This window comes from Astatotilapia calliptera, chromosome 4, assembly GCF_900246225.1.
Source record: "Astatotilapia calliptera chromosome 4, fAstCal1.2, whole genome shotgun sequence".
In the NCBI taxonomy this organism is placed as follows: Eukaryota; Metazoa; Chordata; class Actinopteri; order Cichliformes; family Cichlidae; genus Astatotilapia; species Astatotilapia calliptera.
In genome coordinates this window covers 1,687,491-1,756,835 of record NC_039305.1, presented here as the reverse complement: position 1 = coordinate 1,756,835, position 69,345 = coordinate 1,687,491, and the positions used below count along the sequence as shown (strand labels likewise).

The following is a 69,345-nucleotide window of genomic DNA, read 5'->3' as shown; positions in this document are numbered from 1 at the left end:
CTGCCACATAGCACCGCTTTGTGCTGGATGTGGCTCGTCGGCCTTTAATGAACTGAACGAGGAAACGGGCCAGTGTTGGCCAGTGCTTCACTTTTATTTAGAGTAATTGATCGCCAACAGGATAAAGATGGCCCCGCCCCTCCCCGTGCATGGCTCTGTTGGAGGTTTCTTCCTGTTAAAACAGAGTTTTTCTGTCCTACTGTCGCCCGTTCTTGCTAACAGGGGGATTTGGCACTATAAAATAAAACTGAACTGAATCAAATTGAGAATATGATGAGGTTAAATTCGTGCAGAGTCAGTCTTCAGCCCTCTGTGGTGAAACGCTGACTGATGCAGATCATTGGATGAAGCTGGCCTTTCGAGACATTTTTAGAATATGTTTTTGAAGTTATGAAGAAGAAGGACCGACACTGTCCAACGTCACTGTTCAAAGCTCTACGAGACACAGACACCCACTGGACACCTTGCTAGAATCCGACCTCCTGCTGAAAACATTTCCTCAGAGATTTTGGTCCATGGTGACATCATCACACAGCTGCTGCAGATGTGTCGTCTGCATCCACGATGAGACTCTCCCGTTCCATCTTAAAGGTGCTCTGTTAGACTGAGATCTGAGTACTGTGAACTCATCGTCATGTTTCAGAAACCAGTTTGAGATGATGACAAAGACCCTGCCCGTCACTGTGACTTGATTAACAGCCTAAATTGATCTGAGGTCAGAAAAAGTTATGCTGACCTCACAGTTGGGAAGCAAAAACATCCAGTTTTCCTTTAACTTAGCTGTGGACTTTTTCTTCCTCCTTTCCCGGATCTTCCCAAAATTAAGCCACAAGCGACATTTAGTTCCAGGTTTGGTTTAATATGTGATCTAATAACGTCTGCGGTCCTGGAATGATTGACTCGAGGAAAGCTAAACTGACAGTTCAGCTCCTATACAGTTTCACTGCAGGCCTCCGCCAGCCTGCAGCCAATCAGGAGGGAGTTACGGCCTCCCCTTCAAATCTGTTCAGCATGTATCTGCACGTCCGCTGCCGCCTGCCCGTTATCGTGATGTTAAAGTCGCCTTTACAGCTGGGTGAGCTGAGGAGGGGGGCGGGCTGCTGTGTTTGTGTGGGGTGATCTTTACACCCCCCGCCGGGGATCAGACAAACACTTATTAACTGAGAGGAATGCAAACAGACGCAGGACAGCAGCACGGAGGGCCGGGGGGAGTAAAAGGGGAAAGGGAGAGTGAAGACTCCTCCTCCTCCTCCCACATTTACTCCTTGTAAACCACCTGCTGATCAGGAGAAGCCTCCAGAGTTTTCCAGAGGAATGCAGTTTCAGTGAAAGACGAGACAAACAAGTATTCAGGCCTTTAAAAAGTCTGAATATTCAAACTGATGCTGTTCCAACATTAAATACCCCTAAAATCTTACTCCAGGCATCCGTCGGTCTAAAAACAAGACCAAGTAATCTGTTAGTGAATGAATTTACCTGAAAACAGCTGCAGAAATATAGAACAGTATATTCTTACACCTGCATAAAAGTGTGATGGTGTGTTTATTTCACACAAATCCTGAATTAAGAAACTGATCTGGAACTCCAAATGAACAATCTGAAAAGAAAAGATCTGAAAACACTGAAATAATTTAAATAACTTGTGATTTCAGTTTGATGCAAACTTCTAAATATAATAAGAAGAAAATCTGATTATTACAGACAAAGCAAATAAAGTAATTTAAAGAAGGAACATAAAATTCCTGCCTACTTCCTCCTTTGAAGCTTTGAATCTACATATTTGCTGACACCAGGTTGGATTTTTGGATCCAGAAATGACCAAAAATCCTTGAACTTCACTCACAAACCTGGAGCTCAGCTTTGTTTGTCTGTTGCTACAGTAACCTCACATAGTATTGGTCACATGATGCCATTGTGGCTCCAACAGCACAAACACGGTCCAGAGGTCCAGTTCAGGTGAAGCTAGCAGCTACAGCCACCTGTCAGTCACAGAGGCCACGCCCCTGATGATGCAAACAGTTTGTGTATCAGGCTGTAAACATGTTTAGTTCTGCTGTAAAGTTTTAACATGGGAGTCTATGGGGACTGACTCACTGCTGCCTCTGCTGGACATCAGAGGAACTGCAGGCTCATTGTTAAGCCTCTGAGGTTGCTGCCTCTGATCGTCCCGTAATAATAATCATAATATTACAGTTTAAAGCACCGAAGCAACCGGTTGAAGCACAGTGAGACTCAGAGATCATTGAAAGCAGCGCTGAATCGTCCGCAAACACACGTTGAGGGTTGTTGGGAAAAGTTAGAATCCATTAGCAAACAAAGATACGACACCTGACGTCCCGAGCGCCTCTCGCGCAGTCAGATCCTCCGGCACTGACCTGCTAAAGCTGTGGTCATTAGTTCTCCTTCAGCAGCCACCCTGACCCACGACGTCCAGATGTTTACGAAGCTCTGGACCAGCCGGTCAGGATTTCACATTTTCTGATGGACAAAGTTCAATGATGTGAAGATGAGTTTTTATCAGCCTCGCTCAGTTTTTCACCCACAGATTAATAAACACGTTGGAGTATGTTAGTCTTGATTTTTCACACAGAACAGATTCAACAGATTCCTCATTAAATATCAGAATCAGAATACTTTATTGATCCCTGGGGGAAATTATTTTTTGTTACAGTGCTCCATTATAAACCAACATTAAGACAAGACAGACAATACACTAACTAAGAATAGTACAATATATACATATATATACATACATACATACATAAGTCACTCATAAATAAATAGCTGGAAAAGAAACATGTGTAGTTGTAGCAGCAAACAGTGTGTTAAGTGGATGCGTTGTACAGGGAGATGGCCACAGGCAGGAATGATTTCCTGTGTCGTTCAGTGGTGCATCATGGGTAATCTCAGGGTGCTTTTCGGTAATCTCAGTCTCTCACTGAACGAGCTCCTGTGACTGACCAACATGTCATGGAGTGGGTGGGAGGTGTTATCCAACATTGTCTTTATCTTGGACAGCATCCGCCTCTCCGACACCACCTTGAGGGAGTCCAGCTCCATCCCCACAACATTGCTGGCCTTACGGATCAGTTTATTAAGTCTGTTGGCATCTGCGACCCTCAGCCTGCTCCCCCAGCATGCAACAGCATAGAGGATCGCACTGGCCACCACAGACTCATAGAAAATCCTCAGCATTTTCTGGCAGATGCTGAAGGACCTCAGTCGCCTCAAAAAATAGAGACGACTCTGGCCCTTCCTGTAAAGTGCTGTGGTGTTTTTAGCCCAGTCCAGTTTATTGTCAATGTGTACTCCAAGGTATTTATAGTCCTCCACAATGTCAACACTGACCCCCTGGATTGAAACAGGGGTCAAGTGTTTCCTGGTCTTCCTGAAGTCCACGATCAATATGACAGAAATATGACAGATGTTCAACGTCCTCTCAGACTTTTGGACCTTTAGTGTGTTTTTATTGTGTTACTGTGAATCACATCAGAGGAGGACGGCGCAAAGAAACGTCACAGAGACGTTTTACTGCTTACGAATAATCTCACGTTCATCTTTGTGTACTTTTAGTCATAATTGAATCAACTGTGTTTTCCCCACGTTATTCTAAACTTCTCTGTGGATATAAAAGAAATATGAGGAGAAGAAGAAAGTATGAAGTTATTTAAAACTGTGTTTGGAAACTTTCACAGTAATTTGTGTTGTAGCCTGAGCTGTGTTTGCACTCGGACTAAACGTTGGTTCCTCATCTTTTAGTTCCCATCTTCTGCTGCGCCGTCCTTTGTTCTGCTCCTTTGCTCCACGTGAGCAGCACCGCTGACCTTTCGCCGTGACCTTGCTTGGCACTCTTTCCGCCCCTCTGTGTTTTAGTCACTCGGCGTCCTCGGGGCGTGTTTTGCAAGTCAACAATTCACATAAAGCAGGACACAAATGGCCGATTTTCTTCAGTTCCTTAAAAACCAGAGGATTAAGGAATCAGGGATGCTGAAAGGCCGCCACACAGCCCTCGGACTCGGGAGTTAAGCGGCTGTGAATGAGATGTGGCGACTCCAAAACAAAAGCTACTGTGTCACTCAGACGGGAACGCTGACGTCACGGCTCACAAAAGACGGAGGCTGTAAAACACCACCTCCGAGGGCTTCTTCTGGGCTTTTTTTTCTCTGTTTGAGCCAATCAAATATCCACGAGCGCTGCTGCCAAGTCCTCTCTCCAAGCAAACAGAGCCGAGAGCACGGCTACATTTTGATCCATATTGGTGGTAAAATATAGGCTCTCTGTCTCCTCGTGGGTGGCCCGGTTTGGCCAGAGGACACAGGCCTGCAGATTCTCGTAGTGGTCTCCATGGGGATGAGCAGGACGTGGGGAGGTATCTGGCTTACTGGAAACGTGGTTTATTGTTGACTTTCAGGAATGAGGAGGGGGCCGCTGCTCTGACGGCGGGGGTGGCACATCCCGGTGGAGTGAACGCTCACACAGTCAGGCCTCACTTAGACTCTGGACGGGTTTCTGTGGACAGATGTGGCCCAAACACCAGCACACACCAAACATCTGCAAAGTGGATGTGACGCTGAGCCACATGCAGACTGTATATAAAAGATGGATGCAGGTTTTTAGTGAGTCTCATTCTGCTCTCAGGTGTTTGCTTTGTCAGCCGCTCGCTGTCATGTTTGTATTTTCAGTGTCACACTGAGCTCATCCGTCAGTCCTGTTTCTTCTGTGCTGCTGAATTAATTTTAACTCAGAGCATTGTTGCAAAATCGTCCCTCTCGTTTCAGTCCATGAATGAAACGAAGGATCGCGCTAACATGTTAAAACCTGCAGAATTTCACAGCTTTTGAGTAAAAAGCAGAAAAAGGATCCTGAGAAAGCAGATGAGTCAAATCTGTCATTTTTCACCCTTCAACACCAACCGTCATCCGTCCACTTCCTGACTGAGCAGGTTTTCCATGTATGGATTCTTCTTTTCCTCCACGATGCTGTGGGAATATCCCAGTATGACACCGCTGGGATTCATTGAGCTCGGATTGCAAAGGAGTGGGTCAGAGAGCGTGGATCGGTCACGACATAGTTCAGCCTTTCACCTTGTGAGAACCTCTGGGATGACATGATGTCATGGTTAACGTGTTTGGAGTGTGTATGAGTGGGTGTGAAAGGTTTCACAGTGTGAGTGTGTTGAGGTGTGGGTTTGTAGGGTGTGTATGTATATGTGGTAGACATGTGTTCATGCAGCTTTTATAAACAAACACACAAACATCCTGACAGTCCTTCTGAGTTAAAGGCAATAAAAATGTACAACATAAGAGACGCTTTTAAATATTTTACTTTTGGTTGTGACACAGTGACGTCAGAGGAAGAGCAGCTCACAGAGCCGACGCCGAGGAGCTACACGCTGTGTCCCAGCGCCCTCTGCTGGGCATGTCAGGAAGTGACGTAAAGCTATTTCTTTTGTAACCTGCAGTCAGCGGGTGTTGTGTTGGGCTTGTATTCAAATAAAGACACGATCTTTATAACTCAGTGCTCTCAGTATAATCGATCCACTGCTTAAAGAGATGTGACAGTTCTGTAAAAATACATTTCTGCTGCCCTCTTTGGCCACATCTGTGCTGGAAAACTGATTTTTAACGTCACTGAATTATTTTCTCAATAAATTAAATTTTATTCGATTTTTAATTTATTTTGTATTTTTATTTTATGAAGAAGCCACGTTGCAAACACTGCGTACGGAATCCAGCCCGAAAGTTGTTCCTGCATCAAAATGACGTGAATTCATTTACAGCGGACAAAACTCTTTACGACACTTAAACCGAGCCAGCCTCTGGATGTGTACCTAATAAAGTGTCGGAAGACTGTGAGCAGTAAATATTTTGCAGCCGTTTTTTCCTGCAGTCATTAAAGGAAACATGGCTCCACTGTTCCTGTTAAACGTCTGAGAATAAACGCGCTTTGTCACCTCCAACATTTACAGATATTTTAAACGAACTGAAGCTTTTCGTGACGTGAAACTTGTTTTTCTGTGCTGATCGTGGAAAACTTTGGCATGTGTCAGCAAACCGCAGCTGCTCTCGTCCTGTTTTGATCAGCTGACCTGCCTCGGTCACATGACTCGGTCCTCTTCCTCTGCTCGGCTCCTCTGAGCACCAGCGCGATCACACACCTTAAAGCGCCGCTGGATCACAGCTGCAGGGCAGGTGGAGGCACCGCGGGTGGAGGCGCCGCAGAACTCCGTGTGAAAAACGCAGTTTTAGGTTTCGGCTCTGTGGCGGCTGGAAGAGATCAGCCTGTGTTCAAACAAGAGTCCCACTGAGGGTTTGACGGAGGCCGAGACGGAGGCGTGTTTCTGGGGTTTCACCACTTTGTGTGTCACGGTAGGTAAAGAGGAGAAAAGTGAGGACGAGTTAAATTTTAAATACATTTAAAAGCAGAGTCGGGGTAGAGTCATGGAGCTGACTACAGACAGGCAGATAAGAATAGTTTGGCTTATCTCAGGATGTTTCACAGAGACCATAAACAAGATCAGAGGTCAAAGTCAGCGGCTGCACCCACAGCAATAAGATCAGACCCTCATTACACCCTGCAGCTGCGCCTCACCTCACCTGCATGTTACAAACTTCTGCTTCTGCTTTGGTTTTCCATCGCAAGCTTGAAGCACGTCCTGCTCCTAATTCCTGTCATGCTGGACTCAACTAGGGCAGCTTTGCATGATTCACAGTTCATAATAATCCTCCTTTAGCTGGTTACTTTTTGTGAACTGTAAAGTTTGCTTCTCCACCTGAGATGCCTGTGTCAGGGGAAAACTGATAAACCGGAATAAGTGTGCTCGCACTGTAAGAAGCTGTGGTCGTGTTTAACATGAACATCGAAAGATTTGTGACAGAAAACGGTTTGATTTGTTCCGCTGTGTTTCCCAGTCGTCTGTGGCTGAGCGGGCGGTGTTTGCGGTGTCCGCCTCACCTGCTGAGAGGACACAACAACCAAAAGCATGCCGTCCAACAAATCGGTGTCAGACGCTCCCATCACTCAGTTCATCAACTGCAGGATCCTGAGGGACAACGAGCTGCAGAGGTACGACACACAAAACAACACTGCAAAGAGAGCCGGTCTGAGCCAGGAAACCCAGCTTCAACTATTCTGCTGAGACGAGCGCTCAGAGCTCCTGACAGCAGTATACTCAGAGCGCCGGGTCGCAGCTCGTGGGAGTGTTTGGGGTTTTGAGCCTTTGCAGCTCAGATAAATTCAAACTTGTGCGTCCAGTTTTGATTTGATGAAGTCATTAATGATGTATGCTGTACCATGGACCAGGATGTCGTGACTGTGGTGTGTGTGTGTGTGTGTGTGTGTGTGTGTGTGTGTGTGTGTGTGTGTGTGTGTGTGTGTGTGCGCGCGCGCGCAGAGAGGACCTGTGGGTGCGTGAGGGGAGGATTTTAGACCCAGAGAAGCTGTTCTTCGATGAGCAGGGATACGCTGACAAACGTGTGGACTGTGGGGGCAGCATCATCGCGCCAGGCTTTATAGACGTCCAGATCAACGGTACACACACACCCACAGACACACACCTTTGCATGTGTTTCAGAAGCTGCGCTGCTGCAGTAACTTTGATACCTGGTCAGACGGCGTGCTGGAACAAAGATGACAGAACTGCACAGCTTCAAACTCTTCTTAATGTTCAGTCTCTGGAGTTGAAGGTGGTGTCAGTGGCATCTGAGCTGACGCTGCAGTTTTTCAGAGTCATAGAGAGCATTGTTGCTGCTGAGGGGGCGGGGCTAGTTTACCCCGAGGGGAGTAACGGCTCGTCTTCCTGCTGCAGGAGGTTACGGCATCGACTTCTCGCAGGCGTCTGAGGACGTCAGCGATGGAGTTTCGTTTGTGGCCAAAAAGATCCTCGAGCACGGCGTGACGTCCTTCTGCCCGACTCTGGTCACCTCCCCTCCCGAAGTTTACCACAAGGTCACTGCTTCATTTTTATCAGTTCAAGTTTAGACGCGCTCGCGTGTTCAGGGGTTCCTAGTCTCTCCTTCAAAGTCATCTTCTGGAGCATCTCTGGACAGCTTCTTCCAGGCCAGCTTCTGCTTTCAGTTCCTTCACTGGAAGGTTCTGCTGCACCGCCTCCACCCGCCATCTAAAACCAAACCTGGAAACAACCAGGACGGAGCAGGGAGAGCACTGAGAGTTAAACTAAAACTGGAGATCAGGGTTGGAGGCAGCAGCACTGGAAGGTTCAGAGGTGCATCTGAAGCTGATGAAGTGAAGGCAGGTGTGAGTCGTGCATCTCCCTGAACACGCTGAGCATTTACACGTCGGGGCGCTAACGATCGGTGACGTGAAGCTTCTACGTGTAAAATCACAGCATCATCAAAATGTGTGTTCCAGGTTCTGCCTCAGGTCAAAGTTCATGATGGAGGACCACATGGAGCTGGAGTTCTCGGTGAGGTTTTACAGATGCTGTTGGTGAATGTTTGTTGTGTTCTTTGTTTATCCTCATTGATCAGAAGCTGCAGACGTGTTTGCGTAAACGATCACGCTGCAGCGGTACACGAGCGCCGACCGCGGCCGAAAATGGTGTCTGTTTCACTTCCTGTAAACTTCCGTGTGCAGGTTTTCACCTGGAGGGTCCGTTCATCAGCGCCGAGAAGAAAGGAGCCCACCCGGAGAAATACCTCCGCACCTTCAAGTCCGGAGGCCTCGAGCACCTGATGGAGGTCTACGGCAGCCTGGACGACGTTGCCATAGTGACGCTTGCTCCTGAGCTGCCCGGCAGCCAATCGGTGGTGAGGGAGCTGAGCCAGAGGGGCATCACTGTGTCTTTGGGTGAGCATCGTGTAGTCACGGCAACGATTATACAGCAAAGTGATGATGATGTAAATAATAAAACACGAAAGTTTCATTTTCAGTTTTATTTACATCATTTTTTCTGTTTCTGTAATATTTGACATTTTATTTCTTAATTTGTCTTTTTTGCATCCTTGTATTTTTTAAAATATGATTTTATTTATTTTAGATTATTTTTATTTTCTTTAAACATTTATTATTTTTGAGGTTTTTTTTAAATTAAAAAAATCACATTTTTAATTTATTATTTTATTTATTTTCATTTTTAGGTGTTTTTTATTGTTTGCATTATTTATTTTAAGTGTGCTTTTATTTTGTAGATTCTTTTTAAAGATAACTTTCTAAAATGTTATTATCCTTTTTTCATTTCCATATTATTATTCAATCCTTGTTTACTTATACACTTTTCTCGTGTGCTTGTATTTTTTATTTTAATGATTGATTTCATTTTTATTTCCTGTTTCTGTTGAAATCGTGTTCCGGTTCGGTGCTGTGCGCGGTGTTAGCGTGGGCCTGTCAGTCCTCTGTAGAGCACCTGGAGCTGCTGTAATCGTCTGAGAGCGCTGATGTGAACAAAGTTTGCTCGACTGGTTCTTGCAGGTCACTCGGCGGCCGACCTGTCGCAGGCCGAGGAGGCGGTGCAGCAGGGCGCGTCCTTCATCACTCACCTGTTCAACGCCATGCTGCCTGTGAGTCCCAGCTGCTGCTCGTCTCTGAGTCAGTTTCTGTTCAGCCCGGTCGGTTTCACGCTCTCAGTAATCCTTCTGTGTCTGCTGTGGTCCAGTTCCACCATCGTGACCCGGGCATAGTGGGTCTGCTGACCAGCGACAGGATCCCTGCAGGCAGGGTGGTTTATTACGGCATGATCGCTGATGGCATCCACACCAACCCTGCAGCCCTGCGCATCGCTCACAGAGCTCACCCGTCAGGTCTGCCCGAGGTTTCTATTTCAGATCAGCAGCCAAAAGCACGAAAATCTCCCCAAATCTATTCCTAAATGTATCAGAATTTTCTTATTTTGGTTCCAGAGGTTGGTAAAAGTCTGCAAACGTGTTTAAACGTGTGGCATCACCTGGGAGTAGATGGATTTTGGACTTTCCCGTGTCTTGTGTGCTTCATACTTTCAGGTCTGGTGCTGGTGACGGACGCCATCACCGCGATGGGTCTTCCTCCCGGCCGTCACACTCTTGGCCAGCAGGTCATCGAGATCCAGGGTCTCCACGCCTACGTGGCAGGTCTGATGCTCTTCAGACGTTATTAGCTAACAGGCCCGTGGTTTCCTGAGCGATGCTGCAGAAAGGAGCAAACGCATAACTAGAACCAGAGATCGGAGAAGTCAAATAAATCGTTCTCGCGACGGTTTCATGTGTAAAACTCTGTAACGTCACTCTTTATGTGTTCAGGCACCAAGACTTTGAGTGGCAGCATCGCCACGATGGACATGTGTGTGCGCCACTTCAAGCAGGTCTCAGGTCAGTTTGTGTTACTTTAATGACTAAAACCAGGAAGTAGAATCATAATGAGCAGTGGCGCGCTGCCTCATGTAAACTCCAGCAGGTGAGACCCGGTTGCTGTGGCGATGCAGGTCAGATCATCATTGCTCTCCACTTCCTGTTCTGTCCTCCAGGCTGCAGTGTCCAGGAGGCTCTGGAAGCTGCCTCCCTGCATCCGGCTCAGCTTCTGGGAATCAGCCCCAAAAAGGGAAAGCTGGACTACGGCTCCGACGCAGGTCAGAGCCGACTGCATCTTTATTTCTGCCTCCCTGCTGTTAGAGCTGCTGTAGTTCCTCCTTTGTGTCCTCAGCGTTTTCTTGGGTGTTAATTTGGACTTTTTTCATGGTTGGGGGGGGGGGCTGTATAACAGTTGACCAAAGCCTGCAGTTCCTCTAGTGTCCAGCAGAGGCTCCAGCCAGTCTCCATAGACTCCCATGTTAAGCTTTACAGCTGAAATAAACACGTTTACAGCCAAACTGCTTCGAGAACTTCGAACTCGCTCTGTTTCAGATTTACAATAAAAGTTTTAATAAGAGTAAATAAAAAAACCATATGAATGTTGGGTGAATGTTTAGCCTCCATCTTGCACATTGTCAGTTGTGCAGCGCTTCAAAGGTCAACGGCGTTGGATTAAAGTTTAACGGCTGTAGCCGTGAGGTTCTCTGGGATCGCGCCGCCGCGCTCTGACCTTTCCTGGAGTTCATGTGCTTTCCTTTAAGTGAGGCCAGCGGCTCGATTCAGGCTGAATTTGTGAGACTTACAGTTTAACTGATCCTTCAAAGCGTCGATGTTCGTCCAGATGTTCAGGAGGAAACCGTCTGCGACTGACAGAACTCCAACTTTCCACCGTCTTCTGATTCTTTTCTCTCAGCAGCGCTGCCTCCTGTCTTTCTTACACTCTGCACTATTTTGTTTTATAGACCTCGTTCTGCTCGATGAGGGCCTCAACGTCAAAGCCACTTATATTTCTGGAGAGGAGGTTTGGAGAAAAGGACAGTAGGAGATGAAGAAGGAAACTGGACCGCCTGTGCCTTTGTACATGATCGACATGTCGGGGTTTTAATGGACTGCCTGAGTGCACCAGGCACTGCCGGAAAACTGGACCAGAGTGAAATATTTCTGCATTATTAGTTTATTAAATGTCAGATGATGTGGAAAATGTTTTCCTGCTTTTCAAACTACCAAAGATTTCTGTTTATTACCCTGAAAGTCAGCGTGCTCATTGATCGTGTGTTGCTGAAAGTCTGTTGTGTTAAAGCAGCTGTATGACCTCTGCAGGGTCAGGGGTCACAGTGGATGTCACTGCACACCCTCAGTTTCTGTAAGCGTCTCTTTTTCTTTGTTGCAAATTTTACTGACACCATCAACAGAGTGTGGACAGACTACTGCTGGTGTGGCAGCAGATTGTCTCATCGTGAGAGGGTCTGGTGGTCTCTGGTTTGAACGTTTTCAGCCTTTAAAAGAAGAAATAGTCACATCGTGGACTCATAACTGTCCGCGTGAGACCGACCTGGTGACAGGCTGTTCAGGAACTCAAAAGTAAGGGTGGGAAACTCCTGCTCAGGAAACTTTGTCATGAATCGCTCTCACGGGTGAAATGCTGCCCCCTGGCGGTGAAAGATATAGTTAAAGGATAGTGAGAACCTCTTTACCCCTCAGGTGTCCACGAGGGTAACCCTCGTTTCTCTTTCCTGATCTGAACAGAAAGAGAAAAACCTGGAAATGAATCTGATGGTCGTCAAATCTGAGACAGATCGACAGACGCTGGCAGAGTTCAGGCTGTGCTCGCTTTAACCTTTGTGACACCAGACAGATCTGAGAGTACAAAAACTGTAACAAGCTGAGTGTTTACAGCAGGGTGAGCCTGAGCTCACTCAGATTATTCGTACACACTCAGAGCTCACAATTAGAAACACCGGACATGTTTAATCTGAAAATCCAGCACAGGAACAGGAGGGACGGTGGAAAGGACAGTCCAGTTTAATAATGACACAGTATGTAGGCTCAAACAGACACGATGTCCTTTGCAGTAACAGTGTGTGTGTGTGTGTGTGTGTGTGTGTGTGTGTGTGTGCGCGCGCGCACTCTCAGACACTCTTTATAAAGTAAAAGTCCTGCTTTCATTCAGTGAAAGTAAAAAAATTGTAAAAATACCGAGAGACACTAAGCAGCACAGATAAATACAAACTGATGACAGACTAATCTTCCATCTTGTAGTTTTTTTAAATTCTAATATTGGTGAAAATTTTCAGGGGAAAGGTTTAAAGCAAAGTCTCAATAAACGTAATTTTTCCTTTGATTCCAGTTTTATTTTTATTTAAATGTTTTTTTTAGTTTGGATGATCACAGTGTGACGTGATTTACCTGAAGCACCAATGATCGAGCAGGATCAGGTGATCAGGGACAGAAACATAACTCACATTTTACTGATTTTGCGCATGAGTGGTAAAACTTCTCAGCGCGTGTAAAAACCTCTGTGTCCTGAAGTTACGTTTCCACGCTATGATTCAAATTTAGCGCCGAGTTACACAGGAAGCATCAGTGATTCATAAAAACTAAACTTTGATTGTCAGTGTTTCCGTGCCGGTGGGAGCTGACGAGGCTGATCACATTTCAGCGAGATTTACGGCGGAGGCTGGTGCGCGAGAGCTGGACCGGTTCATCCTCCAGGACAGCACTGCGGGAGGAGACGGTCATCTTCCCGGAGAAGAGGCGCCATGCCCCGGCTGGCTGGCTCGGTCGGTGTCCTGTCCTGAAAACGTCCCCGCAGAATACAACCGTCCACGAGCCAGAGCGAAATAAAGAGGAAGTCACTTTCAAAATAAAAGCTCAGACACATTTTTTTTTAACAACAAATATACATAGTAATGTAGTTATAGAAGGGTATGAAAAATTTCACAACTTGCAGTATCTTTTACAAGTCATGCATACAAATACAAGTACGTAAACAAAAAAGTATACTTTAAGAGAAAACAAACAAAATAAGCGATTAAAAAAGAAAGAGGTGCTCAAGGTATAAACAAACAACATATAAATGAAGTGAAACTGAACAGTCGACACAGCTCTTGTGTTTTACATGCTTTGGAGTCAGTGCTGTCCTTTAGATTCTCTAGATAATTGGAAAGCAGGGCTTTAAAAACAAATATGTTTGGACGCTGTTGAGAAAATTTTGTGCAATGTTTGTGAAGTTCAGCAAAAATAATCAGAAGACTGATAATATATTTTTTTCCTGGATTTATTTTATCGGTATGTGAGAGGCCAAATAGAATATGTTGAAACTTCAGTTTCAATTTTGGTGTTTATAAAATTATTTAGATCAATACAAAACATACGTGTATACGTGCATTCCCAAAGTACATGACATATTGTTTCCTCTGCACTGCTGCAAAAAGTACAAAGAGTATCAATATTTTTCTTAAATTTAACCAGATATGTCTTTACCGGATAACATCTATGGATCAACTTAAGAGTAACTTCTCTGACCTTATTAGTGATAATAAATTTCCTTGACAGAATCCAAGTGTTTTTCCAGTTTATATCATTGTAAATATCCAATAGAATAAAGCTGCAGGTTTGGAAACAATATCCCTTTGAATAATTTGTCTAATACATTGATTTGTGGCTTTATCACTCAATAAAGGACAGATGTTACCGATGTATATGTTAGTGGGATTTAGTTCTGGAATAACACAATTTCTACCTTTAGGAGCAGACACCAGTAACCTTCTCACCCCATCTGGAATTGCATCAAAAACTACAGCGTATTCTTTTGGAGTGACAGCAAAATCATAAACAGACAAAAATTCCTTATAAGAAAATAATTGACCATTATCATTCAGTAACTGACTCACAAGTAAATTTTTTCTATCAACCCATTTAAAGCTCAGACAGATCACAGACGCTTAAAGCGTGCAGTGACGTCACTTTTGCTTATTAGAAAGAGTTTGAAGGGAGACGGTCCACTAAAGCACTGCAAGTAAAATCTGTCTTTCCAAGTAATGATCATTTACATATTGTTTTTACTTTATAGGACACAAATGTAATATTCCACTGAACGAAAAAGAGTTGTAACAGGGGCAAAAATAATAATATTAACACGCTGTACCTCAGAAAAAAGAAAATATTCATTCATCCCATTATTTTTTAACAGCATGTTTTTCTTGTAAATATACAAAACATATAAATTCCTGATTACTGAGAGTTATAACCAAGCAGTAACGTGAAGCACCAAACCTGCAGTTTCTCTGACGTCCACTAGAGGCTCCAGCAATGAGTCAGTCCCCATAGACTCCAGTGTTAAAACTTTACAGCAGAACTACGTTTACAGTCTGATATACAAGCTGATTGCATTGTTAGGGGCGTGGCCGCTGCGACTGACAGGTGGATGGTGACACAGGCACTGAAATGTTCTGGGCGGTCCCGGAAACCAGGATGAATCTTTCTTGTCATTGCACTGAGGTACAGTTCATTTCTGTTCAGTGATAAATCAGATGACATGTAGAATGAGGCCTTAACGTGGCTTCCTTCGCAGATTCCTACGCAAACGTTCAGCCTCCTCTCGGGGTTTAGTAATCTTCTTCTTGCTTTATTGGGATTTTATTTTGAAGGTGCGGAGAGGAAGTGGTTCTTCCTCCCCGCAGCTTGACGGTGGGGACCGCGAGGAGCTCGATGGTGACTGTGCACATCGCTGTGTGAATGACAGAGGATGCATGGAGGTCTCCGGCAGCTGGCAGCCACAGATCCGTGTCCTCCTAGGTGCAGCAGCGGCGGCAGCGGGCATCCTCTCCGCGGTGAGTCTGCAGCTCTCCTCCGGGCTGCTCTTTGTTTTCATGCCTGCAGTCTCTCAGCCAGCCACCAGCTGTACTGCAGGTACACCAGGTTACCTAAAGTCTGCATGTGAACTTCAGGTATCAGCAGGGAAGCCTCTGCAGTGAGGGACAGAGGGAGGCACAGCAAACTGTCTCTGATCACTTCATTTAACAGCAGACATCTGCGGCTTTAACGCTCGGAGCGTATCTTTATCATTTAGTCATAAACACCAAGGAGGAGAGAGACAGTTTGAGAGCAAAGCTTTCTCTTCTGGGAATAAAATCGGAGGATTTTGGTAGAAGAGCGTGCAGCAGACTCTCAGTCAGCGTTCCGATCAGGAGCATCTGGATCTGGAGCTCCTGATCGTATCTGAAGTCCTTGTTCAAGGACACAACTGTGGAGCGAGCAGGAGCAGCTGGAGCCAGAGACACACTGATGAGTCTGATGAAGATGAAGCTGCTGATTAACATTTCATATAATCCTCCTCTGGTTTAAAACTGAAGTATGAGGATAAAAGTGATTTAGTTTAAAAATCTGTTAATAGTTAATAATAATCATAACATCACCCATTATTTAATTTTTCATGTATTACACATTTATCTTATCATAAATATCATACGTGGATATATAAGATCAGTGTACGTAACGTAGTCTTCAGACGGCTCCAAACAACCAGTTTCACAGAGTTTTTTGAACTTTTGGATCTGCATGATGTCAGAGAGCAGACAAAAGCTCCACCCACCACCTGTTTAAATGTTGCAGTTGCCCTAAAAGGGGTGGGGCTAAATCTTGTTTCAAACAGAAGAACTGTGAATCATGCAAAGGTACTTAAACTTTCCAGCACAAACTCAGCCTGACGTGCTTACTGAGGTCATAAATCAACAACTTTATTCAAACTCATCGTTACAACAAGAGGAGCTGCCACCTGCTGGCCGTTACAAATAATGCACGATTAGAAAGCTTCAGCACTTTTTCCATCTTTTATTTTCAGCGCGACCAAAACCTCACAGTAAAACAAAGAAACGGTAATTACTTCATCCCTCCTTTACATGCTCAGCCGGCGTCTGTCCACTTATGCTCAGTAAGTAAGGGAGGGAGGCTAATGACTCGTTGCTATTTGTGAATGAAGCTAAATGTGATTTTCTCTCTGGGATAATCTTTCTCTTAATGGTGGAAGTGGTGAATGATTAGGTTTATAAGGATGGATCTGCATCAATCAAACGTGGCTTTTAAGTCTGCTGCAGAGTCATTCAGACTTTGCAAATATAATTTCTTTCTGAAGTCACTCAGAAAAGAGTTTAGAACCAAAATGTATGCACAGGAACTCCAGCCTGCTCTGAACGCTCAGTTTATCGCAGCTTTCTCTACTCTTGGATCTGTATGATGTCATAGAGAGCACATATTCTGACCCACCTGCTGTTTAAACCTTTTTTTTTAATGATGAACAACCAATCAGAATAAAGATGTCTTAAAGGGGGAGGGGCTTAAGCGCCTCCTTTCAGACAGGATGAACCGAGGGCTGCGGTGCGAGATAAAGAAGGATTATTTTGCTCTGTGTTTCATGCAAAGCTGCTGTAAAACCCAACAATAAAAAGATGAATGAGCTGAATGGAGACACTTAAAGTTTTGTGACACTGGTCAGAAGTGACGCACAGAATCCCATCAGCAGTGTGTTCGGCCGGGTTAACGCTTCAGTCCCAGCAAACCAAAGGAAGAAGAAGCCTGAAGACGTGGAGGAGCTCGTGCACATTAGCAGAGACGAGACAGTCAGTGAACGCAGCAGCACTGTGTTTGTGTTACTGTCCTCTGTGCATGCTCATGCCCCCTCTGCCTCCCACTCTCTTTCATCAGGGCACTTCCACCTGAGCCAGCGGCATCATGGGAAGCTCCTCCTCCTCCCTCACTGACGAGGCGGAGGACGATGCGGCGCCCCGGGGTGCAGCTCTGCCTCCCTCTCCCATCATGGGATGCCTGAGGAGCAGCCAAAGCACATTCCTCCCTCGGCAGCTTCCCAGACCGGGCCGGCACAGGGAGCGCAGGTGAGACACGAAGGAGGCGTGGCAAAGACGTAACGATGAGATGAGAACGAGACCGTGGCTCTTTTTCAGTTTGTAATATCTGCAGTGTAATATCCTCTGCAGCGGTCCCACTTCTGCTCTGATTTTTTATCAGCGAGCAGGTTTGTTTGTGCCTGCCGGTTTGCTGGGAATCAGAGCTGCAGATAATCAGCGCTGTGCAGCTCCACAGAGACCTGCAGAAACCAGAAGAGGCAGATTTAACCTCTTCTCATCCTCCAGGCTGTCGGCAAACACGCATCTTTGCTAGGCTGCATTTTAACCACATGCTAATGAGCAGAGCAGATTTAGTCTCTTACAAGCATTTAGTTCCTGCAGCTGGGGGTGCAGGGTTAGGGGGTTAAAGTGCAAAGCCAACATGAAGAGCCCTGAATATGAGCTGTAAGCCCAGAGTCTGAGCGCAGGTGCCGCCCTTTAAACTGGCCGATGGTGAGCTAAAGGTTATCAGACCTGCTAACAATGTCTGTAATCCTCCAGGTGTTCAGTAACCATCAGCTTTACTCGATGTCCAGACCCGAGGTTGGAAATAGGGCCAAATCTAAAGTTGTAGATTTGAGTTTTACAGACCGAAGAAGAATCATTTGATTGTTTCTGGGGAAAAATAAGATAAATCGATCTTGAGAAAAGTGAAAATTGTCCTTCTGAGGTAACCGTCAGTTCCCAGCACAGGGTTTAACATGCTGTGTTCAGATGCTCGCCAAAGAAACACGTTAAACAGAATTTAGGTTTAAGTGGTTTAAAAAGGAAACGGGCCACAGAGTTGACGCTGTGTGGCCGTCTGATCACAATCATTACTAACCAGCTGGAACTATACGATGTATATTTCTGATCTCGACCTCAAAGTCACCAAACCTTTCAACAATGTTGAAATGTCTGGGATGCAATCTGGAAGTTTGAATCCAAAGAAGCAAAAACAAGGGAGGAAAACCACAGGAAGCAAAGCGGAGACGCGAGGCGGCGCGAGGGGAATAGGACAGATGGGCAAAGCATCGTCTGTGTTGGGAGTCAAACCCATAAAACGCTCAGCTCAAGGCTTCGATGTCACAGAGATGGACTCTGGAAGATGAACATTAAGATCAAAGGCGTGCAGCAGTCCAGACTGAAGAACTTCCTGTTGCACAGGGGGCGCTCTTACGCTCCTCCAGAATAAACCAATCTCTGTCCTAGCAAATTTTCATCATGCTGTTGATAGAAGAGTTCAAGAAGTTCGAAATAGTTGAGTTTTTAGATTTCTCAGAAGTTTCTGCTGTAGTAAGATGCCACACGCTGCTTTACGGCATCTTCCACTTTGATTTGGGGCATGAAGCGAAGAGGCTGCAGAGAGTTCGTAGCGTCACCTCCAACCACCTCAGTCAGCTGCTTCTGCTGGGCTTTAGCTGCAGCGGGCACCATCCTGAATCGTTAACCGACCAATCAGCACAGATTAGCAGAACGCTAAAAGCTGATTACTGTTTAATTAGGAACCGAGAAAAAATGAAGTCATGTTATTTGAGTTCAGCTGGATCATTGCTGCATGTGTGGGGGCTAAAACGTGAATCCTAAATTGTTTTATCCTCTGAGATTGATTGATTCCCGCTCACTGAGGTCTATTTTCTCCCCGCTAAATTATCCAGCTTCTCCTGCAGCACATGCAATAAACACACTCATACCATCCAGACACTGAGAGTACGTACACAAGCACCGACACACAGCTTCAGGAAACACACAACAAACAGAGAAGCACAGGAGACGAGAACAAAGGAGAAAAACATCTTCAAACCCGCCGTGACCAGAACAGCTGGATCCAGCACCACCACAGCTCTCCCAGCTGCTTTTGTTAATGAGCGACTATAGTAAGGCTGAATCTATGTCCGTCGTTCAGACGTCACCGTGAATATTTCATGAATCGTTCGATATGAATCAAACCGCAGCCTTCCTTATTAATTATTACTGCATTTATGTCAAATAAACCACCGGCGCTCGGCTCACTGTGAGTCATCTTAGCCTTCGGGAGCCTCGGCCGGGAGTCGAGTTACTCGCTGACAGGAAACGGAGCGCTGATGGGGAAATCCCCGGTGGAAGAGCTGGTCTGAAGAAGCCCACTCAAGCTTTCCGCTGGGAATTCAGCTCAGCAGGCCACTGCACTCCCCGTCTGATGCACAGAGATCAAAATACCTTTCATAGATGTGGAGGAGAAGGAAAAGAGGCCGGCCGTGGCATCTGGAAACACACACAGCAGAACAGAAGAAGTTCCAGGGTTCTCCGAGGAATCGCCTCCTTAGAGCTGCAGGAAGTCCAGATCTCAGCAGGTTGTTCCATGATCCACAAAACAATCTGATTCAGGTTTAGAGCTGCCTGCACCTTCAGTGTTTCTCCTCCTTATTGAATGAAATGAAATCAGTTTTCTTAAATCATTTAAGAAAAATGAAATGAAATTATTTAAGATCAATAGCAGAGTACAGGAGTTGATAAGGCGCCAAAATAAAGTCAATAAGAGAAGTAAAAATTAAATTAAATAGAAGTGAAGAGCAGAAGTTAGACTGCTGCAGAATTTCATCATATCTGCAGCTCCGCCTTCTGTTACTACAGTAACCCCACAGCAGACATACGATGTCATTAAAAAGGCTCCAACAGCACAAACACGTCCAGTTCAGGTGAAGCTAGCAGACAGCTAGCAGCTACAGCCGCCTGTGTCACCATCAGTGTCGGGGAGTAACGGAGTACATGTACCAGCATTACGTATTTAAAATAACTGTATTCTGTTACAGTTGAAAAAGGTGGTATTCAGAATACAGTTACTTTGTTTAAATAAATGGATTACATGGCGGTCTTTTCCTGTTTCATATGTTCGGCTGTGTCCTCTCTATTTTGGTGATTCCACGCCGGTGGAAACCCAAACAAACACGCATTAAGAGGCTCTAATGTCTGTGTCTCAGTCTCACGGCCCACGTCACCTCTACTTGCAGCCGCATAATGATGTGAAAAAATATTTATTCTGACAAGCCCAGAAAAAATATTTATTTAAATATTTTTTTAATTATTATTCAAAAAATGATTTAATATGAAGGCAATAGCAGAGTGTTACATGCATCGCCCTAAAGCACGCAGCCTGATGGGCAGTGTAGTCCGTGCTGCAGGGAGAATGGACTGCCATACCCGTTATGTGTCTGTGAGCGCGAGGAGGGAGAAAAAGGAAAAGTAGGAGCTGTCACCGAGCAGAAACGGGAGCTGGAAGCATGTAAATATAATAATAACCACTGCAGCCAAACAGAGAGCCTGACGAGCCCAGTTGTAAGTAAGCTGTTAAGACTCGACTGTACACTGTGTTCCTGTTTTCCTCTGAAACAATAAGCTCCGTTGCAGCAGCCTTTCAACGTCTCTCTCTGTCTCTGCTAGCAAAGTCGACCCAGACAACCAAGTAAAACTAGTTTTCAGCTACGAGCCGACACGAGCCCGACGTATCAGCCAGAGGTCCTTTACTACGGTTCGGAGCCGCGGACCTGTTTTATATACGCGCTGAATAGTTTTCTACACGAGATCGCTGCAAAAAGTGCAGCCTTACCTAATGTCCACCTACTGTTACTCATTTATATTAAGATTTAAACCTTAACCGTCAGTAATAGTAATAAATCACAGCAATAGCTCATTCATGTAGTTGTAAACAGCATGATAATATATTAAGTAATCCAAAGTATTCAGAATACGTTACTCTCATTGAGTAACGTATTCTGAATACGTTACAAACTACATTTTGGGGCATGTAATCTGTAATCTGTAGTGGGATACATTTGAAAAGTAACCTTCCTAACACTGGTCACCATCCACCTGTCAGTCACAGAGGCCACGCCCCTAACAGTATAAACTTTAAGCCTTAATACAGTTGAAACAGGTGAGTTATAAAATCAGGTGTTATGAAGGAGGAAATGATGGACAGAGACCAATCAGTTTGTGTTTCTGGCTGTAAACATTTTTATTCCTGATGCAAAGTTTTAGCGTTTCTCAAACAATGTCATGAGAAGATGCTGCACCAAAAGCTTTGTGTTGATTGCTTTGGTTGTCATGGTTACGGTAGTTTTTCGCATTTGTCTGCAAATATTTGCTAACTGCTAGCCAAGTGACTCGCAGTTAGCTGTTCAGTGCAGCTCAAAGAGCAGCAGGAGGCTGTTTGCAGACGAGTTCCAACTACAGCCGCAGCAGTGTGCTGGCATCGAGGGTGGTTGCTGACAGCTCTCCGGGCCGTTCATTTGATTACATCCAACAAAACTTCTCAAAACCTGAGTGGGTGACTCACTTCTGGAGTCCCCAGTGGACGTCAGTGGAACTGCAGCCTTCACAGGTTGCAGGCCGTTTCCCTGCATCGGTTCCTTTTTCAGCCGCTGTAATTTGCAGCTAAAAGGCTCTCATTGTGTCCGGATTATGAGAAACATTTCCAGGAAATTGGATCCATCCGTCACTTTGTGCAGCAGCTGTTTTGGGACTACTTCCATCTGATTTGGTTTAAATTGAGTTGAATGAATGAGCATACAGCATTTATCTGCATGGAAATATGGGCCGATGAACGCACAGGGGATCTGCAGAAAATGAGCACCTCCAACTTTTATGACCTTAGAAAGTTCTCATGTTTATATCTTGTCAGTAAAAATAACTCGGGGTTTTCTGTATTGCACAGCCTTCTGCGTGGGTAACGAGCAGCTTGTTTCTCAAGCACACAAACAGCAGAGGTTCTCACGAAGGCCGGTTGTTGATTAAAAGTGTGTTTTGTCCCGAGCGCGGCGTGCAGCAGCCGTCACCTGCCTCTCACAGACAGCTTGTTCTGCAGTAAATCCTTCAGGTCAGCTGTGCTGGAAGTTTCAGGCTTCATGCCAAACTACTTAGAAAAGTGCAGCCAGAAAATGTGGGCCAGCCTGAACACGGCTGTGACGCTGGCTCCCGAGGTCTCGTTCCTCCCTGGACACCAGGGTGCAGATTATCTGGGTCTGCTTTACAGCCGAGCATGAATCTGAGATTAGAACCGTGTTTTTATTCTATATTCACAAAGACGCTGAGCAGCCTGCTCGCGATGAAGCCGGCGTCAGGGAGGCAAAAGTGGAAGAGCAGATTTTGTTGTTTCATTTGCATATTCGTGCATTTTAATATTTTCCCTCCAGCACAGCAAAGGAAACTGTTATTCACTCACTCGTTTATATTTGGATTTCTTCTCATATTTTCAGGATTTTTCTTCCATTTTCGTCTCTCGGGCTTTCACAGATAAACACACTGAAGCTCGATGTGGCTGTGGTTTGCTTTTAGCAGATACTCACGGTGGAAATTTTCACCAGTGTCATGAAAAACACGGCAAAGTTTATCTAACATTTCCAGACATCATTCTTATCTCAATGAAGAAAATGTCTGAGACTGATCAGCTACTCTGCTTATTTCAAGCTGTTCATTTAATTCTTGATCTCTAGATTCAAAATAATCCAATATGGAGGGCAGGGAGTGCAAAGATTAATATTTAAAATTAAACTAAACTTAACTAAATATAAGGAAATAAATAAGTAAATTGTTATACAGTGTTCCCTCGATATAATGCGGTTCACCTTTCGCGGCCTCGCTGTTTCGCGGATTTTTTTGGGTGCAATTATGCTTCTTTTTTTTCTTACAACACATTGTATTGTCAGTTAAAGACACGCTGCATATGAATACTGCTGAAAAAAGCTGGAGAGGATGAGGACCCAAAGATGACGAAACATCATCCACCCAGGAGACGCTTTGACCAATATCTATTTTTAACAACTGGTGTTTGCTGATGGATTTTATTTGTAGGAATAATATATATTAATATATATTAGTCCGACTCATATGTTGATCGATATTAGCTTTTTGCCGATATAATAAATCTGCATTTGTAACGGCTGATAAATAAGAGTAAAGAAGAGACAATAGAAACACTCTTCAAACGTCTTATTAGTGTTGATGTTGCATAGTTTGTCCACCAGAGGGCGCTCTGCAACTTTTTTGTTTAGAATGCCTCAAAAAAGGAGTCAACAAGTAATTCATGACTTGTTGTAGCAATGAAACACGATTATTTTTTAGCTAAATTTTTATACTATATTGGTAAATCATCATAAATGGATTTTGATATCGATATCGGTCTCAATAATCTTACATCGGTCAGGTTCTGATGTTAATGTCCTCCCGTTTGATCACATGACTCTGTTTCTCTCTGTAGTTTCTCCTCTGGATCGATGCCCATCCAGAGGAGTCAGTGGGCGTGCGGCTGCTGCACTTTCCTCAACGCCGCCGGTGCCCCCCGCTGCTCCATCTGTGAAGCTCCTCGGCAGGGACCCGATGCCCGGTGGATGTGGCCCGGAGCAAGCAGAGAGGACGACGGTTGGGCGTGCCCACGCTGCACACTGGCGAACTCCCCTGACAGCCTGGCCTGCAACCTCTGCGGCTATGCCAGGGCGTCCGCGGAAGCCCAGCCCCGGCCTCAGCGCTCCAGCAGCTGCTCCGGCCCCCTCAGGATGTCCTGGACGGAGACGTGCCGACCCCAGAGCAGGAAGCAGCCCGGAGACGCCGACAAAAGCAGCCTGGCATGGGAGTGCTCGAGGTGCACGCTGCAGAACACGCCCACCTCTATGTCCTGTTCGGCCTGCGGTGGACCCCGCAAACTGTCCCTCCCTCAGATCCCGGCCGAGGCGCTCCTCGTGCCCGACGTCTGCGAGGATCATGGAGCACGGCGGGCCGAACCTGCAGCGGCGGCGCTCTCGCTATCAATTTCCACCCGAGGGGAGAGTTTACATGCAGAAGCTTTGCATCCGAACACCTCCTCCGTGCTGACTGCGCCCCCTGCTGGCCACAACAATCCAGTGCCCTGCAGCCGCAGAGAGGTGCCCCCTCCAGATGTTGGCCTCAGCCAGGCTCAGAGCACGTCTTCTCCCTCCATCCTCGCTGTGTCCCATCCCTCCACCCAGCCGGAGCTGCTGGCCGGCAGGAGACTCAGCATCCTTAAAGAAGAGATGTCCCCGTTGTCACCTGCATCAGACGCCTCCATGTCATTCTCGCTCGCTGTGAACAGGATGGAGGAGTGGGCGTGTCCGGCGTGCACACTCATAAACCGGCTGGAGTCCAAACACTGCCAGGCCTGCCACACCCCTCAGCAGCTAAAAGCAGAATTGTTCCCAAGGAGGAAGGAGAGCCGGCTGGTGGAGGCGCTGCGGCAGAGTGACGAGGGCACGGCCAAAGAGCTGTGGGAGAACATCGTCAGCTTCTGCAGAGAGGTGCGTTTAAAGCACACACCCACCTTTAAATTTAAGGTAGAAACAAGAGTTTATGCTGATGTTACTTCACTATCATGGAGGTGGACTGACAGTCTTCCTCAGAGCCAAAACGACCTCCACCCAGAGTGCAGAGCAGCCTGAACTTCGCTGTGTTCAGCTCTGGATCTGCATCAGAACCTCCGACATTAACGAGAAAAATTAAACAGGTTAAACAGCAGATGGAGGAGTGGGCGTGTCAGGCGTGCACATCTCATTGCATCATCGTCTTCTTCTTCTCCCAGAACGCGGTGACGTTTGTGGACGACAGTTTCCCTCCTGGTCCAAAGTCCGTCGGCTTCCCGTTGGACGACAGCGTCCAGCATCGGGTCAAGAAGTGGCTTCGTCCACAGGAAATCAGCTGCGCCGCCTTCAGAGACCGCGGCGTGAAGTGGACCGTTTTCCGCACGCTGCGTCCGTCCGACATCCTGCAGGGGCTTCTGGGTAACTGCTGGTGAGCTGATTATGCTGTCACAGAGTTTATTATTGATTATTATTCCCAGGATTTATTTCTGGATGATTGTTTAAGCACATTAAAGGAAGGCTGTGTTCGGGGAGCAGGTTCCTGAGCGCCTTGGCTGTTCTGGCGGAGCGGCCGGAGCTGGTGGAGAAGGTGATGGTGACCCGCTCGCTGTGCGCAGAGGGAGCCTATCAGGTGCGTCTGTGCAAAGACGGCTCGTGGACGACAGTGCTGGTGGACGACATGCTGCCGTGCGACGAGAGCGGCCACCTCCTCTTCTCTCAGGTGAAATTGTTCACGTGATGTGTGGTTGGTGTTGGAAAAAGGTCTCAGCTCAAAACACGGGGAAAAGTCCAGAGTTTTTCAAGGTAACTTTATTTATACCCAAAAGCAAGGTAAATTTGCTCTACAGAAAAATGACAGCATTTGGCATCCCTTCAAAAAAAACACACATACCTAATAAAGATATAAACCTCACTGTAGCACATATATAGTAATTTAATATCTCGAATCAAAAACAAAAACAGTTCTTATTTAATTCAGTGACAGCAACGGGGACAAAGCTATTTTTCTAACGCTTTGTCCTGCATCTCGGAAATAGAAGCCTCCGTCCTGAGGAAAGAAGCTGAAATTCACCTCTTAGAGGATGGGAACCATTTTTAAAGATTGGTAGAGCCATCCTCTGTACCTGCTTGGAGCACAGGGAGGCTAAACAAGACTCCCATCTTTAAGTTATCCTCTTCTTCCTTTGTACTCTGCGGCGCCACCCAGTGGCCTGAATTACACCTTACACAGTGAATTACACATTAAAAGAAGAGGCGATTCCTGTAGCATCATGGGTATTCCTCCATATCTGAGGCATTTCTGTTTAAAGGCACTTTGTGTGATTGCCCGCTGCAGAATTCTGCTTCACCACCAGAGGGCAGCGTTTTATTACTGCCTGAGTTCGGATGTTTTATCTGTGGAAGAATATCCTTTAGATTTTTTACAGGTTTCGACTGCAGTAAAATAATTTCTGTCCACCACACCGTACTTCACGGCATTTTGAGTTCAGGCATCAAATGAGCAGCAGTTAGCTAACAGATGTTTTATCTCTTGGAGTAGGTGAAGAAAACTATCCCTGGATTACTTTAATACTTTAATGCATCTTAGAATTTGGAGGTTTCTAATGGAAGTCCTGACGTGTCCACTCTCAGGTCCTGTTAGCCTGCTTTTGTCAGTAATGATGAGATCAGGATCAGGAACAGGCTTCGGGTTCTCTGATTAGCTGTGAGCACATATGTGCACTTCCTCTTCTCGTCATCATGTTCAAGCTTTGATCCTCTCCATCCTCCCCAGGCCCAGAGGAAGCAGCTGTGGGTGGCTCTGATTGAAAAGGCTCTGGCCAAGCTCCACGGTTCCTACTTTGCTTTGCAAGCCGGCCGCGCCATCGAGGGCCTCTCCACCCTGACCGGGGCCCCCTGCGAGTCGCTGGCCCTTCAGGTCAGTGCCACCAACCCCAAAGAGGAGCCCATCGACACGGACCTGATCTGGGCCAAGATGCTGAGCTCCAAAGAGGCCGGGTGAGACGTTTGTGGGAAGGTTGAAGCGCTCTGAGAGGACGGAGCTGTTTCTTTAAGCTCGGTTAACCCCGCCTCTGTTCGTGCTGCTGTTAGGTTCCTGATGGGGGCGTCCTGCGGTGGAGGTAACATGAAGGTGGACGACGCGGAGTACGAGTCTCTAGGTTTACGTCCGCGACACGCGTACTCTGTGCTCGATGTGCGGGACGTTGACGGCCACAGGTGAGGCTTCGAGGTCGCTCCGTTGGTTACCGTTCTCGTTATCTCATTATAGTTTAGTAAAAATAATAATAATACATTTTATTTAAAAATAGCGCCTTTCAGAGCACCCAAGGACACTGTACAACAAATAAGAGATATATTTAAAAAAAACCCAAAAAAAAAAAAAAAACCCAGAGAAACTGGAAATATGCACAATAATAAGAGTAACAGGTAAAAGTTAAGAGCAGGTTTAAAAAACATGAACACAGAAGCTGAGAAACCTGCAGATCCTCCAGCAGAGAGCCATAGTTTACAGCCTGATGCTCAAACTGATTGAATGATAAAATATCTATAACTCACCTGTTTGAATTGGATTAAAGCTGAGTTTAGCGTTAATAGGGGTGTGGCTTCTTTGACGGACAGGTGGATGGGCGTTTGTCCCCCTCAGTAAAAACTGGAAAGACTTCCTTCCATATATGGTGTTGGAAACCTGGTGCCTGGTTTTGGAGTTTTTCCATAAACAACGTTTCAAACATAAATTAATGCAGAAAAATTCACCACAAATCAAAGAAGCCCCGCCTACTCAGCTCCACCCTCTCGTCCACATACAGTCATTCTGTGTCCAAAACACTGACGGTCAGACAGACCCGCTGATGACATCACTCTCTGAGTCTCTGCTTGAAGTTAACAGTTACAAAGTCGACCAAAGAGACGCCACAAGACCGAAAAGGAGACGCAAAGCAAACTGAGCGCAGAACAAAGTGCAGCAGGGAGTCGAACACCCGGCCACACGACGTGAAACCTGACCACACACACGAGCGCACATCCATCCTGAACAGACACAAATAAGAGCAGCAGAGACGAACTGCACAAACAGCAGAGACTCGATGTCTGCAGTCGTGTGCCTGCATCAGTCAGAGTGACTTGCTCCTGCGTGGGACAGGCGGGGGTGTTTTCTCCAAGCCTGAGCCCGGAGGCTCTGCTCTTATCATCCATCAAAACTCCCACAGTATAAATGCAGCAGGTCTGCAGACGAGCGCTGCCTTAAGGACACATTCAGAGAACAAATGTTCCTCTCAGCGTCACTCCATTAACCGCTTCATCATTCACACGCATACGGGATGTTTCCTCAAACCTACAGCGGCGACTGCTGCGAGCTACAGGGAGGAGGATCCGCAGGAGGAGGTGGCAGGAGTCGAACTGCAAGAGAAACCCTGGAGGGAACGGGAGGCTGATTACTCACAAACGGATGTTTTTCTGTCAGTGGGGTTGGAGGTGGAGTCTGCAGACGCTTGAAAAAGTTTGAAAGAACAGCTCTGCGATGTCTCCGTGGGCGTCAGACCCATCTCATTAACCCAGCAGCGTGAACATTTAGAAGACGTGAAACACATACCGCACATCACTGTGAGTCATCAGCATCTTCTTCGTCGTACTCCTCGAAAAATTTAGAACCGCCTCTGACCGTGTGCACGAAGCAGTGATGAAGAGCAGGCTGTTCCTAAATGTTCACGCATCTTTAAGCTTTTATTAAGCGAGGAGCTGCATACACACTAAATCTGTTCAATTCAATTTTATTCATACGGCGCCAAATTACAACAACAGTCCTCTTCAAAGCGCTTTATATTGTAAGGTAGACCCAACAATCCTATGACCCCCTGTGAGCCAGCACTCGGTGACAGTGGGAAGGAAAAACTCCCTTTTAACAGGAAGAAACCAGGTGGAGGAATCAGTGCAATCTGGCACTTCCAGCTGGTTTTAAACCGCATAACCTGCTCCAGACCAGGTCACATGTTCAGCACCAGTTACCATGGTGATATAGCCAGGTTATAAAGGCTCGCCAAATCTGACTTTAAGCTAGCGAGCCTGTTAATCCCATTGTGTGTGTCAGGTTACTGCAGCTGAGGAACCCGTGGGGTCGCTTCTCCTGGACCGGAGCCTGGGCGGACGACTGGTCAGACTGGCCTCCGCAGCTGAAGAGGGAGCTGTGCGCCCAGCGAGCCGAGGACGGCCTGTTCTGGATGGACTTCTGGGATTTCACCAGGTGACGGCAGCAGCGTGTTTTTGATGTCTGCGTTAGTTTTATTCCCGGTCTGAGCAGGAAGACCTAAAAACAGAAGAAAACTTTACTCAGATGTAAAGTGGGAAAAACAAAGAGTTCATTTATGACAAATGACAGAATATAAAGTGTTCATTAACATCCACCCCGCCTGCTCTCTCTGCCCTCTTGTGCGTTGCTTTGTGTAATCTGTGACTGTAAAGTCGTCCTAACTCTCTTGCTAAAGGCTCTCTGGTGACCTGCAGAGTAAAGAAAAGCATCAAAACGCTGAACAAAAACAGACTCGCTGTTCTCTCCTGTCAGGTACTTTGACTCCGTGGACATCTGTAAGATCCACTCAGACTGGCAGGAGGTTCGAGTCCCCGGCGTTTTCCCCCGAGCCGCCGACGTCCCCGTGTCGGTGGTGTCGATCACGGTGCTGGAGAGGACGGCCATGGAGCTGGCTTTATTCCAGCAGGGCAGCAGGTAGGACGCGCACCTGTGCGGCTTTTCGTAACGTCACCGCTGTCACCTGAGCACCACAGAGGTGATAGTAAAGATAAATAAACGTCAGCGATGAAGTAAAGATGGTGAAATAAAAGAGCCGTGTTTCAGGCGCTGGGACACGGCAGAGAGCCACCTGCTGGATCTGTGCGTGCTGGTGTTTCGGGTCGCCTACGACAGCGCCGGCACGCTGACGCTGGGCCGCCTGCTGGCTCACAGCCGCCGCTCGGTGAGGAGGTTCGTGGGCTGCGATGTCATGCTGGAGCCGGGCGAGTATGCCGTCCTCTGCTGCGCCTTTAACCACTGGCACAGCTGCATCACCGAGGGCGGAGGTAAGAACACGAGCACTCAATCTCCATGATGATTCTATATTTTGCAGCCAAAATGTGTCTTCTTTAAAAAGTGTTTTTACTCCAAAGGAGTCGGAGCTGGAAGATGATCCTGGTAGAAAATGTAGTTTAAATGGAGCTTCAACTGGTTCTGAGCAGACACATATCCCCCACATGCTGGTTAAAGCCCTGAAAGTTTACCCAGAATGCACTTTTTAAAGTTCTGGGGTTCGGCTGCTGAACAAAAAGCAGACTGCACCGTGGAGTGGACGTGAAGTTGGTTTCGTTGCAGAGCTTAAATCTGTTTTCCAGCCCTGAAAGTTTTGTGGCGATGGCTCCTGCACTCATCAGGTCATTAAGACTCAAAATGCAAGAAAAGGCTGAATTTTAGCCCCTCAGTGCAGAGCATCCAGCTCCATGTAAATGCTGCATGAACTCATTAAAGAGTTCAAAAGAGGTCAGGGGGAAACTGACTCAGAGGGAAACCGACTCAGGGGGAAACTGACTCAAGGGGAAACTGACTCAGGGGGAAACTGACTCAAGGGGAAACTGACTCAGGGGGAAACTGACTCAAGGGGAAACTGACTCAGGGGGAAACTGACTCAGGGGGAAACTGACTCAAGGGGAAACTGACTCAGGGGGAAACTGACTCAGGGGGAAACTGACTCAGGTGTACCTGAAGCGTCGCAGCAGGCGTTACACCGTCATCAGTGAGCCGCTGTTGTGCTGTTTCAGTGAGCTGCGGCAGGTCGGAGGCGCCTGGCTACGTGCTGGCGGTCTACAGCTCCAGACTGGTGATGGTGGAGCAAGTGACGGCCTCCAGCACCACCATCGCCGACGCCATCATCCAGCTGGCAGAAACCAAAGGCGAGCGGCACGAGGTGAGAGAATCTGAGAGCTTTGAAACATGTTTGTCACCTCTGACGTCCTCAAAGACTGAAACTCATTCAGATGTGTGTAGTTCATTCAGTATTTATGAGCTCTTAAATCTCTCGTCTTCATTTCATCGCTAACGATTTCAAATCGACTTCATTCATCATTAAACAACATCCACCCTGACATTAACAGGAAGTCTCTTTCATTGCTTCAAACTTTGACCTGTAATGGAGAATCACTGTTGTGTGTCAGGGTCGGGAGGGGATGACCTGTTACTACCTGACCCACGGCTGGGCGGGGCTTATCGTCATGGTGGAGAACAGGCACCCGAGGCATCACCTGCACGTGTCCTGCGACTGCAGCGACAGCTTCAACGTGGTGTCGACGCGCAGCAGCCTGAAGACCATCGACAGCATCCCTCCTCTGCACAGGTGCGCCGCACGCCGAGCCTCACGCTCCCACCCGGGAACGCCGCGACATTTCAGCGCAACTTTCAAAACGCCGCTGTACTTCATACACACTTAAATCCCAGCTGAGACCTGTTTGTAGTGGGACGCACCGAGACACGTGCCACCGTCCACAAACCTGTGGATCTGACTCTATCGGGAAATAGTCACAACTCAATTATGTGTTAATATTTAATTTCCTCGCTCTGAGAAATTAAAGGGGCGGAGCATGTTTGTACACCTGTGACTTGGCCTGTGTTTGTCTCTCAGACAGGTGCTTGTGGTTTTGTCTCAGCTGGAGGGGAACGCTGGGTTCTCCATCACGCACAGACTGGCTCACCGGAAGGCCGTCCAGGCCTCTCTGGGGAACTGGAGCCCCTCGAAGGCGACGCACAGTCCGGCTCTGAGCCCCGAGACCGCAGGTCTGCACCGGCCTCGGCCGCTATGACGAGCCGGGAGGAAGCATCTCGATGGACACAGGAACTCATCGGACCGCTGCCTTGATAGAGAACAGGGTTATTTCCCACGGACACCGAGTCTGTTAGAGTCAGAGCTCCTCATCGGCAGAAGTTATCAAAGTGAGGCTGAAAGAAAACAGGGTTAACATCAGAAAACACTTTAATTCTCCTTAAATCTAAGTTTAAACCAGTCTGAGATTACTTTAAACTGAATTTAATTAAGATGAAATTCATTTTCTACGAACTGTTTAAGGACCAGAGTTCACACATCATCTGTCATCACCAGAATAACACGCCACGTCTGATTGGATGACACGAACAGAGATGGCGACGCGTCACACAGCGACGTGACGGCTCGTCAGAGCGCGGACGAGCTCAATAATTCGGTTTCTCTTTCTTACAGATGTGGAACAGATGTTCCAAAGGTTCAGACATCATGTTGCTGTTAATCCCATCTGTTGGTTTGAAATGGAAGCAGCCCTCCCATTGGCTGGTTCACATTTGGTAAAAGGATCAGTATTTACTCTTTACTCTACAGACTAATTGCAATCATTCATCCACACACTTGTTTTTTTATTCTTTAGTTTTAAATATTTACGTAACTTCACATCTGGAGCAGCCAGGGATGAACCACAGGCCTGAGGAGCAGGTGTACCTCCTGACTTCAGTGGGAGTTTCTGTAGCCTGTCCGATCGATCTGTGTTATTATTTCAGAGGTTGAAGCATTTGTCTCTTCACAGATCTTTAAATGTCTCCTGCTCATTTCTGCCTCCATAGTTTTAATCTCGGACCTTCTTTATCTGCTGCTGACTCTTCGTGCAGCCGTTTGAGTTTCTGTCCCTTCAAGGCCCTACTGCCTTTACAGCCGTTTTGTTTCTCATTGGCCAGCTTCTGTAAGCCTGCAGAGGGGCAGCACTTAGTGTCTGTGAGCTGTGCTGTTCCTGTAGCAAAGGGAGAAGCTGCATGAGAGCCAGTTTCCCGTCTGCAGGGATGAAGCTTCTTCTTTTAAGCCAGTCTGGAAGTTAGTGCCGTCTCAGCTCCTTCAACATAAAAGCACGCTGTAACCTTTTCTTCTTCTTCTTCTGGATTATTGCAGGAAATCGTCTCAGTGTGAAATGCTATTTAATACCTTCCCTTTTTATCACTACAAACTGACACTACGTTTGTGAGCAAGCGGTCATGATCAACCTGTGAATGTTCACCTGTAAGGCGGGATTCACACCTGCTCCAACACTTGAAGGTGGAGCTCCTGATTGCTCTCTGCTTTGACTCCAACATTTTGATGCTACTCCCTCAGGATTTCCATATTGTGATTTCATTGGCTAGTGGCAGCACTGGAGTATTTGTATAAGCATGACTTGATTGGCTGACACCAGGTGAAGCTCGAAACACCTCCGTGTGAATCCTGCCTAACATCTGAAAGTGAAAGTCAGAAATTTGGTTTCAATTTTATCTACATAACACCAAACAACAACAGCCACCCCAGGTATTTGTATTGTAAGGTAGAGACTCTACAATAATACAGAGAAAACCCCAACAATCAGATGAGCAAGGACTTTGGCGACAGTGGGAAGGAAAAACTCCCTTTTAGCAGGAAGAAACGTCCAGCAGAACCAGTTTCATCTGCTCTGACCTCATAGTTGCACAGAGTTTAAATTAAATTTTGAATTTAGTCTAAAGTAACACGTTTTTTTGGGGGTTTTTTTGGGTTTTTTTGCCCAACTCTGATTGGATGAGCTGGACCTGCAGGTGTCTCCCAGCCCAGGTGTCTGTTAACACTTTGACTTCTGCCTTGGGAGCCGCAGAGAAGTGAACCCGGAGCCGCACCCCCCCCCCAAACACCACATTTAGAGCAGAAATCACATGATGCACTTTATCCGTCACATCAGAGCATGTTCAGGTCCATGCTGTCTTTGCTGCAACCACTGACACGTGATTGGAGGGCAGCCGTGGAGATGACGTGGTGTCCGCGTGATGTTTGAATGTTGTGTTTTAGAGTCACAGCGCAGAGCTGCTGTGTGAAGCATTAGCACTTTATCAACTGTATGCTGGAGTCTCTTTTATTTTGAAGGACGTGTAGGAAACAGTTTTATTCTCGTGGATTTAAAACTACCATCGTGTTGACAGAATAAAAACTATGCAAATGTTTGAAAGCTGTCTTTATGCTTCAGAAAAACAAGTCGAGCTCTTTATCTGCAGCTTCTCTTCTCTGATAGCAGGGTGAAAATAGACGTGTATGCATTCTGATGTGGTTAGTGTTACACTGAAGCTTTTTAAACGTTCAGGTTGACTTTTACTCCGTATTCTGTTCGCTCAGTAGCTACTTTAATATAAAGTTTATATACTGTATGCATAGCAGTATGAATGTAAATAACAATAGAAAAAAATATGCGGGTGAACTGAAGGAAATAAACATTTGAAAGTTTTCACATCTTCGTTTTTTCATTTTTTGAGACGCAATCAGCAGAAAAGTCTTTTAATGCAGTATTTCACAATAAACAGTTGCATGGCCCTTTACAGTGTGGAGAATTAAATACACAGAATTATCTAGAGTTCTTTTTTATAATTCGTGAGTGCACTAACACCCATCACTGTGTCACTTTTGACACCACAATATTTTAAAATCCACTGATTCCCAGGAAAGCTCTGGATCAACTCTTCCTAGTACATCTTTGCTGTACAATCACTTTGATTTTATTTTTTAACCCTTATTTATCAATATATATTTAAAACTAAATGTGCCGAATACGTTATGAGCCACTTCTTCTTCTTATATATGCATTAATGTAGAGCTTAATCGATTATTTCTGTCCCTAAGTAATCTTAAAACAGGACTGAGAACCCATAATCAGCACGTTATGGCTTTAACACGTATTGTAACCTTTATTTTTACATATTTGTAGAATTAACAAGACCGAATTAGTTATGAGGAGGTTCTTCTTTATGTGCACCATTTGACGTACTGACATGTGTCACTGAATTACTTTGATGATGAACAAATCTTAAAACTCGAGTGATTCGAAGGCGAGTTTGGCAGCGTTCCGATTCCCGCCCCTAGTACACCACGGCTGTAATGTGAGTTTTGTTAATAATTTTAAACATGTATTTATTGACATATTTGCAGAATAAACGGCGCCGAGTTGTTTTGTTTGTCACGTACTCATCACTGTCCCTAAACATATCCATAAATTACTTTCAGAGAGAAAAATTATTAAAATGCGAAATATTTTAAGGTATTTTCTGTCCCAAAACCCACTTCCGGACGTGATGACGCGTTTCTCATCACGCTCCAAACCAAAACATCTGTTGGCAGCTCGTAGCTGTGAGCTTTATCTTGGCGTTTTATTTGATATAAAAACGGCATATTTACACGTCACAGAGGAAGCGTGAGCCCTTCGAGGTCCAGGTGGTTTTCAGCCTCCTCAGGTGTGTAGCCGTGACGCTCAGGTACGCTTTTAGCTAGCGCTGGGTGTGTGTGTCGCATCTGCTACAGCTAGCTGTGCTGGCTGATAGCAGACTTCGTTGATTAGCTTTATAGCCCCGTTTTAATTAAACAACGTGGCTGGAGACCAAAGCTCTGAAGAACCAGGTCAGAAGAAGAGGGAAAGAAACATTAGCATGCTAGGGCTAGCTTCACATTAGCATTTCCTCCTGTATGGTGTGTGGGCGGTGAGAGCTCAGAGCTCCGTGAAAAACGGGTTAGTCATGTTTTCGGTGTCTGTGGTGATGCGCAGTAAGAACTAATAAATGCACTCAAACTGACATGGTAGGATTACAGGTGTAGTTTTGTTTGCCTGTGCACAGTTGTTTACCTGCACAAACTCAGTAATCAAAGTTACAGCATTGTTGCATCTAGTCAATAATATCCTGATTGTGTAAGCAAAGTCTGATCTCATCGTCCAGTCAGGACAGGATGCTGTTCATTAGGATCTAGCTCCTGCCAGGTAAAGGTACCAAACATCCTCTTACACTGACTCACTCCCTGGATCTTTCCCCTCCAGTTTCCTCTTCCTCCTGTTGGATCCCAGTGTCAGGATAGGGAAGCAAAGCAAAGCAGCAGCTGCTGGTGGTGCAGCCGGCTCGGGTGACAAAATGTCCGAAAGTCCGGAGAAGGACGCCTCTGTGTCGGCTCAGGAGTTGAAGGAGCAGGGAAACCGTCTGTTCCTGAGCCGCAAATACCTGGAGGCTGCAGCCTGCTACACCAAAGCCATAGTAAGGGTCAGGCGATGGGGAGCGTGCTCGCCTTCCTCCCTCTGCTCATTTTCATATAAACACACTTTTCCTGACTTCCATGATTTTCTCTGAGAAACCGAGGAATCAGTCTGATCAGTGCCGCCTCCTCCGTGTGTCTGTTCTCCATCAGAGCCACAGTCCCTCCATTCCGGCGTACTACACCAACAGAGCGCTGTGCTACGTGAAGCTGCAGCAGTACGACAAAGCTCTGGCAGACTGCAGGCAGGCTCTGGAGCTCGACAGCCAGTCGGTCAAAGCACATTTCTTCATGGGACAGTGTCACCTGGAGATGGAAAACTACGACGACGCCATCGGCAACCTGCAGAAAGGTAGGGATTTAGAACACGCCTGCTTCTTTTTCAGAAATGAAGAAAGCGAGTCTGCAAACAGTGGAACACTGCATTAAAAAACCTCTTTGTTTCCTTCTCCAGCTTATAATCTGGCAAAAGAGCAGCGGCTGAACTTTGGCGACGACATCCCCAGCGCACTGCGCATCGCTAAGAAGAAGCGCTGGAACAGTATGGAGGAGAGGAGGATCAACCAGGAGAGCGAGCTGCAGTCCTATCTCACCAAACTCATCCACGCCGAGAAAAAGAGGCAGGGCCCGAGAGAAACGAGCCGTCGGCCGTTTGGTCGCTGTAACGAGGGCTCCTGGAGTAAAGTGTGTCTGTCTGTGTGGTCTGATCCTCAGAGAACTGGAACACTGCAGACAGAAGCAAGAGGAAAAATCCGACGACAGCAGAGTCCGTCAGCGTTTCAACGAGATCCACACCAAACACGTAGGCTTTTATTGTGAAATTCTCCTCAGTGACATCAGGAGCGTCCTGATAGTGCAAAACATTAAAGCTGAAATGCTGCCAGCAAACAAATTCTGATTTATATTATTTATTTATCTGCAGGACAAATACCTGTCGGACCTGGAGGAGCTGTTCTGTCAGGTCGATGAAAAGAGGAAGGTCAGTGATGGTCCGCCGTGTTTTCCTCAGTCGGACGAGTCCTCGTACAACGAGCCGGTTTAGGACAAATGAGTTTGTTTTGGTGTTTGACAGAAGCGTGAGATCCCAGACTTCCTGTGTGGAAAGATCAGCTTTGAGTTGATGAGGGAGCCGTGCATCACTCCCAGCGGCATCACCTACGACCGCAAAGACATCGAGGAGCACCTGCAGGTAAAAAATGCCCCAACTCGCTCACGGCTGCTTTCATTGACTCATTTTCAGCACGAAAAACTCATCAAATCCTGATTTTACCAGCGAATGAAGTTTAACCAAAGTCTGTAGTATTGTGATGACGACAGGACGCACGGCTCTCTGTTCTGTTCCCACAGAGAGTCGGACATTTTGATCCAGTGACGCGCACGCCGCTGACCCAAGATCAGCTCATCCCAAACCTGGCCATGAAGGAAGTCATCGATGCTTTTATTTTGGAGAACGGATGGGTGGAGGACTACTGACCCAGTTTGTTCAATTCAGCTTTATTTTAAACATCCCAGTCACAGCAGCCGTCACTCTGGGAGTTTTTATCATGAGAGGTAAAGACAGCTGCTGCGTGAGGTCAACGGGCCAATCATCTCCTCTTTATTTCCTGTCATGTTCCAGTGCTGGATGTTTGTATTAAACATGACGTTCGGTGTGTGCGCTAATCCCCGTGAGCCAAAAAGTTTAAACTGCAGATGTTTTTTTCCTGCACCGCTGAGCTAAGTGGGCTAAAGTCCACTCTCGAGTCCAGTTAATGAGCAGAGTGGGTCCACTTTAGTGTCCACAGAAACAAAACCCACCACTTCCGCTTTAATCTGATTAAATACAGACTGAAAACGACGCCCTGCGCTGATGGCGTAGCAGTCTGAGAACCACATGACCACAATCACGCTGCTGCACAACAATCAGAGGCCCAGGCTGCGACGCGAGGTGAGAAAAGAGATCAACAGGTGTGAAATCATCACTCGCCAGCCAATCAGATCTCTGGAAAAAGGACGTAGGAGAGAGCGCTGAGCCGACACCGTTCTTTATGACTGTACGCTGCTGAAGGTATAAACATCGCAGGTTAAACTCTGGTTTTACTGGTTCGCACCCACGTCGCAGCTCCGAACGCTTCGGCTGTAGATCTTTAATGTTTGAGGAGACGAAACTGGAAAGTCCTGAAAGGTGGTGTTTGTCAGGCCAGCGCTGCATTCACTGACACCTGAGCAAACATGAGACATCGCACCATGCTCAGTATTCTGTACGCCGGCCCGTTTTCACTCGTTTCATCCTCGATGTTTTTGCTATTTTATCGTTTCTGCTTCAGATCAATCAAGTTAAACCTGCGCGGTTGTTTAGTGGGAGCAGATTTCACAGGGAACGGTTTTCAGATCCAGGTGATGCAACGTCTGTAAGGGAAAACTCTGATCAACCTGCCGATGTTCAGTAGAAATAAATGTGAATAAATCTTTCGTGTTTTTGTATTTCAGCCTCAGTTATTCGTGCTCGTCTCGCTCAGTGACCACAAACAATCCAAAACCAGCTCAAATAAAAGACAAAATGAGAAAAGCTCCAGAAACACTCACATCTTCAACCTCAGCTCTTTTTGTTTTACCCGGTGAGAAGCAGACAGCTACGGAGGCCTGCAGGGGCCAAACAGATTAAAGGTTTTGCATGAATAAAATAAATGGGCACATTGAGAACGATTGCCTCAGATTGTTAAACTGTATATAAAAGATGGAAATGATTACTGACTCCGCCCACATCGGGGCCTCTGTATTAGCGTTTTGGCTTTTTGGCTCCAGATGTGTGGAGATTTCACAGCTGTCACATGCTTTTTGCATTTTGGAAGAAATTTTCCCCGAGTGCTTCCCTGACCGTTAGAGGCAGCCGGAGAGTGGGAGGGCTCAGTGTTAGAGTCATGTTACAGTTTGTTCAGATGTTCGGAATAAAAACATTTAAAACAAATCCAGTTTAGTTCCTCGGTTTAATTCCCAGGATTTTAAGTACTTTATTGCTTCTCCGTGACCCCTCGGGGTCGCCGTAAAAAAAGTTAACATGACAGAAAATCAAATCTCATCAAAAAATGAAAAGATGTTTGCATTTGATTTCAAGTAAAACCTGTTGCAGCACACGGTGATCAGAGCTGAATTCAGCTTCCAGAGTGCAGAAACACAGCGTGATGGTCAACATTACAACAACCTGCTAAAATAAATGAGTAATCTGTGATTGTGATCCCCCGAGGTCTGCAGAATTAAACTGCAGACATCCTAAAATGACACAAATCTGTTATTTGCGGTTGAATCCCTCTGTGAGTCAGTTTTCTTAAAATGTGCCAGGAAATCCTTAAAGACGTCCTGAGAGCTCAGCCCAGGAAGGTGGAGATGAAGACGCTTGTGTCCAGGTTTAGAGTGGCGTGCCACCAACGGTCGGGGAAATACAGCACCTGGAGACAAACATGCAGAAACGCACCGTTAGCGCCGCGCTCACGATCCAGTCGTTCAAATGTAACAGGCGGCGCTCCGTGGGCTCAGTTTTAGAGCCGGTCTCCCGTCAGGGGCTGGAAAACCTCCAGGACGGCTGAAAACTTCAGAAGCATGAGGTGTAATTAAATGTCCAAGTAAGGAAACAGCCTGAGTATCACTGCTCTCACATCTGAAGCGTTGCTGAATCCCGTCTCTCTTAAATCAGCTGTTTAGCTGTGGCGTTCTGAACGGGTCACTGCTTAGTTCGCCGGCATCTGGGGTCAGAGTCCAGACGAAGCTTTTTACTTTACACACATGAACTAACTTTCATGTTTTTACTGAAATCGACGCTGAGATAAAGCGACCCTGCTGTGTGTGCTTGGGGCGAGTCGTGAGCAGGTTGGGCGGCGTTACCTCTCCGGGTCGGATGGTGCACTCCAGCGGGGCCTCGTCCTCCAGCAGGTTGGGGTACGTTTCTGTGACCCAGGACAGAGTGGTGCGGTTCGGGTGGAAGTGAGGCTCCTGATCGGGCGGGTAGAGGAACCACCGCTGTGTGAGGAGTAATTCAGAGGTTAACAGGAAACGCATCACTCTGTGAGGAAGCAGTTTTAGTTTACTTCAGTTTTATTTTGAAAATCTGACACTGAGACGCTGCCACATGACCCGCAGATTTAAGCACGCATTTACACAACCACACCTCATCCACTCCGTTACTGGAAATCCAGCTCTGAATGGCTGAGATCCACCAGAGGGCGCCACATGTCCACAAAGCCACTCCCCTCCCCACACAGAGCCTCTTTAATTAGTTTAATTAAACAGCTGGTTTCCTCTATGGGCTCAAAATGTGGTCATAAATATTTTGTACTTGTAAATCAGGATTTGTGTGTGTAAAAAAGATTTGTGTGTGGACTTAGCCAAAAAAATCCTGCAAGTTACAAGTACGAATTTTGACCCTATTTTTCTTCCCGTCATCTGATTGGTCAATGTCATGTCAATCACAAATGTAACAATCCTATCAGAGAACAGATGGGTTTGGCTGTCGAGGGGCGCTTTTTTTGAACTGCAGGTCCTTGAAGGGTGATACAGTTTGAAGCTGGAGGATCTCTATATAAATATCCGATAGCAGCTAGGTCCCCTAACTTTCAGCAGCTGTTGAAAGGATAAAGTTGTGGTATATCAGTGGTTAGAAATACCATTATTACTTTAGGATTAGTTTAACACAAAGTCAGGGCTGACCCAGGACCATTGCTGTGAGTCACAGTGCGCAGCATAAAAGTCCTTTCACATCGGACGCAGGATGTGCTGCTAATGCTAACTGCTAACTAAAAGCAAAGGATCCAGAATTTGTTGCTGGCTGCTGAGCTCTGTGGGTTTTTGCAGCAGCTCTACCTGTACTAGATGCACCTGCTCCTTGTCGTTTCTATCTCTGACTTTATGTGAACTACAAGAGTTTCTGGGGTTTTTTTGCTGGTTCCTCAAATGTTCAATAAAAACATGTATGCTAATTCATAACGAAGAAAGCTTTGTAATGAAGACTGTCATTTACAAAACACTGCCCGCCCCCACCCCGCGGTCCGCAGCGCTGTTGAAAAGGCTGTGGAAGTCCCTGTATTAAACACATAGACCTGTGACACAAAAATCACCAAACTCGGACGACCACAGACTGTTTTCCTTCGTGGTGATGAAGGAAAACGCTGGGTTGGCATGTAAAAGAGCATTTATTCCCTTCAAGGACCTGCAGTTCAAAAAAAGCGCCCCTCGACAGCTAAACCCATCTGTTCTCTGATTGGATTGTTACATTTGTGATTGACATGACATTGACCAATCAGATGAAAGGAAGAAAAATAGGGTCAAAATTCGTACTTGTAACTTGCAGGATTTTTTTGGCTAAGTCCACACACAAATCTTTTTTACACATACAAATCCTGATTTACAAGTACAAAAAGTTTATGACCACATTTTGAGCCCATATTCCTCCCACCTTCCTTCCGTAGATGACCTCGGAGTATCCCGGGCCGTGCCAGTGGAAGGGGACTCCTGTTCCAGGACCTGAAGGAGAAGAAAGCGAAGCTACAGTTTGGATTCCACTCTCGGATATTTCTGAGATTTCTTTCATTTTAAAAGAATTTTCACAGTAATGGTCCTAAAAAAGCAGATTATCATAGAGAATTATGTGTCACACGAGTCCTGTCAGGTTTATCAGATCTTTTTCCTTCTCTTGATTTTATGTCATTCCTCGTTTGTCTGCCGCTCTCTGACCTGCGATGCCGAAGCTGTACGCTCCGCTGGTGAGCGGCAGGACGTACGGCGGAGACTCGTAGTGCTCGAAGAGACTCTGCCACTCGGTGAAGTTATTGTCCCCGAAAAAATACAGCGTGTCTGCAGGAAAGTCAAACATTATTCAATAAATCTCACAGCATAAAAGTCACAGCAGCGTCCAGTCGAAGAAAACAGACGGAAACAGATTCATAAGGAAAACAACAAAATATTTTTTAATTATGAATGAAAACAAACCATGTTAATAAAAGCAAAATAGTAAAAATAGAAAACATTTAAAATAAAAAATAAAGTCTCTGACAGAAAATTCAGAGTAAAGTAAAAAAATAAATAAATAAACAAGAGTAAAATAAAACTAAAAAAAATGAAGTGAAATAAGTTTTAAAACTAAATAAATAAATAAGACATCACTAAATAAGAGGAAATACAAACAATTAAAACCAAAAAATATGAATAAACTAAGAAATCCTTTTTAAAAAAAGCAAAGTGACCAAAAATGTTTAGAATTAAACAAAAAATGACGAAACCTAAAAAACTTGAATAAATGAGAGAAAACAAAAAAACAAGTTTAACAAAGCAAAGCCAGGAAACAGGAAACCAAACGAGAGCGTTTCCTGAACACCTGTCCCGGCGGCGGCTTTAAGACTCACCGCTGCCGAGGGCGTCCGCAGACTGAGGCCTCAGAAACTCGTCCACGTACTCCTGGAAGGGAACGTCCACTGAAACAGATCAGCACAGTCAGGAGCAGGAAGTAAACAGGTGTGTCTGCGAGGCCACACAGGTGAGACGGGCGTACCTTTCCTGTAGGAGTAGGTGTTGGCCGTGCTGAGCCTCACTCTGTGGGCGCCGTACTCTCTCAGTAAGCTCGACTTGGAGCACAGAAGCCTGAATTTCTGAAACAGATCCAGCGTGACCTTTCAGGCTGTTCACCTGTGCTCACCTGCCTGCAGCTCAGTCATGTGATGCTTACATGTAGATAAGATGTCTGTTTTCAATACGTACGGTGTTGTCAGTGAGGCCTCTGAGGATGACCGGCCTGCCGTACGCGTACCTGCAGGAAACACAGTTGAAGGTTAGTGCTGCTGTTTACACGGTGATGTCATCAGTGAATGTCTGCTGAGAAACAGCAGCTTACTCACGCACCTCTCCATGAACTGCTGGTACGAGAGCGACGAGCCGTGCAGCACGTCGATGTTACACCGACCTTCATCCTGAGACCTGACGTCTGAGGCCGAGAACCTGAGCAGAGCGGGGCGCGCAGGTAAGAGCAGAGCTCACCTGTGGAGCTGCTTACACGCTCTAACATTCATTCAGCAGCTCCTCAGTCATTTAAATCTGTCTCCCTCGTTCCACCTTAAAAACCCAACATTCATGTCACATTCGAGCTGATGACCTCCAGGATGCGAGGAGGAGGAGCTATTAAATAAAACTGAGGCGTAGACTCACACCCAGAGATCGTCCTTTTATAACATTCCTCAGACCTCATAGCAGCCATGTTATTGGTCACATGATGTCATTCAAAATGCTCCAACAGCACAAACGAGGTCCAGGTCAGGTGAAGCTAGCAGACAGCTACACCTGTGTCTCCATCCACCTGTCAGTCACAGAGGCCACGCCCCTAATAATGCAAACTTTAAATAGGTGAGTTATAAACACAGGTGTTATCTACAGGCTGCAAACATGTTTATTTCTGCTGGAAAGTTTTAACCTGGAGTCTATGGGGCTGACTCACTGCTGCCTCTCCTGGACGTTGGATGAACTGCAGCCTCTCAGCAGCTCACTAATCTGAATCCAGAGTTTATCTTTAAACGATAAAATAATGTTCTCGTTTTAATTTCCACCCTCGGATCTGCTGAAGTGCAGCTGGAAGCTAAGATGGGAAAATCTGAAATTGTGCTTTTATATTTTATTAAACAATAATAAAAATAACGTGAAATGATTTTATTTATTTATCTGTGCGGGGACAAAATCAGCTGCCATATGACGTATTTAGGAGCACGCGGACAGTTTAATACGGTTATATTATCGTAGTCATAATCGTCTCTGACCGGGCTCGTTCTGCATGAAACGTATGACGTCATCAGTGCCACTGAAATCGCTCCTCGTGGACACAGCTGTTAACTTCACAGGTTTTTGAACGGAGTCTGGTTGAAACTACAGCGAGGGTTGTTTGAATGAGTTTTATGCAAACGTGTCAGGCTGAAGCAGAGTGTAGCTCACCATCCTCCTCCATCCTCATCTTCCTCCTGCTGCTGCAGCTGCGCAGTCACTGCGGCGGTGAAGAAGATAAAAGCGAGCCGCGCCGCTTTGATCTCCATTCTCCCCAAAAGCCTCCGCGAGCTTCGACCGAGCTCAGCCCCACAAATCAGCCTGTTTCTCCTCAGTGTCCCACATGAACGTCAAGTAAGCGCCGACTCCTACTTCCTGGACGACAGCCAATCAGAAAGGACCACATTAATCAGACCGGTTGATGCGTTCGAGGTGCGTGGAACGTTTGAGCGCCTCTGTAGATCGGTTTGTAGTCCTCAACTCTTTATTTATTTCAAGAGGCCCGTTTCCCTGCAGCACTGCTGTGACTAGGGTTGCCAACTCGCTGAAAAATAAATAAGGGACACCTCGTGGCCAGGGCCGGGCAACCCAGTTGTCTTCACCCTTCCCAGTGTGGTAGCTATTTTTTTTGTGTGTGAAATTATTTTTTAACCATTTGACTTGAAGTTGATTTAAGCAGATGCATATTCTTTGTGATATGACCATATGGGAAACAAATGATCATTTAGCCATTTATTTTTAGCTCAAAATGACAACATTAACACAGTAAAACAGGTCTCTTTCTTAAACAGAAGCCTGTCATGCTTAACTTTTGAGAATATAAGTAAATCTTTCTTTAAAGGAACTCTGTCCTGCTTAACTTAAAATTATATAAATTAATAGAAAACAATAGAACGAAAAATATTCTTGTAACAGTGCACATATAGTGCATATAGTACAATTGGCTTCAGTTGAGGTATTATTTCAGCTTTTCTAATGCTAATCAGCTGCTCCTGTTTGTAAACCCACTTGTTCCCATGATTACGCATCTTAACTCATCATCATTATTCATCTATGTATTACTTTTATGTATTAGTCATCTATTTGTTGTAATCATCTATCCTTGCAGTTGTTTATTACACAAAATAAATTATATTATCACACTTCTGGCCACATAGCGCTGATATTCACTGCACATGCCCATAATAACCTTAACCAGAGGGTTTAAAAAAACAAACCAGTGTTTACATACCATATCTGCTTCTGCCGTGGCCTGGTGGACAAAAAAATGGTTAAGGGTTCCCTGAGCTTTCACACCCCTCATGTTCTTCTTGTGCCCACCACTAGAAGCATGCCTATGGAAAAAGTGCGCCGGCACACAGTGCAGTGCGCTTTATAGGTGTTATCGTGCACTTTCCCAGCCAGGTGTTTTCCTTTTCCCATTCCTCCCTGTACTTTTGCAGCCTTTTTTCTTTTCTTTCTCTGAGGGGAACAAACATTGCTGCTCTAATGCTGGGCTCACACTGTGCGGTTTTTGGCCCATTTTGAGAAGATTTTTGAGTCGTGCGACCGATTTGGTGATCGGACCGATTTTGGCCTTCATCGTGCGTCGTGTAGTATACGTGGGGTAACGAGAAGCGATTAACACCTCACGACCAGCTCCCGATCATCAATCGGTCGTGAGGGTGTCACCACAGCCGCTCACACTGCTCACGCACAAACACGTAAACGTTGGTGAAAAAGACGGAGCAGCACGGCTGTGCAGCGTGTGATCTGGACACAAGCGATGGAGGCACAACTTGTAGAACTTTGGAAAGCTCATCCGAGCCTTTTCGATGTGGCATCACAAAATGATCACGACCACAACAACCGTGAAAATAGTTGGATTTACATGCTGCTCAATCACAGCTGATCATGTTTTTCATTAGCAATTTAGCAAAGTTGATGGTGGTGGTGTGTCTGTGTGAGTGAAAGACAGAGAGAGAGCGACAGATTTTCTGTTATAACCTTCATGTTATGGAGGCACAGTGTGAGCACTCAGGTCGCATCAGAGCATCGGGCCGTATAGTGTGAGACCTGCATCGTGACCTACCAACTTCTAACCCCTGCGAGTCAATCGTGCAGTTTGAGCAGGAGCTGAATAACGTGACTGAAAAAATCGCACAGTGTCTGCCCAGCTTTAGGTGTACTGTCGTCCGAGACTTGCACCGCAGTGACGGCGTTTGTTTCCCTGTTGGCCATGCTTCTTGTTGTGGTCATCTGTTGTCTTCCGGTATTTTCTCCGCAAGCGACCTTTCCTCGACCAATGAGATGAGCGGTAATCTGAATTGTCATACTCGAATTGTCATAAGTGTGCTGTCAGCTCATTGGTCACAAAGCAGGAGAGGGGCTGGGAATTATGTTTTCAAACAAAGCGTTAATTCCATGAACATTTATAGACTACTTTTGATTCTCACTGTATTACGGGACAAAGTGCGTCCTGTTAAGGTTCAAAATATTGGGGATGGAGACAAGAGAAAAAACCACAATAACAACACTGGTCCGGCCGGGTTGAGTCAAACGATGATTTAATGATCACACACGTGGGAGATGGACACTGATGCAGACAGCCTCAAAATCTCAAAATGGTGGAGCATTGCTCAAACTTTTATAACCTCTGGTGCCTCCACCTTATCATAAAAAGCCTAAACATTCACATGCTCTCTCTCACACAGCGCCTAAGCTACGACCTTGGCTCCCTGTTTATCTGCTCCTGCTGAAATGGGGCAGAAAACTCCAGCACACTCTGTTCTCTTCTACTCAGACAAATTAGACAATAACCTTCTGCGAACAGTATTTCTTATAACTCAGCAATATAATGCATCATAAAACAATATCATTCATTCACAACAAGTCAGCAATTTAATGTAATGCAAATCAGTTTAACTAATGCAATAGTTATCAGCTTCTTCTAATTCAGGAGAATAATGCAAACTAAAACTACATAATAATTCACAATCTTTAATTAGGGGTATAACATGGCATAAAATAATATCATAATTTTACAATTCCCCCTGATGAGGTCATTAGAATAATGACCTCACAAACACCCTGTAGCCCAGTGTGGCCGGGTTCATCTCTTCTCACTCCTGAGGTCCTTTGTCCCCCTGAGGGGCAAACCATATGTAAGATGACCTCTGTGTTTACGCAAGTCAGGTGCAAGAAAAACTAGGATTCCAACAGTAGCAGGTCCAGATGACAATGTCCTTGTCTCCCACTGCTTTATTTGGTGTTCCCTTATACCATTCAGACGTAGACTAGAACCTCTGTCCGAAGAGCTCTTAACCTTTATTTTATTGCTGCAGCTACCAGTGTCGTCCAGATGGGTGATCCTCTGCTCTTAATTCTTCCGCCTTAGGGGTTAGACAACCTTTCAGTCGTAACACAGATCAGGGGATTATTCTGCTCCGATTTCAGACAACGATCTGTGTATTCTCCAGAAAAAGGAACAGGAAGGTGTCCCCTTTTTGCCCAAAAGCCTCTCGAACTTCGTTGGTCTGGTGTTCCCGGATTTCCGCCAACCCCTTCATGGTTATTGCTGTGTTTATGGGATCCATCCTTTTGTGGTGACTAGCTGGAGCCCAAACGCCATGACCCTTGGACCCAGTTGATGTCTCGGCAGTCACTGTGTCTGACTCTGCTACGGAGGATCCTCGCATCTCTGTGACCTCGTCTGGTGTCTGTTCCTTTCTCTGTAAGAGACAGAAAACCAAAACACCTCTCTTCCTAACCCTAATAATCTAATGTTCTTATCTACTGACCTTCTAGTGATTCAGAATTGGTCTAAAACATTCAGAATGTCCCAGGGGCTTATTCTAATCATATCTTATGTGTGTGTAAGCAGTGTTTGCATTTAGCCCTCCGCACTCAAGGCATTTCTTACACTTTATCAGTCCGGACAGTCACGCCGAACGAAGCTTCTGACCTTCAAAAGGCCGAGTGCCAACTCGTTATAAGCACATTTGCAAGGTGTGTCTGAAAATTATTGAAACCCCTCTTTTTAACAAAAGACAAAAATTAACAAATCTTCTAAACGCTATTCAGTTCATTTCAATGAGTAATGATTAAACATGAAAGTGATAGTTTATGCTTTTTCACTGATTCTCTAAAAGGTCCGTCTTCTCGGACCGCTATTAGCTTAAGCTTTACCATTCCTAAATTATTAAAGACACAAATGAAGTTATAAAATGTTCAAATAATCCTGGTTTGATGTTAAAGCTCAACCTTCCCCCCCTTTTTTGACACATTCCAATGTGTCAAATCAACGGAGCTAGAACATTCAAAAAAAAGTTAGGCAGCTACAAAGTTTCCCAGACTCTTAAGGTGATCCGCGTGTAACGTTCTGACTCAGGTATTTAATATTTTAATAAATCTCGTTTAATTAACTGCCACTATTTAAACTAACCTTAAAGACATAATTTAAGAAAAGATCACAAAGAATAACATGATATCAGTGTTTTGTAAGCGTGTGCGGCCTTCTATGCTCGAAGCCTTTCCCCTCAATAGATCAGTCAGACATTCGCGCTGACTGTAGCTTTTAACCCTTATTAACTTGAGCACAACTCTACAATGAGCAACAAGTTGCAATATGTATAAAAATGATCATGATTACACCTGCAATGAAAAATTATATCATTATCCTAACACCTGTAAATGGAAGATTCATCAGAGGTTATAACAATCACAGGAACACAGATGTTAGTATAAGGTCAAAAGCTTCAATAAATGATCATCGATGCAATGCTTGTTGCATGATTCTCATACAATAATAATGCTGACATTGAAAATAACAGTATAACACCCCCTTTTGTCCCGTTTCACTTGACACCTAAACGTTTATAAATGCCTCTTTAATTCTTGATTTTATTTCCCCCTTTTCTCCCCTTACTGACCACAGCAGGGGGATCTTAGTTTTGAATCAGTCATGAATCCAGCTCACCTGATTCATCAGTGAGCTCCACCATCACTGCCGTCTGACAGGGTGGCGCTGCATACTCTTCCTTTAATATCACTATTTTCAACCTGTTAATGAGAGTGTTTAAACCTGAAGTCGACTACGTCCACAACAAGTCAATACAGCTGTAAATGAGGCCAATTATCAATCTATTACCAATCAATAACAACAGATTACTTCTATTTTATGCATGCTTTTAATCAACCACTCACCCAGAGGATCTCCAATCCCAGGAAATGCCTTCTCCTCCTTTAATGAGTCTGTCCTCCTTCCATGCCCTGGTAACTGGTCCATCCAGAGCCATATGATCTCAAATATACATACAACAAGCCAAACCACACCTTGGTCACACCAACCCCCTTTCCACCCCCAAGATGTCCAATGCCATCCTAGTATGGACTGTCAAAAGTGGCTTTAACGCTGACTGTTCTGACAATCAATTTTATAACGTTCCTGGTCAGATTTGCCAATCTCTGCACCAGAGTTTTAAACGTTTCGCCATTTTCATTAGGTTTTATTTTTTATTTAGTTTCGACTCCAGATTTTCAATTTTTTGCCAGTTGTAATTAGTTTTTACCAATTCTTTGCTAGTTTAGTCCAGTTTTTATTTTCTGAAAATCCTTAGTTTCAATTTAGTTTTATTTGTGTTTTGCAAAAGTTAAGTGTGACAAAATCTCAGTTGCATCATATCAGTCATGCTCTTCTAATTATCCTTGGGTGTTGAGACTAATAACTATTAACTCTTGCCGCACCGAGTGTTCCTAATTTTGGTTAAAGTTAATTGATAACCTTTTGAAGGCGATTGTTTCACACCTTTATTTAGATGTCCCAGTCCTGTTATCTCGGGATACATCACGCTGCCTTATCTGGGGTTAGCTGTTTTCTTGGGATGCGAGTTAAGTGGGTGAGCTCTAAACAGAGGGGGAGTGTGCTCCCCCTGATGAGGTCTTCTAGGTAAGCTAGGTTAACCTTCTTGTGTGAGCTTTTCAAGTGCACTTTTAAAGTTTATGGGATTTTTTGTTTTATAAATGTCCCTCAAGACCCCCTGATGACCCAGTAATTCATTTTTGCGCACTGTAGTACACATTTAGTTTTTTGCTTGTAGCTCTCATACTCTACTTGCCACTCCTCTAAGTCCTGATGTTTCTTAGAGAGGACAACAGAACCTTTAAAATTATATCCCATGTGTGGGGGTGTGGCCTTGCCAATTGTTTTTCCCACCTTTTCAAAATGGCTGGCGTGCCCACAAGCACATTTTATGGAAGAAAGAAAGGTAAGGTTGATATTTACAATTAAAATGTTTTGTTAAACTCAGATTTTTATTTTATTCAAAAAATAAACATCTGGTAAATAATTTCAGGGGTCTTTAAGAATTAGGCTCATTTACTTTCACAGGGAACATGACTAATTTATTAATGTGTGCTCTACACATTGGGACTTTATATTTATATTTATTTCACTTTTTCCTAATACCCAACTTTTGACAAAGGCGGAGAGAATTCTTAACACAATTATTAAGGGAGATTCAAACATAGATTTTTCAAAATATGAGAGGGTCAGGACCCACTAAAAGCCACACAAAGATTATCGAGATGCAGTGGCAGATGTAATAGAGAAAGACACAGGGCCACCTGAAATCTGTCGTCCTATCTGGTGCAAAACCAACCTGTAGTAGAATCTGGAATTTTGATTTTGAGTTAAAAATAAAATATGGGTAAAATGCAGAAATGTTTTCCAGTAAAGTAAAAAATAAGAGTCGCAATTATAGTTAAATCCATAACACCTAATTGTTTCTACGAGATCACGTCGTTGCTGAGAGTTATCAGTGATCTCAACGTGTGAAAAGAACTCACAGTATCTGGAGTTTAAGCTCCTCTTGGCTGAGAAACCTGGGACAAACATGTGAACAAGACCTGAATAATACCAGTAATGAAGACTTCTCTCCAAAGATCAATAAAAGGAAGCCCCAATCTGATGAGAGTCTAGCAAAATATGGTTCACTCCACTTGCCTGAAATGGTTAGCAGTCCAAGGCATTTCAGTTGTAGAATGATTGGGTACAACAATGAAACAGATGTGAGATGAGGGAAGTGCCAAATGTTCCTTTGTGTCTCCAAATAAAATCAGTACTTCCTCAGATCTCCTAAATAAATTGACTTTTGTGAAATAGAAAGTTCAGTGCCATCACTTATTCCTAAACCAATAGTTTACAGTTAGTGAAGTGTCAGTGACTTCTGGGTTGGTCCCTGATCTTCATCTTATGAGATTGTTATTTTAATAACACTTGATTCATTTAAAAGAAAAAAGAAAAAAAAGAAAAAAAGAAAAAAAAGAAAAAACGAAAATAATTTCTCCCTGTTTTTTCTTATTCTCTGGGTCTCAGGAGGACATTACGTCCCTCTCCACTACAAGACTCTTGTTATGTCTACAAAACAATCATATTAAAATCATCCTCAATTCTATTCTGGCGCTGTCTCCCGACTTTTCCTGACCTGATTCTGCGCGTGGACGGAGCAGCAACACAGACAACTCGACTAACGTACTACCTTAATTTCACTATAGCAGGGCACGCACACATCAATGCAACCAAACACATTTTGCTATAAATCCAGTTAATTTTAGTTAGTTTTGTGAACATTCAGTACAGTTTTAGTTAGTATTTCTTTTTTTTGATTTTATTACCATTAACGCAAATTCTTTCCACTTCTACTTTTCGTTATTTCATTTGTTGTCTGTAATAATAATAATCTCCTCTGCACCCTTGAATAAACACCATTAACATGATCAACCTTTTGCTGCTTGTTACTTCACCATCTTATTGAATCAACTACTTCATGCTTATGTGGTTTACGACATTATATGTATCTAAATCTCCACTTTGTGTCTAAATGTTTGAAGAATTTTTGAGGGTCAAATTTTGAGAATTTGACCATAGTGAAAGTTATGGCGTTATCACCCCCTTTGGGGATTACCTGTTTCCAGTTTTGATGATATTCCTCCCCGTTCTTTATTTTTGCAAGTACCCCTCTTCGGTGGCGAGAAACTGTTGGTGTGATCAAGCGGGTGCTGTAAAAACAAAAGCTCAGGACAGAACAGTCACCAGTCATGTACTTCATTCAAAATTAACAAATATCAAGCTTCATATTGATCCTCTGAGTGTAATGGTACATTTTAATTTGCACTTCTAAAAACAATATTTTCTTTATTTTACTCTTGTTCTTGTGCAGCACCACCCCTCAGCACATGCCCCTGTTATTTTATCTTACTTTTAAATTGTTGACTACTTCAAGAGAGCGCCCAAAAGACGGGGACCAGTGTTTATCATTACATATCTCCATTTTGAGTGTGGCTGTCTATCATTCCCCTCTTATTCATAAACCTCGGTGGAGGGTTTTTTGTTTGTTTGTTTTTTTCTAAAATTAATTGACTCTCTATAGTGACCCACTATGGTTAATAATAACATGCTCAGTCATGAGTGGGATCAAACCTTTTCTTCACTTTAGCATTTAATATTCCCAACAATATAATGTAATACCTTAATTCAAACACAGCTACTAAAACACAATTTCCTTAATGCAAACATCAGTAGCTCAAAATTAGCAACCAAAGGGTTCAGTCTGCAGTTCACACTGCTGTGAAGCTACAGCTCTTTAGTCTCTGTCATTCTTCTGTTCTTGCAGACAAAACAAAGCAAAAGAAAACATCCACCCTTCTTTTACAGGCTGGGTGAATTGTCTGTGGACATTCAATAATCCTAAAGTCAGCACCGTTTTTGTCTCAGTATCAAGTCAGTTAAACTTTTAGTCGTCAGTCCATGACTTTTAGTCGTCAGTCATATGCATACATCCACACACATTCATACCAAAAGTTGCTGATAATGGAGTCTCACGCGCAGCCTATTCGAGGCTCCATCACCAGCAAGATGACGTCATCATTTTAAAGGAAACAGCTCCTTATTTGTTTTTCCTTCTTTGGACTGGATTGACTCGCTGCAATCCTTTTAGGCTTCAGGATCAGTGTCCCATATAAGTCAATTTTCTCCCAAGCCCATTATAATCATGGAGAAAAAATACTTTGCGACTGTTTTCAATAAGAATATTTTATAGCGCTTTAAAGTTCAATCTCTCAGGCCTGGATTAAAGAGCTGATTTGTTAAATCAGGAACTCACAAAATACCAAACTATCACCACTGGTGGATCACACCTCTCAGATGTTCTTATCTCAGTGCACTGTAACAAAAGCAAACACAGACGTAACCAATTAAACACTCATATAATAACAGATACTGGGGCCCATTGCAAACATGTCCAAAGTTCAAACCATCTTTCTCTCTCTCAGAGAAAGAGAACAATCCAAACCTCACTGATAGAATCAACCTAGTGTCAAACAAAACCCAAAGATCAACCCAAACTCCTTTTTGCACCAACAAAACATGTTGGATTTACTTGACTCAATAGTGGACATTAGTTACACACCACTCTTTACCTTGGCAAAAACGTAAACAACTAAGTTGAATCAACACAACCTTTTCATAATCTCTTCGAAATAAAACTCACACCATTCATTCATCATTTTCGCTCTGTACCACTGCTCCTTGTTAGACTGTGTGAAGCACAGTAAACAATTCAGTGGAGGCTTTGAGCCATAAACAGACATCACGCACAGACATTGTTTTCATTATCAAAGTGCTTCAGACCATGTCCTCAAAATCTACACAAATGCCCTCTGCGTGGCATGAAATACATTTAAGCAATAAATAATCAATCAGTTCTTGCTGTTGTAACCAACTCCGTATTTGGATGTTTGTGTGCAGCATTTGTTAGTAAAGCATTCTTCATTGCATCAGCGTGTGTGTGTGTGTGTGGATCACTTCTCAGTTCATTGAATCAACATTTTAATTTGTGTGTGTGTGTGTGTCATTTCTCCCTCAATCAACGAGTGCATATGTTCATATGTATGTTTCTTTTCACTCTGAGTCGGTGCATGTAGATGTGTGTGTTTGTGTGGGTGTTTGTGTTCATCACTTTCCTGTTGTAGTGTTCTGGGTAAACCACGGCCTGAAGCGTGCCCTGGGTCCTGCCCCCCTTTTCAGTCTGTTTGCATCCATTGGTGCTGCTGCTCAGAGTTCTGTCCATACTGGTTCTGGCCCCAATTGAGGCAGTCCTTTTCTCCAGTGTCCAGCATCTTCTCCTTATTTCGCTCCTCCTTAACTTGACCCTTTTGCTTCGGTCTTCCTTCAGGGTTTTGATACGCAGCTCAATTGTCTGGATGTCCGTTTGTTGCTTGCAGAAGTACGACTGCTGTCCGTTTGTTTGCAGGTGGAACGGCTGACATCCAGAAGGTGTATAGGAGAGTCTGCAGCTTCCACCTCCCCAGTGGAAGACCTCAATCTTTGTTCTGTTAGTTTTACACAGGCCTCAAGGCTCTCTGGGATCCCTTCTTACACTCTCAAGCCCACGGCTGAGGTCGTAGTCGTGGTCCCATTCCACGGGAATGGAGTCCATGGTTGTTTGGGTGTCTCGGCCCGAGCGTTCAGTCCAGAGCTGGGCAGCCCAGGACGCTGAGTGATCGGAGGACGGCAGAGGCGACAGGAAGCCATCCCCCTAACGTTCGCTCCATAGCAGACCGGACAAATCACACTGCTCCTCTAGCTCCAGGATGCTCCGGCCTGATTTCAAGTCCGGTGTCTTGGACTCCAAGCCTGATGGGTTCGATTTTCAGCTAGCTCCTCCTGGGCCGTGCTCAGTTTCTGCTCTGATGCCTCGAGGTCTTATTGAGGGCAGAAACCTCAGAGTCTTTTCCGTAGAAATCAGATTTAAGTCCATTGATGTTTTCCTTGCTTTGCTCCACGGCCTTTTGCGGCTCTGCTGTTCGGCTCTTCTCAGAGGTCAGCTCCTGGCCGAGCCCCGACACCTGTGCCTTCAGCTTATTTTCTCCTGGTGTTTTGTCCATTCTGAGGTGACCTCAGTTACTCCTCCTGTCCCTGGCACGCCCTTTTTGCTGCCCGATGGTCATTGTTGGTCCGTCACTGTCCTGCACAGCTTTAATGCAGAGTGGTTAAGGTCAGCATGGTTTTGCTCGGCCTCACTTTTCATCTGGGCTTGATGGGCGTCTCGTCACAGCTCTGTCAGCTGAAGCTGTCTTTTTCCATATGGCAAGAATGTAAAGAGTGTGTGAGAGGGGTGTGTCCAATCAGGCACAATGCTGGTGGCTTTGCGAGTGCCTCGTTTTCCAAATCCAGATGTTTATTTGTCACGTACACAGCAACAGAGAGAACAGTCTGTTGTTGGGATGGCTGAGGTCCTTCACCATCTTCCTGGTCTTGGTCCAGCACCGCCTGCTGTAGATTGAGTGCAGGTCAGGGTGCTCGGAGCGGATGGTGCGCTCAGCTGATTGCACAACCCTCTGTAGTGCTTATCTGTCCGGCATGGTGCTGTTCCCGAACCAGACAGTGATATAGCTGCTCAGGATGCTCTCAATAGTTCCTTTATATAAGGTGGTCAGAATCGGTGGTGGGAGCCGGGCCTTTCTCAATCTTCTCAGAAAGAAAAGACGCTGACAGAAATCTCCCCGTGTAGTGAAACGGGCCTTGGATTACCGCTCTCCGTCTCTGCTGCATGAGATCATTTTCCTGCAGCACTGTTGACAGTTTCAAGTTGTTGTGGGTCCAGCTGCTTTAGCATTTAATCAGGGTCACATCCAAGATGGTAGAGGAAAGAGCAAAGATGGTAGAGGGGAGAGCAGGAGTCCAGGGTCAGCCTCGGCTTTTCCGGGCCGACAAAGCAGCCTGTAATCAAGCATAAAGAGAAAAAAAACAAAACAAAACAAAAACAAACGAACAGGAAAATCATGTTGTATTGGCTGTGTTACTCAGAGAGGGGAAAAACAATGGGACCAGGCCCTGTGTCAGCCTTCTCTCCCCCTTTTTTTTTTTTTTTTTTTCACCATATAATCCTCTCATAACCCACCAAGCTGACAGGACAACACAGGTACATGTTAAAATTCTTAAGATCATGTTTAAAGCACAAAAATGGAATTTTCTTTCATTCAGTAATCACTTGTATTAATCAATCAGAAGAAAACATGTCACAATTTGACTTTTATTAACCACTAAATTTGTCGTGTAATCACTGGTTGTGATTTTTTTTTTTTGAAGTTAAGTTATTGTCCTGCAACCCAGAGGGTTTATTTGTTAGTAGTGGATAAACTTTATTGTGTAACGGCGGGTGTATGTTAAGTTTCACTGCTTTAAACTTGCTGGAAAATCTTCACGTGTTCATGGGTGTAAGCTGTTTCTTCATTGCGTGTATGTGCGTTTGTACATGGGCTAATTTAACGTTTTTTCTCAAACGAGGCATTTCTCTAGCACGTGCCTCTCTCTCACATTTCTCTGCTTGTGTGTGTTTTTGTTTCACCTTCTTGTTGTGTACGGGACGTGTACTTTTGTTTCTAAATACGGGACGATTCCGTTTTTTAAGGGACGGTTGGCAACCCTAGCTGTGACCCACCTGGCCTTGATAAAGTCCTGCTGTTTGTTGCTGCTCTCATGCAAAACAGCACAAACTGCAGCACATCTATTTGCATTCTTGTTTGACTAAACAAAAAATTTGCTTTCTAATCTGAGACCTAACCATCGACTGCACGCCTCCAATTTCTTCCTCTATAATCTGTTTCCTGCTGGCTGCTCATTTGCATTTTGTATTTCTTGTATTGTGTTGTTCCAATACACCTGCTTTACATCTGATAAATACAGACTGCAGTATTTAAACATCAGCCGCCTGTTCAGAATGAAATTAAACACATTACACATCAGTTGAAATGTCTCATGATTCAGAGTCAAACTTGTTAGGATACAAAACCAAAGCAAGAACCATAATTCTATATTTATTACCATGTCACTATTTATTTAAATGAGTTAAACAACATGTAGCTGTACTGATGACAGAGGAATGTATATTTATTATACTCAAATAAATAAAAGGATTTCTAGAGTCTTAGCTTGCAAATTAAACTCAGGACTGTAAGTGCAGTCAGAGCCATGAATGTGTGGACAGGGACAGCTTTTGAGTTTTACACTCAGGATGCGATTAAAGTTCAGACCTTCAGCTTCAGAGCTTTAACACAAATGTTCAGCAGTTACAGACATTTTTATACGCAGCACCGTTTCAGAGACTCGGACACGAATGAAAAATTGAGCGATGAGCACTTGATGGGCAGGTGAGGCCTGTCGTCATCACACAGCTGAAACATCCATGAAAGTTAAAATCTTTGAGGACCAACAGAAACATCTTCCTTAAAATGATGCGAGCTGCAGAAGAACAAAGTCTGTTAAATGAAGAAAAATTGGAAATATAAAAGAAAAGTAAAAGAAAAGAAGAGTGAAAGTAAAACTGCAGAGAAAGAAGGAAATGCAGAGGAGTGTTCACCTGCGTGCTCACAGGAAGACGTGCATCTTGCCTCCAGGCTGCAGTCAACACAGAGGCTTTTCTGTTTCTCACTCTGCTTATTGATTCAACAACTCGACAACCTCTGCTAACGGCCAGCAGAGAGGGCCATACGTCATCTAAACATCTTCGTACCTTCATAACCTGCCGTGGACAGACAGAAACTGTGATTATATCTACAAAAACACCTGGCAGCGCCTCTCCCTGCTGACAGCAGCTTTCCAATAGAAAAAAAACAAAACAAATCAGAGCAAAATAACCAGCCAATCATAAATCAGCACAGTCATACGTGACCTTTCACCTCATCAGGACCCTGATGGAGTCCCTGCAGCTTGGACCCATAAAGAACTGCTGTTAATGTGATTAACCACTCGAAACGACATTTGATCTTTCTGTGTGGAGCTTCTTGAATAGACTCAGAGACATTTCAGACACATTTTCACAGCTCTGTGATCGATAATGACATTTATCTGATTTTGATGATCTGCAAAACATCAAACAGTTTATTTAACAGGGAGCCACAGACGGTATCAAAGTATGAAGGCCACACAAAAACCCACAGTTTAACAAGTCTTTAACAAGTACACACCGAGAACAGCAAAGAGGCGGAGCCTTTTACAACAGGTAAACTCAGGTGTGGTGGAAGAAAACAGCAGTTGTTCCTGTGATCACCATTAAAACCTTTACTGGGAAAAACTGCCGCGCGTCCTTCATCAAAGCAGCCGATGAACAAAGTCCGACATGAAGGAAAACAAACTTCCATCCACCGCTGTTTGTTACAGAGAAACATCTGCACCAGGCTCCAGGAGCTTATTAAAGCTGATTCATGTTTAGATGATACAGCTCAATGACGGCATATTTACACGGAAGCAGCAAACAGGGAGAGTCGTGAGGTGTACTAGACCAATGTTAGGGTTTTCACAACATTTTTCAGATTAAAAGTCAAATAATATAAAATACTGTATTCATTTTAAAAAATTCTTTAAAAGAATAAATGTTATTTTAATATGACATGTACATACAATCAAAGCATGTTTTGAAAGATTTTATTTTCAGTTAAACTTTTAAATTGGAAACCAGTTAGAAGTTCATTTTCAAAGACCTGCGTTTTGTCCTCTGATAATCCTATATTGCTCATTAATAACACAAAAGCATTTCTTATTTGATTCCTCAATTAATCGATGGAATAATCGATGGATTACACTGAAATAATGGACAGCTGCAGCCTTACTTCAGATTGAGGTCAGCAGCTGTATCTTACTTGCAGAGAGAGGTTCAACTCATTTAACATGGAGGACCCAGTCAGCTGACGCTCGCTGGGCGAGTGATGCTTTCCTCTTCCTGCCAGTGTGATGACGTTTCACTGCACATTTAATCCCTCACATGTCTCCGTTTGACAAACATCATTTCATCAGTGTGTCCCAGTTTTTCCACATGATGCAGAAATGTGTGAAATTATTAATAAAGTTCTGACAGCTGCCCAGAAAGCTTTTCTTGATTCACAATTTTATTTTATTTTTTATTGTTGTTGTTTTTCTTTTTAGACCCATGGTCTAAAAAACAAACAAACAAAACAGCAACTTTTCGGTCATGTAACTGTGTGACATGTATGAATGCCTGCATGGAAGGAACTGTGAAATGCATGAAAATGCCGTTAAACTCCAAAATTGATGCTTTGCTTCACATTTTCTCAAGATAGCAGCGTCCTTCCCAAGAGGCTTTGCGGGGCCAATTCTGGCCACAGGGCCTCATGTTGAAAAACGAGGGTTCACTAAAAATTGGTTCCACACATAGCGGGTGTGTGGCAGTGTGGGCTTAGCTGTGTTCAGTGGAAGCATCTTCCTCCTCTGACTGTAGTTACTGTGACTGTCATGAGTTGCAAAACTGAAACACTGAGGGAGGCGGAGCACAGCTCAGGGTCAGCCACTACTTTTTGGTTACTGTTGCTGCTGCACGTCACTTTATGATGGGTGAGGTTTTATCTAAGGAGCCGCTCACATGATGATGTCACCAATGGTCGACTTTGTTTCCGAGGTAACATTAGTTAGTCTGATGAAGGCCAAAGTCCCACATCCTCTCGATTATCATGCAGAATGAAATGATTACAATACATTATTTTACAGCTGCACACAGAATCCTGCACGTTAGGAAAATATGTTTTATTCAATAGAATAAAAGAGCACAGATATCACGCCAGACAGTTTTTCACTAACATACCAAACAAACAGCAGCAGGTTTAAACACAGGCCACACAAATATCCCCGATTATTTTAATAAGATGTGCAAAAGTTAATAATAGTAAATATTCCTCCTGTTTATTGGACTTAAACAGAAAATCACAGTTACTGGCACTTGGCTCAAACATTTTAAAACATTAATGTTAATCAACAAAAAGAGAGATGAAAAGAGATAATAAAGTCAATAAAATGGCTTTAGTTTCTTCATCATGGTTGTACAAAGACTGATTTGTGTTTGTGCAGGTCTGAGATCAGCTTGGTTCTGTCTGAGATTCCTTCATATTTAGAGTTTTTCCTCCTCGCTGTCTCCGAGTGTTTCTCTCTGCTTCGACTGCTCTGAGACAGTCCGTGTTTGATTGAGCACAATGTAAATAGTGTGTGAATGTGTGGATGACGTAAAGCGCTATACAAATACAGGCCAATTACCAAATAAGATGAAAGTGAATTAAATCGTTTCAGAATGTGCCCCAGAGGGGCCGACATGGCAGCCTCGCCTCTGTCAGTCTGCCCCAGGACAGCTGTGGCTACAAGCTGCCTCCACCAGGGCGTGAATGTGAGAGTGGATCAAAAGTGGTATTGTAAAGCGCTTTATAAATGCAATCCATTATTATTATTATTGTTAATATTATTATTCCAAATATAATCATTGGTTGATTTTATATATTAAATTCTAAAAATCAAATAATACAACAATAAGATTTTTTTAAATGTTACATTTTAAAATGTCATTTTATCATTTTATATTTGATATATTCTGTCTTTAAATTGTGAAAATATATTTTAAAATCTTAATCTTAATAGTTTTTTTTACACCAGTGTTTTATCCAAACATATTCAAGATAAGAGTTGTTGTAGTTATTATACGGCATTGCTAATTTCTTCCTTTTGATGTAGTCTATCATACTGGGGTTTTTAAATTAAATTATTATTTGCTATATATATATATATATATATATATATATATATATATATATATATATATATATATATATAAATAGAAAGTGATGGATGGCACAGTTTTAATTCAACGAAAACATTAATCAAATATAAAATAATTCTGCTAAAGCTTTTTTCAAATTGTTCTTTGAAATCATTTAAAGACTGATTTTCTTTTTCAAAATAAATGTATTTACAACAGTGCTCAGGCTCTATTGACGTAAAATATTTTATTTTTTATAAATATGCATTGTTAATCAGTGATACTTAAAAGTTTAAGGGTCATTATTCTGCAGTTAAGTTCATGTAAGCATTGTTTTTAAAGGAAGTAATCAATCTTTTTGGGGGGGGATTTGTTGTTTTTTAAGCTGTTTTAATGACTTGACAAACAGAAATAAAACCAAACATTCCCAGGATTCCCGGTTTGTCTAATGTTATCAAAACAGCAAAGTGAACTGGAAACAAGTGTGAACTTTTGAGCCTTCAGGGAACATTTTTCTGTTGTCTGAGAAACTGATGATGAAAATACAGTTTTTCCAGTGATGTTCAGCAGAAATGATGCATTCCTATGAGAGGACAAAGCGAGAGAAGAGGATGGGGAGGAGGGAGAGCAGCAGAGGAACTGAGAGGTAGATGAAGTGAGCCGAGGAGGGCACAAAGGTGATGAAGCCCGGCTGGTTGGAGGTGATCTGTCTGTTGATCCAGGACTGGTACTGTGATACCCGAGTGTAGACTCCTGGGAAATTGGGCTGAGCGCAGCCTATCCCAAAGCTCACCACTCCAGCCTGGACCCAAACGGAGCTGTTTTTAACCACCAGTGGGCCTCCAGAGTCACCCTGCACACACCAGACATGGTGGTTATAGCACCAGCAGCCATGTGGATGCATATATGGATATATTTACATCTGTTCAAAAGTGACAATATTATATTTGTATAATTGTGTGTGTGTGTAAATATCAGTCTGCCAAATGAATTTGCTAACATTTGCGAGACACAATTTTCACCAAAAAAAGCACAAATGTTAAATTCTGTATGAAAAAGATAAATAAATCAATTACCAATCAATCAATGGTAAACATTGTTGTAGTTCTTGTTACTGTGTTCATTTTTATATAACATAGTTTTTTACGCTGTTTTTTAGCATTTACACTTAATTTCATTTATCTAATTTATGTTAATAACTTTAAAATACTCCAATTCCTCAGACAGTTTAAGTTGAGCCAGTTTTTCAATGTGATGAAAACATCTGGACACAAACTCAGTCAAGTCAAACTGATCTTCACAGTACGACAAAAGTGTGAACAAATACATGTTTCATATTTTGGGTCCTTCAGAGGTTCCACTGTCTGCGTTGTGATTGGTGCTTTACGTCGTGGCTTCAGACTCATTTGTAGGTGTTCACATGGACCCACACTCACCTGGCAGGAGTCCTTTCCTCCCTGAGTCACGCCAGCACACATCATGTTGCTTGTGATTCTACCATTGTAGGCATCGTTACAGTCGGTGTTGGACACGATAGGGATGCTCACCTCCTGTAGAGTCCCAGGGGAAGGAAGGGAAACTGAAAAAAACCAAACAGAAATGTGCAGTTTGAGGCATGAATCCACCACGTGTGAAGAAGATGCTTGGATACTGACATATATTTATCTTTGATATCGTTAGAGTTGTAGCCTGTGTACACTCATTCACTCACTTCTGTTAAACTTGCTGTTTTAGTTAGCCTCAGAGTTGCTCTTCAAAATGTATTTACTTACATTTCCTGCAAAGTCAGAGACCTAATGTCATGGTCCCGTGTCTGCCCGGACGGCTCCACAAGGCCACATGTGTTTCTGTTTACTTTCTCCTCTCACCTCCCCGCCGGGGCGGAGCTCATTACGGGCTCCCGCCCTTGGCTCACACACCTGCTCTTTTCCCGGACCCTGCGTGGGTACCCGCTGTGTGAATTTGAGTGAAGAGGAGGGCGAGTGTAAATTAGATTTTTCCCTTGGACCCCGCAATTCCCCCACTGTATATATCTCCACTTGGTGATTATATAAATAAGATCATTCCTTGTATTGAACTCTGCTCTGTGCTTGGTTCCTCCCCTGAATGTGACAGAATCATCCAGCCAATGAAATGGACTCAGCAGACCCAGCAGCTTCTGCTCCTATCCTCGCCGCCTTGACAGCAATTTTGGAGCGCCATGAGCAAATGTTTGCTCGCACCAGAGGTGAGCTTTCAAGCCTTAAGCATATCAGCTGTCAACTGCATCATAAAGATCCAAGAGTAGGAAAAAACTGCTCTAAAGAGTTTTGGCGCACAGGAGTTACCGCAAACACTGACCTCATTAAGATCACATGGATACGCCAGGAAATGAAGAAAAGCAGAAGCTGAGTATGATCATAATCCGACTATAACAGTAAAGGTTAGTAACTGTCGCTGCTCCAGTTCTTACCGCCGTCTCGGATGTCGCCCCAGCCGGTGACCCAGGTGGTCGTCTCTGCAGGGAAGACGCTGCCCTCCTCCGCCAGACACACAGGTCGGATGTAGTCCGTGAAGTCAACAGTTGAGGACAGCCGCAGCAGTGCGATGTCATTGTCGTTGGAGTTGGAGTTGTATTGTGAATGTATGATTATCCGTGACACTGACCGGGAAACCCCATTAGTATTAGTGCTTTGCAGTGACTCGTATCCGAGGTGAACAGTCAGTCTTGATGGGGTGCTGAAAATAGCAAGAAGTACTGACTGTTAGTGCTTAATTGATAGTTGACAGGTGAAGAGGGTGGGTCATATGACAGGGTGAGAGCTTACTTGGGGAAACAGTGGGCAGCAGTCAGGATCCATTCATTGTTGATCAGGGAGCCTCCGCAGAAGTGGCGACCGGATGCTTGCAGACTGACCTGCCAGGGCCACGCTCCCGCAGGAGCATCCTGGCCTCCTACAATCTTGGTGTTAAGTGGAGCTTGTCCACAAACTGTAGGCAAAGACATTTATGCACAAAGAAAAATTACTCTCAAACGTTCAAAGCTGGAGAGCAGCTTCAGACCAGATAACGCCGTGTCGGCCCATAAACAAAGCACGAGTGAATCCAGAGGTCAACAAATGAAAGCTCATCAGTCTGTCCCGTTTCAATGAGCCCAAATTTCAGGAACATCTTAAGAGACTTTGGAAAATTCAAAATCAAAACTTAGTGTATTTCAAATTCCTCTTCATAATGAATAGAGGAATACGGGACATCAGAATACTTGTTCTTATTGTTTAACGATGAAGAACTGCCGTGCAAGGAAAAAAAAACCCTGAGAATAATACAGCTGAAAAGCATTTTATTCATACATGTTCTTATCCATTACTATTACCTACTATATTGCAAGGTTTGTGTCCTGGCCATTTGTCCCAAACTGCATCTCAGTAAAAGAAATTCAATCTGCATTTTATTTATTAGAAACTCCTCTGCTGCCTCTAAACTTGGTTTACAGTGTTCAGAAAACACAGTTTATAGCCGTGTGTGTGTGTGTGTGTGTGTGTGTGTGTGTGTGTGTGTGTGTGTGTGTGTGTGTGTGTGTGAGTGTGTGTGTGTGTGTGTGTGTGTGTGTGTGTGTGTGTGTGTGTGTGTGTGTGTGTGTGAGTGTGTGTGTGTGTGTGTGTGTGTGTGTGTGTGTGTGTGTGTGTGCTCACCATCGAGCTGTGCGTTGCTTCCTGTTTAGAGACAATAGAGACAGAGACATGATGTATTTGTTAGATCTCCGTGGACTGAACAGGCTGGTTGTTCTTAACGTGCTGTTGGAGTTTCTGGGTGGGGCTGGAATGTGCGGCACGAAGCCAAACAAAAGACGGAAACGATGTCTTTGTCTTTGTCTGAGACAAGAAAACGATGATCTTGAAAGACAGGACATATCAGGAGGCCACAGTAAGAACACGAATGTACGGAGAGGTTGTGGTATGAAGAAGCGCGGCATTAAAGATTTTATCTTTCCACGGTTGATGGTTTGACTGACAACAAATAGCCCTATTACCAGCCTACTTTTGAATGCGAACATTTACAAAACATTCTGCTTTATGCTTCATTAAATTTCAGAGGGAAATCAGCTACTTCCTGTCATTGTGGAGATTTTAAAAGACTGTCAACAAAAACATTAAATTTAAAGAATGAAAAACTCGATCTCATTGCAGGCCGACATGGGCAACTCTTTCTTTTTTTACTCATCTGCGAACCCAACAGGAAGTCGTTGAATAAACACTTTGTTCACCAGCGTGGTGTTAAGAGGAGAACGACCCTGGAAATGTCACATTTAACACATCACTGAAATACAAAAGTTTAAATAAAGCTTTCAATTAACTTTTGTATTTCCATAGTCGGTGTTTTTTCTCTACAGTACTTCCTGTTTTTATGGTCATATGGTTTTTACCAGTGATGCTCGGTCTATACCGATATGGGGTCCATGCTAGTGTAACCATGGCTGATTTCTGCTTGCAGTGACATAATTATTGTTTCTGATCCAACCTGTGTGAGAGAACGCCCTCTGAGACGAGAGCGTTCAGTGAAAGGTAAAACCCACCCACGTGTCGATACCTCAGTATGAATCATCAGCAGGACACCGAGAATCAAACCGGCCAGCCTGGTTTTTTTAAACCGAAAAAAGCTTTGACGTGACCTGAAGCTCCTTTAACCTGTATGACTTCAAAGCTCTTTGACTTGTTTACTTTAGTCTACAGCTCTTAAATGAGCAGCTGACATCATGTTTTCTTTTCCAAGAATTTGTTTGTTCTGTGGGACACGTCGGGAACATCGGAGCTTCTACAGTCTAAAAGCATGATGTGAGAAAACCAAAGAACTTTATGGTGAAAGCACTTTTCTGGTTCCTTTTAATGTTTTAGCAGGAAGATTCTTTTAAATCATGTCTAAAATAAAATGTATTATTTTTATTATTACTGAACTGCATTATTTGATGAATTAAAGCTGTTCTTTACTCACAGCTTGACTCCGTCTGAACTCTGACCTGTGATGTAAGAGGAAGCAGGAAAACACGCTTTTGTTGCTTTTTATGTTTTAAATGATTACAGGGACGATCTGTTTTATTATTTTATGATGAAGTCATGATGGCGTGATCATGTTTGTTTGTTTTTCTCAGCTGATTTCTCCTTGTTTTGTAATTAATGTTAAATTAAAATACTCTTAAAAACTTTTATTGGAATCAACTTTCAGTCCTCGACAGAGATGAGGAAGCCCCCATCCATCAGGCCCTCAGGGCTGAGCAGCTGACTGTCACCATCAGTAAAGCACAGCGGCGCTGTCATCACGCTTTAGAAACTCATTCAGTGTGCCCGATGCTACCAGTGCATGCGGGCATCTCATAGTTATGTACACAATGTGCTCTGGCATCATCACTATGACAATCTGGTAGAAGGTTCCGCATCTTCCGGGCAAGGACAGAGAGACTCAAGAGGAGCTTCTATCCCCAAGCCATCCGTGCCCGAAACACACACACCCGCCCTCTCACATCATCTATAATTGACTGAGACAGGACTCTTCCAGACACTAAACCAAGGCACAATGTACATTTCAATTCCTTTAATTTTAAATATGCTTATATTGTCTATCCTGTAAAATAGTCAGATGCCTATTCATATTAATGTACAGAATTCACCTGCTTGCTGCTACTACTGCACATTCACCCAGTGTATATACTATATATATATAATGTTCTTCCTCTACACCCCCCCGCTACATTTCACTGTGTGTTATACTTGTATAACTATGTATGTCACAAATAAAGAACCTTGAACCTTGAACATATTAATTAGTTCCTGATGGTTTCTGTTCAGACTGAAAGAGGACAAAGTTCACAAGATTGTTTCCTGCGGGTGAACTTTATTTCACTTCCTCTTATTCTGCTTTGTTCGGCTAGCTTCACACAACGATCTTCGAAGAATAACTAACTAAAGTGAAGGCAAACGGTAGCCGACAGCTAGCAGCCGTGCTGTCTGTATCCATCACTCACAGCAGCCCTCACTTTAAGAAAACACATCTAAAGGCTACAGTTGTCTGTGGGACTGACTCGATGCCTCAAGCAAATAGAGAACTGCAGTTTTCAGTATTTACACCAAAATAGCCCCAAATATTCCTGTCAGAAGCCACGTGCCGACCTAAATGTAAACGTCAAAATATTTGACTTATTCTTTGCATATTTCCACGACCCTTTATCCATAACACATTCATAGAACCTACCGTTGTATATACTGGATTATCTTATTTTGTATTTCTTGAGTTTATATTCTGGTGCACTCTTTGCATTCTTCTGTTATCTGTACCTGAGCCGTGGGGTCTGTAAAATCTTATCTTCAAACTGGTACAGTTTACAAGAATTCACTCCCATGACTGCCAATTGAAACTACCACAGATCTCTTACAGGACAGTCGCCTGAGAGCAGGAACTGTCAGCAGTGAAGTGGAGGAAGGGTTCAGATATTTAAAAGATACTTTTACTGAGAACTTACATTAAAAAAAAACCTGTAAACGTGTGAGCAGAAGGATAAACTACAGCAATACAAATTGTATGCTTTTTATTGATGCTGAGACATTTCCATGTACATGAATTGTTAATTTTAGTAGTTGAGTAAATTTGTGATGTTTCACATCCTTCTAAACTTTATACATTTAACATTTATCTCTGAATTTAGTGAAATAAAGTACAAAGTATTAAAACGATCCTTCTAACTTTAAGATCTCAGGTTGTTGAAGCTGGTATTGTTGTGGCTCTTTTCATTTGTTCATTTATTTCTGGTAATCATGAGTCAGCTTGTTGTATTGTTCTGTAATGAGCAGTAAAAGCAGCACAAGAGCCCGGCTCAGGTCTCTGAGAAACACGGAGTCAAACTGACTCGTCTGGATGTTCGTGTTCGTGTAGCAGTGAAAACAGGAAATTTACAGATTTAAAAGCAGACTTTTAATTTTGTTTGATGTTACAACCTGAACAAATGTGTCCACGGCCATTTATAACTTACAATATTGTAAATTATTACAATTTTGTAAAAAGAGACGAGCCGAATTTCTTTGTATCATCATTTAAATTGCAAAATAAATGAGATTGTGAGTCTTAAATCTCAGGTGAGACTCACCTGTAAGCGTTAAGGCCAACAGCAGGGCTCCACATGAAAACAGCTCCATCCCCACAGAGTCTCTTCTCAAAGTGTCTCCCAACTCCAACGGCAGGAGTCTGTAAAGCACGAGGGCGTGACCGCCTGCATCATACCTGACCGTCAGTCAGCTGAGCACACGCCACAAACACACCTGACACACCTTCTTCTTCTGAAACCAAAAGCAAACACAGATGCAAACAGACCGCACTGCTCACGGTGCTAATGTTGTTGTCCTGATTTGTTTTTATTGATATGTTTACATTCATACAGATTTTCCACCAGTTTTCCTGTGAAAATGGTTTCATTTTTATTAATTTGCCAACAAAATATGTCAAATATTAAAAGCATTTCTGTATTTTATTTTACAAATATTATTACTTAGATTTTTATGTTCACTCTTCTTCTGACAAATAAAGTCGTCTAAGGAAAGAGAGCTCCTTCGACGACGATGACCTGGATGACTGAGAACCTTCACCGACAAATAAAGTCACAAACACTTTTCTTTATATTTATATTTTATATTTCATTCCGCACCGATCGACCTCTGCCCCAGTTACTAACGACTGTGCTGGCCTTAACGCTGCACCTGAGACCACAGACCAATTGTAAAGTCAGATGTGACGCTGATGGAGAGATCGGTGCAGGGCGATGGAGATGCAAATCGTTTCAGTGAGATCTCATTCATGGAAGTGATGTGAGACACACGGAGCAGCCAAAGCTCCGCGATGGCCATGCTCGGCTTGGACTTTAAGGTTCTGTTATTATGAAGTATTTTCTTTTTTGATTCTGAGCTTAATGATTGATCGTTTATTGATCCTCTGTCGTGAGTTCTTGGTTGCCGTTGTATATTAGAGGTGAAGTCCTGTGTGAAGTTGGAGGTTTCCTGATTTAGTTACTTCCTGTCTGGTTTTGGTCATCATTTGTTTCTTGTGTCTTGTATTTAGTCTTATTTACTTGTCTTGATTAGTTTCAGCAGTTTTTGTTCCAGGCTCCTGGTTAGTCCTCGTTGTGTCCGTGTACATACAGCCTGTGGTTTCCTTTGTTCCCTGTCAGAGCTTCTGTTTCTGTTCGTCATGCCTGTGTTCGTTCGCTTGTGTATTGAATTACGTTTCTGGACTTTCGTTTCCCAGGAGATAAAGGTAGTGAAACACTGAAACATACGAAGCTTTTGTGCCAGAACAATCTGAAACCATCTCTGCTGTGACTCCTGCTGCCAGTTTGTTATCTCTACATCTCGAGGATGCTTTTCTGTGAAACAGTGATGCAGGTGAGCTCTTTTTATGCCAGACTGTCAGTAACTATGATTCTCACGTCAGGCCAGCGATGATCCAACAGGATGATCAGTTTTTAGTTTACCTAACCATGTATATTTAAATTTTAAAAACTGACAACATTTGTTTTTTTTTAAATAAAAAGGTCAAATTAATCACATTTTCAGGGGCTGATTCTGACCAATCGTCACATCTTTACCTGTAACCATGAATAAACTTTCCTGAGCGATGCTTTGTCCTGTAACACCTACATGATGTTTTACTGAGACTGGAGCTTTGGTCGTGCCGTCCCAGCACAACTGCTGTTGTTTATGAAATATTCACAACAGACACGTCGGGGGAACGAAAGAAGGAAAGACAAAACTCATCTGCCAAGAAAATATGTTAAGAAAAAGATTGCCTGTAATTAATGAGTGTTTCTCTGTTGACAGTATGAATATACTCTTCATGGTGGCGTGTGTTGTTGTGAGGATGATGTCATCTAATGCAGCAAATACAGTTTTCTGTTGAAAGTAGAAAAAGGTAGCGAACAGACGGAGTCAGAGCTGAGAACTTCTGTTGAGCAGAGAAAAACTTTTTATTGACACTAATGAATTTGCAGCTCTCGCTCTCTGCTGATAGGAGAGGATGGAGCTCATCCACCTGTCTCTCTTTCTCTCATCTATACGCTGTTAATCATTCCAGTGAGATATTTATGTTATTTATATATCAATATATTTACTGGAGTCTGTTGACTGACTGAATAATCTATACTAGTCATCACAATCCACAGCAAAAACAATGAGTGGCATCAATCAAAGCACTCATCCAGTAACTACAAGGCCCGGCCCAAATGACTGTGTGTGATACAAAATGTGAATCGTTGTCCTGGCCTTATCGTAGCAGCAGGTACAACACCTGGTTTGGTTGTGGTCACGTGATCGCGGTGTTTCGAAACACATGAGCTTCCCATAAGCAAAGTCTGGAGCTGGAAGAGACGAACCTGCTCAGCCGAGTCGCTGCCTTCACCGACGCACAGAAGCTTCATGGAGCAGAGTCCA

The 69,345-nt window shown here is 44.1% G+C and overlaps 5 protein-coding genes across 9 annotated transcripts; 3 read left to right on the top strand and 2 right to left on the bottom strand.

The window, feature by feature from the left end:
* The first annotated feature begins 5,839 nt into the window (after positions 1-5,839).
* On the top strand, positions 5,840-12,588 carry amdhd2 (amidohydrolase domain containing 2). 2 transcript variants are annotated; one of them, XM_026163922.1, is made up of 12 exons: positions 5,840-6,368; positions 6,912-7,065; positions 7,394-7,530; positions 7,808-7,947; positions 8,371-8,425; positions 8,596-8,808; positions 9,430-9,518; positions 9,614-9,758; positions 9,957-10,064; positions 10,233-10,301; positions 10,457-10,558; positions 11,243-12,588. In XM_026163922.1, exons 2-12 carry the CDS (start codon positions 6,983-6,985, stop codon positions 11,320-11,322), a joined length of 1,221 nt encoding a protein of 406 aa, XP_026019707.1. In that variant the 5' UTR covers positions 5,840-6,368; positions 6,912-6,982; the 3' UTR covers positions 11,323-12,588. The 2 variants fall into 2 exon arrangements, with proteins under 2 accessions (XP_026019707.1, XP_026019708.1); XM_026163923.1 differs by lacking the exon at positions 5,840-6,368 and adding an exon at positions 6,611-6,827.
* Positions 12,589-14,647: 2,059 nt separating this feature from the next.
* LOC113020173 (calpain-15-like) lies at positions 14,648-32,866 on the top strand. Of its 2 annotated transcripts, none has more exons than XM_026163921.1 (13): positions 14,648-15,112; positions 16,983-17,170; positions 23,397-24,447; positions 24,729-24,937; positions 25,045-25,228; positions 26,282-26,505; positions 26,599-26,724; positions 28,592-28,744; positions 29,063-29,224; positions 29,354-29,574; positions 30,307-30,452; positions 30,700-30,878; positions 31,168-32,866. In XM_026163921.1, exons 2-13 carry the CDS (start codon positions 17,010-17,012, stop codon positions 31,298-31,300), a joined length of 2,949 nt encoding a protein of 982 aa, XP_026019706.1. In that variant the 5' UTR covers positions 14,648-15,112; positions 16,983-17,009; the 3' UTR covers positions 31,301-32,866. The 2 variants fall into 2 exon arrangements, with proteins under 2 accessions (XP_026019706.1, XP_026019704.1); XM_026163919.1 differs by having other exon boundaries at positions 31,164-32,866.
* Positions 32,867-34,709: 1,843 nt separating this feature from the next.
* LOC113020171 (E3 ubiquitin-protein ligase CHIP-like) lies at positions 34,710-38,024 on the top strand. 3 transcript variants are annotated; one of them, XM_026163916.1, is made up of 8 exons: positions 34,710-34,798; positions 35,353-35,563; positions 35,715-35,913; positions 36,016-36,181; positions 36,276-36,363; positions 36,484-36,540; positions 36,634-36,750; positions 36,909-38,024. In XM_026163916.1, the coding sequence occupies exons 2-8, from the start codon at positions 35,444-35,446 to the stop codon at positions 37,032-37,034; spliced, it is 873 nt and encodes a 290-aa protein (XP_026019701.1). In that variant the 5' UTR covers positions 34,710-34,798; positions 35,353-35,443; the 3' UTR covers positions 37,035-38,024. The 3 variants fall into 3 exon arrangements, with proteins under 3 accessions (XP_026019701.1, XP_026019702.1, XP_026019700.1); XM_026163917.1 differs by having other exon boundaries at positions 34,715-34,777; XM_026163915.1 differs by lacking the exon at positions 34,710-34,798 and adding an exon at positions 34,815-35,049.
* Positions 38,025-38,508: 484 nt separating this feature from the next.
* jmjd8 (jumonji domain containing 8) lies at positions 38,509-43,792 on the bottom strand. The gene is made up of 9 exons (XM_026163918.1): positions 43,503-43,792; positions 42,426-42,521; positions 42,285-42,333; positions 42,079-42,175; positions 41,933-42,001; positions 41,265-41,384; positions 40,987-41,054; positions 39,420-39,554; positions 38,509-38,986 (listed from the first exon to the last, which is right to left on the bottom strand). Exons 1-9 carry the CDS (start codon positions 43,598-43,600, stop codon positions 38,906-38,908), a joined length of 813 nt encoding a protein of 270 aa, XP_026019703.1. The 5' UTR covers positions 43,601-43,792; the 3' UTR covers positions 38,509-38,905.
* A 16,342-nt stretch (positions 43,793-60,134) lies between these two features.
* Positions 60,135-67,070, bottom strand: LOC113020170 (trypsin I-P1-like). The gene is made up of 6 exons (XM_026163914.1): positions 67,014-67,070; positions 63,574-63,594; positions 62,710-62,872; positions 62,355-62,620; positions 61,339-61,481; positions 60,135-60,755 (listed from the first exon to the last, which is right to left on the bottom strand). Exons 1-6 carry the CDS (start codon positions 67,060-67,062, stop codon positions 60,486-60,488), a joined length of 912 nt encoding a protein of 303 aa, XP_026019699.1. The 5' UTR covers positions 67,063-67,070; the 3' UTR covers positions 60,135-60,485.
* Positions 67,071-69,345: the final 2,275 nt, after the last annotated feature.

Coding starts and splice junctions, on each gene's coding strand:
- amdhd2 (XM_026163922.1), top strand. CDS start 6,983: ATGCCGTCCAACAAATCGGTGTCAGACGCTCCCATCACTCAGTTCATC. Junction 7,948..8,370: donor CTCCCGAAGTTTACCACAAG/GTCACTGCTTCA, acceptor TGTGTGTTCCAG/GTTCTGCCTCAGGTCAAAGT. Junction 9,759..9,956: donor TCACAGAGCTCACCCGTCAG/GTCTGCCCGAGG, acceptor TCATACTTTCAG/GTCTGGTGCTGGTGACGGAC.
- LOC113020173 (XM_026163919.1), top strand. CDS start 17,010: ATGGGAAGCTCCTCCTCCTCCCTCACTGACGAGGCGGAGGACGATGCG. Junction 17,171..23,396: donor GGCCGGCACAGGGAGCGCAG/GTGAGACACGAA, acceptor TTCTCTCTGTAG/TTTCTCCTCTGGATCGATGC. Junction 24,448..24,728: donor TCGTCAGCTTCTGCAGAGAG/GTGCGTTTAAAG, acceptor TTCTTCTCCCAG/AACGCGGTGACGTTTGTGGA.
- LOC113020171 (XM_026163916.1), top strand. CDS start 35,444: ATGTCCGAAAGTCCGGAGAAGGACGCCTCTGTGTCGGCTCAGGAGTTG. Junction 36,364..36,483: donor ACGAGATCCACACCAAACAC/GTAGGCTTTTAT, acceptor ATTTATCTGCAG/GACAAATACCTGTCGGACCT. Junction 36,541..36,633: donor AGGTCGATGAAAAGAGGAAG/GTCAGTGATGGT, acceptor GGTGTTTGACAG/AAGCGTGAGATCCCAGACTT.
- jmjd8 (XM_026163918.1), bottom strand. CDS start 43,600: ATGGAGATCAAAGCGGCGCGGCTCGCTTTTATCTTCTTCACCGCCGCA. Junction 42,334..42,425: donor TACCAGCAGTTCATGGAGAG/GTGCGTGAGTAA, acceptor TGTTTCCTGCAG/GTACGCGTACGGCAGGCCGG. Junction 39,555..40,986: donor AGGTCATCTACGGAAGGAAG/GTGGGAGGAATA, acceptor CTCCTCACACAG/CGGTGGTTCCTCTACCCGCC.
- LOC113020170 (XM_026163914.1), bottom strand. CDS start 67,062: ATGGAGCTGTTTTCATGTGGAGCCCTGCTGTTGGCCTTAACGCTTACA. Junction 63,595..67,013: donor GTTGGCCTTAACGCTTACAG/GTGAGTCTCACC, acceptor GTCTCTAAACAG/GAAGCAACGCACAGCTCGAT. Junction 61,482..62,354: donor GGGCGACATCCGAGACGGCG/GTAAGAACTGGA, acceptor GGTTTTTTTCAG/TTTCCCTTCCTTCCCCTGGG.